Here is a 72089-nt window from a genome sequence, read left to right as displayed (position 1 = left end):
CAATTCTCCATGCACTTGTCAGCAGAGTGCTCCGTGACCTTTGTCATAACAATGCTCCAAACCATTGCCATCACAATGCTCCATGACCTTTGTCATCAGAATACTCCATGACACTTGGCATCACAGTGCTCCATGCCATTGTCATCAAAATGGGCCATTACATATGTCATCAAATTGCTCCCTGACACCTGTGTTCACAATACTGCATGACCTGGTCATCACAATGCTCCATGCCCTTGTTATCACATTGCTCCATGACCCCTGTCCTCACAATGCTCCGTGACTCCAGTTATCACAATGCTTCATGACCTTTGTCATCACAATGGTCCATGCCCTCATCATCAACAGTCTCTGTGACCTTTTTAACCACAATGCTACATGAACTTTTCATCAAAATGCTCTTTGACCATTGTCATCACAATACTCCATGCACTTCTCATTAAAATGCTCTCTCACCACTGCTTTCACAATGGTACATCACTATTTGTCACAATACTCCCTCACCCCTGTCATCACAATGTTCCATGACTCCTGTCATCACATTGCTACATGCACTTATCATCACAATGTTCGATGACTCCTGGCATCACAATGTTCCATAACATCTGTCATCAAAATGTTCCATGATCGTTTTCATCAAATTGCTCCATGACCCTGTCATCACAATGCTCCCTACCCTTCTCATCACAATGCACAATGCCCTTGTCATCAAAATGCTCCATGACCTTTGTCATCACAAAGATCCATGACCCTTGGCATCACAATGCTCCATGTCATTGTCATCACAATGCACCATGAAGGTTCTCATCACATTGCTCCATGTCCTTGTCATCAAAAAACACCATGGCACATGTCATCAGAATGCTCCATGGCCTTCTCATCACAATGGTCCATGCCCTTGCTATCACAATGTTCCATTACACCTGTCATAACAATGCTCCATGAACCCTGTAATCACGATGTTCCATAGACTTGTCATCACAAGTCTCCATGACCCTTCTCATCACAATGCTCCAAGAACCCTGTAATCACAATGCTCCATGCCCGGTTTCATCTCAATGATCCATGAACCCTGACATCACAATGCACCATGCCCATCATCATAATGATCCATGCTATTGTCATCACAATGAAATCAAAAGGCTCCATGACATCTGACATAACAATGCTCCAAACCCTTCTGATCACAATGTTCCATAACACTTGTCATCACAATGCCCCATGAAGCTCATCATCACAATTGTCCATGGTCTTCTCATCACAATGCTCCATGACCTTTGTCATCACAATGATCAATACACTTGTCATCAATATGCTCCCTGACCCTTGTTGTCTGTATGCTCCTTGAACCCTGTCATGACAAGGCTCGATGCCTTTTTTATCACAATGATCCATGCACTTTTCATCACAATGCTTCAAGACCCCTGTAATCACAAAGCTCCATGGCCTTGTCATCACAAAGCTCAATGACGTATGTCTTCAGAATGCTACTTGTCCTTCTCCTCACAATGCTCCATGCCCTTGTCATCACAATGCTCCATGACCCCTGTCATCACAATGCTCCGTGATTCCAGTCATCACAAAGCTTCATAACGTTTGTCATCACAATTGTCCTTGCCAGCGTCATCACAAGGCACTGTGACCTTTGTAATCACAATGCTCCATGAACTTTTCATCACAATTCTCTGTGACCCTTGTCATCACAATGCTCCATGTCTTTGTCAGAAAAATGCTCCATGACCATTGTCATCACAATGTGCCACGCGCATTTCATCACAACGGTCCACAACCTTAACATTGCAATGCTCCATAAACTTTGTAATCACAATGGTCCATGCATTTCTCATCAAAATGCTCTCTCACCAGAGATATCACAATATTCCATCACTAGTCATCACAATACTCCCTCAACCATGGAATCACAATGTTCCATGACCCTGTCATCACAATGCTACATCCCCTTATCATCAAAATGTTCCATGACCTGTGACATCACAATGTTCCATAAGCCCTGTCATCAAAATGCTCCATGACACTTGTCATCACAATTCTCCATGCACTTGTCAGCACAATGCTCCCTGACCCTTGTCATCACAATGATCCAAGCGATTGTCATCGCTGTGCTCCATTACCTTTGTCATCTGAATCCTCCATGTCACTTGGCATCACAATGCTCCATGCCATTGTCATCAAAATGGGCCATTACATATGTCATCAAATTGCTCCCTGACACCTGTCTTCACAGTACTGCATGACCTGGTCATCACAATGCTCCATGCCCTTGTCATCACAATGCGCCATTCCAACTGTCATCGCAATAATCCATGAAGCTTACTAGACCAATGTTCCATGCCCTTGTCATCACAATGCTCCATGTCCTTGTTATCACAATGTTCCACGACCACTGTCATCACAATGCTCCATGACTCCAGTCATCACAATGCTTCATGACTTTTGTCATCACAATGGTCCATGCCCTCGTCATCAACAGTCTCTGTGTCATTTTTAACCACAATGCTCCATGAACTTTTCATCACACTGCTCTTTGACCCATGTCATCACAATGCTCTATGCCTTTCTCAGCACAATGCTCCATGACCCTGGTCATCACAATGCTCCATGCGCTTGTCAGCACATTGCTCCATGACACATGTCATCACAATGAACCATGCGCTTGTCATCACAGTGCTCCACAATCTTGTCATCACAATGCTCCATAAAACTTGTCATCACAATGCTCCATGCACTTCTCATCAAAATGATCTCTCACCACTGATATCACAATGTTACATCACTATTCGTCACAATACTCCCTCATCTCTGTCATCACAATTATCCATGATTCCTTGTTATCACAATGCTACATGCACTTATCATCACAATGTTCGATGACCCCTGACATCACAATGTTCCATAACCCCTGTCATCAAAATGTTCCTTGACATTTTTCATCAAATTGCTCCATGACCCTGTCATCAAAATGCTCCCTGCACTTCTCATCACAATGCACAATGCCCTTGCCATCAAAATGCTCCATGACCTTTGTCATCACAAATATCCATGACCCTTCGCATCACATTGCTCCATGCCCTTGTCATCACTAAGCTCCATGACACATGTCATCAGAATGCTCCATGGTCTTCTCATCACAATGCTCCATGCCCTTTCCATCAAAATGCTCCCTTACCCCTGTCATAACAATGCTCCATGACACCTGCCATCACGATGTTCCATGGATTTGTCATCACAAGGCTCCATGACCCTTCTCATCACATTGATCCAAGACCACTGTAATCACAATGCTCCATGCCCCTTTTCATCTCAATGATCCATGAACCCTCTCATCACAATGCACCATGCTCATCATCATAATGCTTCATGCTATTGTCATCACAATGAATTCAAAATGCTCCATGACCTCTGTCATAACAATGCTCCAAACCCTTGTGATCACAATATTCCATAACACTTGTCATCACAATGCCCAATGACACACGCCATCACAATTATCCATGGACTTCTCATCACAATGCTCCATGACCTTTGTCATCTCAATGCTCTATACACTTGTCATCAATATGCTCCCTGACACTTGTTGTCTGTATGCTCCTTGAACCCTGTCATGACAAGGCTCCATGCCCTTTTCATCACAATGCTCCAAGATCCCTGTAATCACAATGCTCCATGCACTTGTCATCACAAATCTCAATGACGCCTGTCCTCAGAATGCTCCTTGGCCTTCTTTTCACAATGCTCCTTGCCATTTTCATCACAATGTTCCAAGACCCCAGTAATCACAATGGTCCATGCCCCTTTTCATCAGTATGCTATATGAGAATTGTCATCACAAGGCTCCATGGATTTCTCATCACAATGCTCCATGACACTTGTCATCACAATGCTCGATGCCCTTCCCATCACAATGCTCCATGCCATTGTCATTACAATCCTCCATGAACCATGTATCACAGTGTTCCGTGCCCTTGTCATCCCAATGCTCCAAGCCCACTATCATCACAATAATCCATGAAATATTTTAGACCAAAGCTCAATACACTTCTCATCACAATACTCCATGACCTCTGTCACAACAATGTTCCATGACCCCTGCCATCACAGTGTTCAATGGCATGTCATCACAAGTCTCCATGACCCTTGTCATCACAATGCTCCAAGACCACTGTAATTACAATGCTCCATGCCCTTGTCATCACAGTGCTCCAAGACCCCGGTAATCACAATGCTCCATTCCCCTTTTCATCTCAATGCTCCATGAACCCTGTCATCACAATGCACCATGCCCATCATCATAATGTTTCATGCTATTGTCATCACAATGAATTCTAAATTCTCCATGACCTCTGTCAACATAATGCTCCAAATCCTTGTGATCACAATGTTCCATAAGACTTATCATCACAACACCCCATGACGCGCATCATCACAATTATCCATTGTCTTCTCATCACAATGCTCCATGACCTTTGTCATCAAATGCTCCATGCCCTTGTCATCACAATGCTCCAAGACCATTGTAATCACAATGCTCCATTCCCCTTTTCATCTCAATGCTCCATGAACCCTGTCATCACAATGAACCATGCCCATCATCATAATGCTTCCGGCTATTGTCATCACAAAGAAATCAAAATTCTCCATGACTTCTGTCATCACAATGCTCCATGACCCCTGTCATCACAATACTCGATGAACATTTTCAGCATAATGAAACATGACTCTTGTCATCACAATGATCCATGCACTTCTTATCCCAATGCTCCATGACCCCTGTATTCACAATGCTCCATGACGCTAGTCATCACAGTGCTCCATGACGCCTGTCATCGCAAAAATCCATGAAACTTATTAGACCAATGCTCCATGAACTTGTCATCACAATGCTCCCTGACACTTGACGTCAGTATGCTCCTTGAACCCTGTCATGACAAGGCTCCATGCATTTTTCATCACAATGATCCATGCCCTTTTCATCCCAATGCTCCAAGACACCTGTAATCACAATGCTCCACGTCCTTGTCATCAAAAACCTCCATGACGCATGTCATCAGAATGCTCCATGGCCTTTTCCTCACTATGCTCTATGGCATTGTCATCACAATGCTCCATGTACCCTCTCATCACATTGCTCCATGCACTTGTCATTACAATCCTCCATGACCCATATATCACAGTGTTCCGTGCCCTTGTCATCACAATGCTCCAGTCCATCTAATCACAATAAAATATGAAATATTTCAAACCAATGCTCAATGCCCTTCTCATCACAATGCTCCATTACCTCTGTCATAACAATGCACCACGACCACTGCCATCACAATGTTCCACGGCCTTGTCATCACAAGGCTCCATGACCCTTGTCATCACAATGCTCCAACAAACATGTAATCAAAATTCTCCATGCACTTGTCATAACAGAGCTCCATTACGCATGTCATCAGAAGGTCCCATGGCCTTCTCATCACAATGCTCCATGCCCTTGTCATCACAATGCTCCAAGACCCCTGTAAACACAATGCTCCATGCCCCTTTTCATCTCAATGCTCCATGAACCCTGTCATCACAATGCACCATGCCCATCTTCATAAAGCTTCAGGCTATTGTCACTACAATGAAATCAAAATTCTCCATGACTTCTGTCATCATAATGCTCCAAACCCTTGTGATCACAATGTTCCATAACACTTATCATCACAACACCCCATGACGATCATCATCACAATTATCCATGGTGTTCTCATCACAATGCTCCATGATCATTGTCATCACAATGCTCAATACACTTGTCATCACAATACTCCCTGACACCTGTCGTCAGTATGCTCCTTGAACCCTGTGATGACAAGTCTCCATGCCTTTTAAATCACAATGATCCATGCCATTTCATCACAATGCTCCAAGACCCCTGTTATCACAATGCTCCATGGCCTTGTCAGCACAAAGCTCCATGACGCATGCCATCAGAATGCTTCATGGCTTCTCCTCACAATGCTCCATGCCCTTGTCATCACAATGCTCCAAGACCCTTGTAATCACAATGCTCCATGCCTTTTTTCATCAGAATGCTCCATGAGACTTGTCATCACAAGTTTCCATTGTCATCTCATCACAATGCTCCAGGACCTTGTCATCACCATGCTCCATTCCCTTGTCATCACAATGCTCCATGACCCCTGTCATTACAATAATCCATTAACATTTCCAGCCGAATGCTACATGACATTCTCATCTCAATGCTCCATGACCAATATCATCACAATGCTCCATGACCACTGTCATCACAACCATCCATAACACCTGACAACACAATGATCCCTGACTCTTGTCATCAAAATGCTCCATTCCCTAGTCATCACGATGTTCCATGACCCCTGTCATCACAATAGTCCATGAACATTTTCAGCCAAATGCTCCATGAACCTTGTCATCACAATGATCCATGCCCTTGTCATCCCAATGCTCCATGACCCCTGTATTCACAATGCTCCTTGATGCTTGTCATCACAGTGCTCCATGACACCTGTCATCACAATGCTCCATGCCTTTGTCAGCAAAATGCTACATGACCTTGTCATTGCAATGCTCTATGCGCTTGTCATCACAATACTCCATTTCCATTTTCACCACAATCCTCCTTGAACCTTGGGATCACATTGCTTCATGCCCTTGTCATCACAATGCTCCATGTGCCTTGAAATCAAAATGATCCATGACCTCCCTCATCACAATGCTCCAAACCCTTGTGATCACAATGTTCCATAACACTTGTCATCACAATGCTCCATGATGCGTGTCATCACAATGATCCATGCCCTTGTCATCCCAATGCTCCATGACCACTGTATTCACAATGCTCCGTGACGCTTGTCATCACAGTGCTCCATGACACCTGTCATCACAATGCTCCATGCCTTTGTCAGCAAAATGCTACATGACCTTGTCATTACAATGCTCTAGGCCCTTGTTATCACAATACTCCATTACCATTGTCATCACAATCCTCCATGAACATTGGGATCACATTGCTTCATGCTCTTGTCATCACAATGCTCCATGATCTTTGAAATCAAAATGATCCAAGACGTCTGTCATCACAATGCTCCAAACCTTTGTGATCACAATGTTCCATAACGCTTTTCATCACAGCACTCCATGATGCCTGTCATCACAATACTCCATGCCCTTTTCATCACAATGCTCCATGTCCTTTGTCATCACAATTCTCAATACACTTGTCATCACCATGCTCCCTGACACTTGTCGTCAGAATTCTCCTTGAACCCTGTCACGAAAAGGCTCCATGCATTTTTTATCACAATGCCCCTTGCCGTTTTCATCACAATGCTCCATGACATTGTCATTAAAATACTCCACAAGCTTGTCATTAGAATGCTCCATGACACTTGTCATCACAATTCTCCATGCACTTGTCAGCACAATGCTCCCTGACCCTTGTCATCACAATGCTCCAAGCCATTGTCATCACAATGCTCCATTAACTTTGTCATCAGAATCCTCCATGACACTTGGCATCACAATGCTCCATGCCATTGTCATCACAATGGGTCATTACATATGTCATCACAATGCTCCCTGACACCTGTCTTCACAATACTGCATCACCTGGTCATCACAATGCTCCATGCCCTTGTCATCACAATGTGTCATTCCATCTGTCATCGCAATAATCCATGAAACATATTAGACCAATGCTCCATGCCCTTGTCATCACAATGCTCCATGTCCTTGTTATCACAATGTTCCAAGACCCCTGTAATCAGAATGCTCCTTGCCCCTTTTCATCAGTATGCTCCATGAGACTTGTCTTCACAAGGCTCCATGGATTTCTCATCACAAAACTCCAGGAATTTGTCATCACAATGCTTCACGACCTTGTCATGAAAATCCTCAATGGCCCTTGTAATCATAATGCTGCAAGCCCTAGTCATCACAATGCTCCATTATATTTGCCATCACAATGCTCCATTACATTTGGCATCACAATGTTCCCTGCCATTGTCATCGCAATGGACCATGACGTATGTCATCACAATGCTCCCTGACACCTCTCTTCACAATACTCCATGACCTTCTCATCACAATGCCCCATGCCCTTGTCATCACAATGCACCATGTCCACTGTCATCACAATAATCTATGAAACTTCTCAGACCAATGCTCCATGCCCCTGTCTTCACAATGCCCCATGCCCTGGTTAGCACAATGCTCCATGACCCCTGTGCTCACAATGCTCCATGACTCCAGTCATCACAATGCTTCATAACGTTTGTCATCACAGCAGTACATGCCCGCGTCATCACAAGGCCCTGTGTCCTCTGTAACCACAATGCTCCATGAACATTTCATCACACTGCTCCGTGACCCTTGTCATCACAGTGCTCCATGCCTTTGTCAGAACAATGCTCCATGACCCTTGTCATCACAATGTGCCACGCGCTTTTCATCACATTGTTCCACAACCTTGTCATGTCTATGCTCCATAAACCTTGTAATCACAATGCTCCATGCACTTCTCATCAAAATGCTCTCTCACCTGAGATATCACAATGTTCCATCACTAGTTATCACAATGCTCCCTCACCCCTGTAATCACAGTGTTCCATACCCCTGTCATCACAATGCTACATCCCCTTATCAGCACCGTGTTCCATGACCCCTGACATCACAATGTTCCATAACCCCTGTCATCAAAATGCTCCATGACCCTTTTCATCCCAAAGCTCCATGAGCCCTGGCATCACAATATTCTATAACCACTGTCATCAAAATATTCCATTACACTTTTCATCAAATTGCTGCATGACCCTGTCATCAAAATGCTCCCTGCCCTTCTCATCACAATGCACCACACACTTGTCATCAAAATGCTCCATGACCTTTGTCATCACAATGCTCCATGACCCTTGGCATCACAATGCTCCATGTCATTGTCATCACAATGCTTCATGAACCCTCTCATCACATTGCTCCATGCCCTTGTCATCACAAAGCTCCATGACACTTGTCAGCACAATGCTCGATGCGTTCTCATCACAATGCTCCATGCCCCTGTCTTTACAATCCAACATGACCCATGTATCACAGTCTTCCGTGCCCTTGTCATCACAATGCTCCATGCCCACTCTCATCACAATAATCCATGAAATATTTCAGACCAATGCTCAATGCCCTTCTCATCAATATGCTCCATTAATTCTGTCATAACAATGATCCATGACCACTGCCATCACAATGTTCCACGGCCTTGTCATCACAAGGCTCCATGACCCTTGTCATCACAATGCTCCAAGAACCCGGTAATCACAATGCTCAATGCCCTTGTCATCACAGTGCTCCAAGATCCCTGTAATCACAATGCTTCATGCCCCTTTTCATCTCAATGCTCCATGAACCCTGTCATCACAATGCACCATGCCCATCATCATAATGCTTCAGGCTATTGTCATCACAATGAAATCAAAATTATCCATGACCTCTGTCATCCTAATGCTCCAAAACTTTGTGAACACAATGTTCCATAACACTTATCATCACAACACCCCATGACGATCATCATCACAATTATCCTTTGCCTTCTCTTCACAATGCTCCATGACCTTTGTCATCACATTTCTCAATACACTTGTCATCACAATGCTCCCTGACACTTGTCATCAGAATGCTCCTTGAACCCTGTCACAAAAAGGCTCCATGCCTTTTTCATCACACTGTCCCATGCCGTTTTCATCACAATTCTCCATGCCATTGTCATCAAAATACTCCACAGGCTTGTCATCAGAATGCTCCATGACCCTTGTCATCACAATTCTCCATGCACTTGTCAGCACAATGCTCCTTGACACTTGTCATCACAATGCTCCAAGCCATTGTCATCACAATGCTCCATTACCTTTGTCATCAGAATCCTCCATGACACTTGGCATCACAATGCTCCATGCCATCGTCATCACAATGGGCCATTACATATGTCATCACAATGCTCCCTGACACCTGTCTTCACAGTACTGCATGAGCTGGTCATCACAATGCTCCATTCCAACTGTCATCGCAATAATCCATGAAACTTATTAGACAAATGTTCATTGCCCTTGTCATCACAATGTTCCATGCTCTTTTTATCACCATGCTCCATGACCCCTGTCATCACAATGCTCCGTGACTCCAGTCATCACAGTGCTTCATTACCTTTTTCATCACAATGGTCCATGCCCTCGTCATCAACAGTCTCTGTGACCTATTTAACCACAATGCTCCATGAACTTTTCATCACACTGCTCTTTGACCCTTGTCATCACAATGCTCTATGCCTTTCTCAGCACAATGCTCCATGACCCTTGTCATCACAATGCCACATGCGATTGTCAGCACAATGTTCCATGACACATGTCATCACAATGCACCATGCGCTTATCATCACTGTGCTCCACAATCTTGTCATCAAAATGCTCCATAAAATTTGTCATCACAATGCTCCATGCACTTCTCATCCAAATGCTCTCTCACATGAGATATCACAATGTTCCATCACTAGTCATCACAATCCTCACACACCCATGTTATCACAATGTTCCATGACCCCTGTCATCACAATGCTACATCCCCTTATCATCACAATGTTCCGTGACCCATGACATCACAATGTTCCATAACCACTGTCATCAAAATGCTCCATGACGCTCTTCATCCCAAAGCTCCATGACCCCTGGCATCACAATGTTCTATAACCCGTCATCAAAATGTTCCATTACACTTTTCATCAAATTGCTGCATGTCCCTGTCATCAAAATGCTCCCTTCCTTTCTCATCACAATGCACCACAGCCTTGTCATCAAAATGCTCAATGACTTTGTCATCACAAAGCTCCATGACCGTTGGCATCACAATGTTCCATGTCATTGTCATCACAATGCTCCATGAACCCTCTCATCACATTGCTCCATGCCCTTGTCATCACAAAGCTCCATGACACTTGTCATCACAATGCTCGATGCCCTTCGCATCACAATGCTCCATGCCCTTGTCATTACAATCCTCCTTGACCCATGTATCACAGTGTTCCCTGCCCTTTCATCACAGTGCTCCATGCCCAATCTCATCAAAAATATCCATGAAACTTTTCAGACCAATGCTCAATGCCCTTCTCATCACAATGCTCCATTACCTCTGACATAACAATGCTCCATGACCCCTGCCCACACAATGTTCCACGGCCCTGTCATCACAAGGCTCCATGACCCTTGTCATCACAATGCTCCAAGACCCCTGTAATCACAATGCTCCATGCCCTTGTCATCACAAAGCCCCATGATGCATGCCATCACAATGCTCCATGGCCTTCTCATCACACTCCTCCATGCCCTTGTCATGACAATGCTCCAAGACCCCTGTATTCACAATGCTCCATGCTACTTTTAACCTCAATGCTCCATGAAGCCTCTCAACAGAATGCTCCATGCCCATCATCAAAATGCTTCAGGCTATTGTCATCACAATGAAATCAAAATTATCCATGACCACTCTCATCATAATGCTCCAAACCCTTGTGATCACAATGTTCCATAACACTTAACATCACAACACCCTATGACGCTCATCATCACAATTATCCATGGTCTTCTCATCACAATGCTCCATGACATTTGTCATCACAATTCTCAGTACACTTGTCATCACAATGCTCCCTGACACTTGTCGTCAGTATGCTCCTTGAACCCTGTCATGACAAGGGTCCATGCATTTTCATCACAATGATCAATGCCTTTTCATCACAATGTTCCAAGACACCTGTAATCACAGTGCTCCATGCCCTTGTCATCTCAAAGCTCAATGACACATGTCATCAGAATGCTCCATGGCCTTCTCCTCACAATGCTCCAGGCCCTTGTCATCACAATGCTCCAAGACCCCTGTAGTCACAATGCTCCATGCCCCTTTTCATCAGAATGCTCCATGAGACTTCTCATCACAAGTCTCCATGCTTTTATCATCACAATTCTCCAGGAACTTGTCATCACCATGCTGCAATCCCTTGTCATCACAATGCTCCATGACCCCTGTCATCACAATACTCCATGAATATTTTCAACCCAATGCTCCATGAAATTCTCATCACAATGCTCCATGACAAATATCATCAAAATGCTCCATGACCACTGTCATCAAAACACTCCATGACACCTGACAACACAATGATCCGGGACTCTTAGCATCACAATGCTCCATTCCCTACTCATCACAATGTTCCATGACCCCTGTCATCACAATACTCCATGAACATTTTCAGCCCAATGCTCCATGACACTTGTTATCACAATGCTCCATGCCATTGTCACCAAAATGCCACATGACATTGTGATTACAATGCTCTATGCACTTGTCATCACAATACTCCATTACCATTGTCATCACAAACCTCCATGAACCTTGAGATCACATTGCTTCATGCCCTTGTCATCACAATGCTCCATGGACTTTGAAATCAAAATGATCCATGACCCCTCTCATCACCATGCTCCAAACACTTGGAATCACAATGTTCCATAACACTTGTCATCACAACGCTCCATGATGCCTGCCATCACAATACTCCATGCCCTTTTCATCACAATGCTCCATGACCTTTGTCATCACAATTCTCAATACACTATTCATCACAATGCTCCCTAACACTTGTCGTCAGAATGCTCCTGGAACCCTGTCACGAAAAGGCTCCATGCCTTTTTCATCACAAAGCCCCATGCCATTTTCATCACAATGCTCCATGCCATTGTCATCAAGATACTCCACAAGCTTGTCATCAGAATGCTCCATGACCCTTTTCAGCACAATTCTCCATGCACTTGTCAGCACAATGATCACTGACCCATGTCATCACAATGCTCAATTAACTTTGTCATCAGAATCCTCCATGAAACTTGGCATCACAATGCTCCAGGCCATTGTTATCACAATGGGCCATTACATATGTCATCACAGTGCTCCCTGACAGCTCTCTTCTCAATACAGCAAGACCTGGTCATCACAATGCTCCATGCCCTTGTCATCACAATGTGCCATTCCAACTGTCATCGCAATAATCCATGAAAATTTTTAGACCAATGCTCCATACCATTGCCATCACAATGCTCCTTGCCCTTGTTATCACAATGTTCCATGACCCCTGTCATCACAATGCTCCATGCCCTTGTCATCACAAAGCTCCATTACACATGCCATCAGAATATTCCATGTCCTTCTCATCAAAATGCTCCATGCCCTTGTCATCACAGTGCTCCAAAACCCCTGTAATCACAATGCTCCATGCCCCTTTTCATCTCAATGCTCCATGAACCCTGTCATCACAATGCACCATGCCCATCATCATAATGCTTCCGGCTATTGTCAGCACAATGAAATCAAAATTCTCCATGACCTCTGTCATCACAATGCTCCATGACCCCTGTCATCACAATACTCCATGAACATTTTCAGCCCAATGCTCCATGACACTTTTCATCACAGTGATCCATGACCTTGTCATCCCATTGCTCCATGACCCCTGTATTCACAATGCTCTGTGACGCTTGTCATCACAGTGCTCCATGACACCTGTTATCACAATGCTCCATGCCTTTGTCAGCAAAATGCTACATGAACTTGTCATTACAATGCTCTATGCGCTTGTCATCACAATACTGCATTACCATTGTCATCACAATCCTCCATGAAACTTGGGATCACATTGCTTCATGCCCTTGTAATCACAATGCTCCATGCTCCTTGAAATCAAAGTGATCCATGATCTGTGTCCTCACAATGCTCCAAACCCTTGTGATCAAAATGTTCCATAACACTTGTCATCACAACGCTCCATGATGCCTGTCATCACAATACTGCATGCCCTATTCATCACAATGCTCCATGACCTTTGTCATCACAATTCTCAATACACTTGTCATCACAATGCTCCCTGACACTTGTCATCAAAATGCTCCTTGAACCCTGTCAGGAAAATGCTCCATGCCTTTTTCATCAGAATGCCCCATGCCGTTTTCATCACAATGCTCCATGCCACTGTCATCAAAATACTCCACAAGCTTGTCATGAGAATGCTCCATGACCCTTGTCATCACAATTCTCCATGCACTTGTCAGCACAATGCTCCCTGACCCTTGTCATCTCAATGCTCCAAGCCATTGTCATTACAATGCCCCATTACCTTTGTCATCAGAATCCTCCATGACACTTGGCATCACAATGCTCCATGCCATTGTCATCACAATGGGTCATTACATTTGTCAACACAGTGCTCCCTGACACCAGTCTTCACAATACTGCATCACCTGGTCATCACAATGCTCCATGCCTTTGTCACCACAGTGCTCCATTCCAACAGTCATCGCAATAATCCATGAAACTTACTAGACCAATTCTCCATGCCCTTGTCATCACAATGCTCCATGACCCTTGTCATCACAATGCTCCATGAACTTTTCATCACAATGCTCTTGGATCCTTGTCATCACAATTCTCTATGCCTTTCTCAGCACAATGCTACATGACCCTTGTCATCACAATGCTCCATGCGCTTGTCAGAACGATTCTCCATGACACATGTCATCACAATGAACCATGCGCTTGTTATCACAGTGCTCCACAGTCTTGTCATCACAATGCTCCATGCACTTCTCACCAAAATGCTCTCTCACCACAGGTATCACAATGTTACATCACTATTCGTCACAATACTCCCTCACCCATGTTATCATAGTTTTCCATGACTTCTGTCATCACAATGCTCCATTCACTTATCATCACAATGTTTGATGACCCCTGACATCACAATGCTCCATAACCCCTGTCATCAAAATGCTCCATGACCATTTTCATCAAAATGCTCCATGACCACTGACATCACAATGTTCCATAACCCCTCTCATCAAAATGTTCCATAACCCTTTTCATCAAATTGCTCCATGAGCCTGTCATCACAATGCTCCCTAACCTTCTCATCCCATTGCACAACGGACTTGTCATCAAAATGCTCCATGACCTTTGTCATCACAAAGATCCATGACCCTTGGCATCACAATGCCCCATGTCACTGTCATCACAATGCTCCATGAACGCTCTCATCACATTGCTCCATCCCCTTGTCATCACAAAGCTCCATGACACAGGTCATCAGAATGCTCCATGGCCTTCTCATCACAATGCTCCATGCGCTTGCCATCACAATGCTCCATTACCCCTATCATAAAAATGCTCCATGAACCCTGCCATCACGAAGTTCCGTGGCCTTGTCATCACAAGGCTCCATGACCCTTCTTATCACAATGCTCCAAGACCCCTGTAATCACAATGCTCCATGCCCCTTTTCATCTCAATGATCCATGAACCCTGTCATCACAATGCACCATGCCCATCATCATAATGCTTCATGCTATTGTCATCACAATGAAATCAAAATGCTCCATGACCTCTGGCATAACAATGCTCCAAACCCTTGTGATCACAATATTCCATAACACTTGTCATCACAGTGCCCCATGACACTCGTCATCACAATTATCCATGGTCTTCTCATCACAATGCTCCATGACCTTCATCATCACAATGCTCAATACACTTGTCATCAAAATGCTCCCTGACACTTGTTGTCTGTATGCTCCTTGAACCCTGTCATAACAAGGCTCCATGCCTTTTTCATCACAATGATCCTTGCCATTTTCATCACAATGCTCCAAGACCCCTTTAAACACAATGCTCCATGCCCTTGTCATCACAAAGCTCAATGAAACATGTCTTCATAATGCTCCTTGGCCTTCTCCTCACAATGCTCCATGCCCATGTAATCAAAATGTTCCAAGACCCCTGTAATCACAATGGTCAATTCCCCTTTTCATCAGTATGCTCCATGAGATTTATCATCACAAGTCTCTATGGATTTCTCATAACAATGCTCCAGGACCTTGTCATCACAATGCTTCACGACCTTGTTCTGAACATTCTCAATGGCCCTTGTCATCATAATGCTCCAAGCCCTAGTCATCACAATGCTCCATTATATTTGTCATCAAAATCCTCCATTACGTTTGGCATCACAATGCTCCCTGCCATTGTCATTGCAATGGACCATAACATATGTCATCACAATGCTCCCTGACACCTGTCTTCACAATACTCCATGACCTTCTCATCACAATGATCCATGCCCTTGTCATCACAATGCACCATGTCCAATGTCATCAAAATAATCTATGAAACGTGTCAGACCAATGCTACATGCCCCTGTCACCACAATGCTCCATGCCCTTGTCATCACAATGCTCCATGACCACTGTCATCACAATGCTCCGTGACTCCAGTCATCACAATGCTTCATAACATTTGTCATCACAATGTTCCATGCCCGCATCATCACAAGGCTCTGTGACCTTTATAACCACAATGCTCCATGAACTATTCATCACAATGCTCCGTGACCCTTGTCATCAAAATGCTCCATGCGTTTGTCAGAAAAATGCTCCATGACCCTTGTCATCACAATGTGCTACGTGATTTTCATCAAAACGATCCACAAATTTGTCATGGTAATGCTCCATAAACCTTGTAATCACAATGCTCCATGCCCTTCTCATCACAATGCTCCATTACTCCTGTCATAACAATGCTCCATGACACCTGCCATCACAATATTCCACGGCCTTGTCATCACAAGGCTCCATGACACTTGTCATCACAATGCTCCAAGACCCCTGTAATCACAATGCTCCATGCCCTTGTCATCACAAAGCTCCATGACACATGCCATTAGAAGGTTCCATGTCCTTCTCATCAAAATGCTCCATGCCCTTGTCATCACAGTGCTCCAAGACCCCAGTAATCACAATGCTCCATGCCCCTTTTCATCTCAATTCTCCATGAACCCTGTCATCACAATGCACCATGCCCATCATCATAATGCTTCCGGCTATTGTCAGCACAATGAAATCAATATTCTCCATGACCTCTGTCATCACAATGCTCCATGACCCCTGTCATCACAATAACCCATGAACATTTTCAGCCCAATGCTCCATGACCCTTGTATTCACAATGCTCCGTGACGCTTTTCATCACAGTGCTCCATGACACCTGTCATGACAATGTTCCATGCCTTTGTCAGCAAAATGCTACATGACTTTGTCATTACCATGCTCTATGCACTTGTCATCACAATACTGCATTACCATTGTCATCACAATCCTCCATGAATCTTGGGATCAGATTGCCACATGCCCTTGTCATCACAATGCTCCATGCTCCTTGAAATCAAAATGATCCCTGACCTCTGTCATCACAATGCTCCAAACACTTGTGATCACAATGTTCCATAAAACTTGTCATCCCAATGCTCCATGATGCCTTTCATCACAATACTCCATGCACTTTTCATCACAATGCTCCATGACCTTTGTAATCACAATTCTCAATACACTTGTCATCACAATGCTCCCTGACACTTGTCGTCAGAATGCTCCTTGAACCCTGTCACGAAAAGGCTCCATGCCTTTTTCAACACAATGCCCCATGCCGTTTTCATCACAATGCTCCACGCCACTGTCAACAAAAAACTCCACAACTTATCATGAGAATGTTCCATGACCCTTGTCATCACAATTCTCCATGCACTTTTCAGCACAATGATCCCTGACCTTGCCATCTCAATGCTCCAAGCCACTGTCATCACAATGCACCATTACCTTTGTCATCAGAATCCTCCGTGACACCTGGCATTACAATTATCCATGCGATTGTCATCACAATGGGCCATTATATATGTTATCACAATGCTCCCTGACACCTCTCTTCACAATACTGCATGACCTGGTCATCACAATGCTCCATGCCCTTGTCACCACAATGCACCATTCCAACAGTCATCGCAATAATCCATGAAACTTATTAGACCAATGCTCCATGCCCTTGTCATCACAATGCTCCATGACCCTTGTAATCACAAGGCTCCATGAACTTTTCATCACAATACTCTTTGTTCCTTGTCATCACAATGCTCTATGCCTTTATCAGCGCAATGCGCCGTGACCCTTGTCATCACAATGCTCTATGCCTTTCTCAGCGCAATGCTCCGTGACCCTTGTCATCACAATGCTCCATGCGCTTGTCAGCACGATGCTCCATGACACATGTCATCATAATGCACCATGCACTTGTCATCACAGTGCTGCACAAGCTTGTCATCACAATGCTCCATAAACCTTGTCATCACCATGCTCCATGCACTTCTCATCAAAATGCTCTCTCACCACAGATATCACAATGTTACATCATTATTCGTCACAATACTCACTCACCCCTTTTATCCCAATGTTCCATGGCCCCTGTCATCACAATGCTACGTGCACATATCATCACAATGTTCGATGACCCCTGACATCACAATGCTCCATAACCCCTGTCATCAAAATGCTCCATGAACCTTTTCATCATAATGCTCCATGATCTCTGACATTACAGTGTTCCATAACCCCTGTCATCAAAATGTTTCATGACCCTTTTCATCAAGTTGCTCCATGACACTGTCATCACAATGCTCCCTGCCCTTCTCATCACAATGCACAACACCCTTGTCATCAAAATCCTCCATGACCTTTGTCATCACAAAGATCCATGACCCTTGGCATCACAATGCTCCATGTCATTGTCATCACAATCCTCCATGAACACTCTCATCACATTGCTCCATGCCCTTGTCATCACAAAGCTCCATGACACTTGTCATCAAAATGCTCGATGCCCTTCTCATCACAATGCCCCATGACCTTGTCATTACAATCCTTCATGACCCATGTATCACTGTGTTCCATGCCCTTATCATCACAATGCTCTATGCCCACTCTCATCACAATAATCCATGAAACTTATTAGACCAATGCTCCATTCCCTTGTCATCACAAGGCTCCATGCCCTTGTTATCACAATGTTCCATGACCCCTGTCATCACAATGCTCCATGCCTCCATTCATCACAATGCTTCATGACCTTTGTCATCACAATGGTCCATGCCCTCGTCATCAGCAGTCTCTGTGACCTTTTTAACCACAATGCTCCATGAACTTTTCATCACAATGCTCTTTGACCCTTGTCATCACAATGCTCTATGCCATTCTCAGCACAATGCTCCATGACCCTCGTCATCACAATGCTCCATGACCCATGTCATCACAATGCACCCTGCACTTTTCATCACAGTGCTCCACAATCTTGTCACCACAATGCTCCATAAAACTTGTCCTCACAATTCTCCATGCACTTCTCATCAAAATGCTCTCTCAACACTGATATCACAATGTTACATCACTATTCATCACAATACACCCTCACCCCTGTCATCACAATATTCCATGACTTCTGTCTTTGCAATGCTACATGCACATATCATCACAAAGTTCGATGACCCCTGATATCACAATGTTCCATAACCCCTGTCATCAAAATGCTCCATAACAATTTTCCTCAAAATGCTCAATGACCCCTGACATCACAATGTTCCATAACAACTGTCATCAAAATATTCCATGACCCTTTTCATCAAACTGCTCTATAAACCTGTCATCACAATACTCCCTGCCCTTCTCATCACAATGTACCACGCCCTTGTCATCAAAATGCTCCATGACCTTTGTCATCACAAGGATCCATGACCCTTGGCATCGCAATGCTCCATGCCATTGTCATCACAAAACTCCATGAACCCTCTAATCACAATGCTCCATGCACATTTGCATCTCAATGCTCCATGAACCCTGTCATCAAAATGCACCATGCCCATCATCATAATGCTTCAGGCTATTGTCATCACAATGAAATCAAAATATTTGATGATCTATCTCATCACAATGCTCCAAATCCTTTTGATCACAATGTTCCATAACACTTATCATCAAAATGTCCCATGACGCTCATCATCACAATTATCCATGGTCTTCTCATCACAGTGCTCCATGACCTTTGTCATCACAGTGCTCTATACACTTGTCATCACAATGCTCCCTGACACTTGTCATCAGTATGCTCCTGGAACCCTGTCATGACAAGGCTCCATACCATTTTCATAACAATGATCCATGCCAATTTCATCACAATGCTCCAAGACACCAGTAATCACAATGCTCCATGCCCTTTTCATCACAATGCCCCAAGACCCCTGTAATCACAATACTCCATGCCCCTTTTCATCAGAATGCTCCATGAGACATGTTATTACAAGGCTCCATGGTCTTCTCATCACAATGCTCCAGGAACTTTTCATCACAGTGCTCCATTCCCTTGTCATCACAATGCTCCATGACCCCTGTCCTCACAATACTTCCTGAACATTTTCAGTCCAATTCTCCAGGAACTTCTCATCACAATGCTTCATGATCCCTATCATCACAATGCTCCATGACCACTGTCATCACAACGCTCCATGACCCCTGACAACACAGTGATCCGTGACTCTTGTCATCACAGTGCTCCATTCCCTAGTCATCACAATGCTCCATGAACATTTTCAGCCCAATGCTCCATAACCGTTGTCATCACAATGATCCATGACCTTGTCATCCCAATGCTCCATGACCCCTGTAATCACAATGATCCGTGATGCTTCTCATCACAGTGCTCTATGACCCTTATCATCACAATGCTCCATGCCTGTGTCAGCAAAATGCTACATGACCTTGTCATCAAAATGCTGAATTTGCTTGTCATCACAATACTCCCTTACCATTGTCATCACAATCCTCCATGAATCTTGGGATCACATTGCTTCATGCCCTTGTCATCCCAATGTTCCATGCTCCTTGAAAACAAAATGATCCATGACTTCTATCATCACAATGCTCCAAACCCTTGTTATCACAAAGTTCCATAACACTTGTCATCACAACGCTCCATGATGCCTGTCATCACAATACTCCATGTCCTTTTCGTCAAAATGCTCCATGATCTTTTTCATCACAATTCTCAATACACTTGTCATCACAATGTTCCCTGACACTTGTCGTCAGAATGCTCCTTGAAACCTGTCATGAAATGGCTTCATGCCTTTTTCATCACAATGCTCCATGCCCTTTTCATCACAATGCTCCATGCCATTGTCGTCACAATACTCCACAAGCTTGTCATCAGAATGCTCCATGACACTTGTCATCACAATGCTCCATGGCCACTGTCATCACAATGCTCCATACCCCTTGTCATTACTGTGCTCCATGACGCTCGTCATCACAATTATCCATGGTCTTCTCATCACAATGCTCTACGCCCTTGTCATCAAAATGCTCCATGACCCTTGTCATCACTATGCTCCATGGCCACTGTCATCACAATGCTCCATTCCCCTTGTCATTACAGTGCTCCATGACGCTCGTCATCACAATGCTCCATGGTCTTGCCATCACAATGCTCCATTCCCTGGTCATCACAATGCTCCATGCCCTGGTCATCACAATGCTCCATGTCCCCTGTCATCACAATTCTCCTCGTTCTTGGCACCACTATGCTCCATGACAGTTCTCATCACCGTGTTACATGATTTGTCATCACAATTCTCTATGCACTTGTCATCGCAATGCTCCATGACCCCTGTCATAGGAAGCTCCATGTTCTTCTCATCACAATGCTTCATGAACTTGTCATCAAAATTCTCAATGGCCCTTGTCATCACAATGCTCCATCCCTTGTCATCACAATGCTCCATGTCCCTTGTCATCACAATGCTCCAAGCCCTTGTCATCAAAATGCTCCATTACATTTGTCATCACAATCCTCCATGACACTTGGCATCACAATGTTCCATTCCATTGTCATCGCAATGGACCATGACATATGTCATCACAATGCTCCCTGAGACCTGTCTTCAAAATACTCCATGACCTTCTCATCACAATGCTCCATGACCCTTGTAATCACAATGCTCCATGAACTTTTCATCACAATGCTCTTTGTTCCTTGTCATCACAATGCTCTATGCCTTTCTCAGCGCAATGCTCCGTGACCCTTGTCATCACAATGCTCCATGCGCTTGTCAGCATGATGCTCCATGACACATGTCATCATAATGCACCATGTGCTTGTCATCACAGTGCTCCACAAGCTTGTCATCACAATTCTCCATGCACTTTTCAGCACAATGATCCCTGACCTTGACATCTCAATGCTCCAAGCCACTGTCATCACAATGCACCATTACCTTTGTCATCAGAATCCTCCGTGACACCTGGCATTACAATTATCCATGCGATTGTCATCACAATGGGCCATTATATATGTTATCACAATGCTCCCTGACACCTCTCTTCACAATACTGCATGACCTGGTCATCACAATGCTCCATGCCCTTGTCACCACAATGCACCATTCCAACAGTCATCGCAATAATCCATGAAACTTATTAGACCAATGCTCCATGCCCTTGTCATCACAATGCTCCATGACCCTTGTAATCACAAGGCTCCATGAACTTTTCATCACAATACTCTTTGTTCCTTGTCATCACAATGCTCTATGCCTTTATCAGCGCAATGCGCCGTGACCCTTGTCATCACAATGCTCTATGCCTTTCTCAGCGCAATGCTCCGTGACCCTTGTCATCACAATGCTCCATGCGCTTGTCAGCACGATGCTCCATGACACATGTCATCATAATGCACCATGCACTTGTCATCACAGTGCTGCACAAGCTTGTCATCACAATGCTCCATAAACCTTGTCATCACCATGCTCCATGCACTTCTCATCAAAATGCTCTCTCACCACAGATATCACAATGTTACATCATTATTCGTCACAATACTCACTCACCCCTTTTATCCCAATGTTCCATGGCCCCTGTCATCACAATGCTACGTGCACATATCATCACAATGTTCGATGACCCCTGACATCACAATGCTCCATAACCCCTGTCATCAAAATGCTCCATGAACCTTTTCATCATAATGCTCCATGATCTCTGACATTACAGTGTTCCATAACCCCTGTCATCAAAATGTTCCATGACCCTTTTCATCAAGTTGCTCCATGACACTGTCATCACAATGCTCCCTGCCCTTCTCATCACAATGCACAACACCCTTGTCATCAAAATCCTCCATGACCTTTGTCATCACAAAGATCCATGACCCTTGGCATCACAATGCTCCATGTCATTGTCATCACAATCCTCCATGAACACTCTCATCACATTGCTCCATGCCCTTGTCATCACAAAGCTCCATGACACTTGTCATCAAAATGCTCGATGCCCTTCTCATCACAATGCCCCATGACCTTGTCATTACAATCCTTCATGACCCATGTATCACTGTGTTCCATGCCCTTATCATCACAATGCTCTATGCCCACTCTCATCACAATAATCCATGAAACTTATTAGACCAATGCTCCATTCCCTTGTCATCACAAGGCTCCATGCCCTTGTTATCACAATGTTCCATGACCCCTGTCATCACAATGCTCCATGCCTCCATTCATCACAATGCTTCATGACCTTTGTCATCACAATGGTCCATGCCCTCGTCATCAGCAGTCTCTGTGACCTTTTTAACCACAATGCTCCATGAACTTTTCATCACAATGCTCTTTGACCCTTGTCATCACAATGCTCTATGCCATTCTCAGCACAATGCTCCATGACCCTCGTCATCACAATGCTCCATGACCCATGTCATCACAATGCACCCTGCACTTTTCATCACAGTGCTCCACAATCTTGTCACCACAATGCTCCATAAAACTTGTCCTCACAATTCTCCATGCACTTCTCATCAAAATGCTCTCTCAACACTGATATCACAATGTTACATCACTATTCATCACAATACACCCTCACCCCTGTCATCACAATATTCCATGACTTCTGTCTTTGCAATGCTACATGCACATATCATCACAAAGTTCGATGACCCCTGATATCACAATGTTCCATAACCCCTGTCATCAAAATGCTCCATAACAATTTTCCTCAAAATGCTCAATGACCCCTGACATCACAATGTTCCATAACAACTGTCATCAAAATATTCCATGACCCTTTTCATCAAACTGCTCTATAAACCTGTCATCACAATACTCCCTGCCCTTCTCATCACAATGTACCACGCCCTTGTCATCAAAATGCTCCATGACCTTTGTCATCACAAGGATCCATGACCCTTGGCATCGCAATGCTCCATGCCATTGTCATCACAAAACTCCATGAACCCTCTAATCACAATGCTCCATGCACATTTGCATCTCAATGCTCCATGAACCCTGTCATCAAAATGCACCATGCCCATCATCATAATGCTTCAGGCTATTGTCATCACAATGAAATCAAAATATTTGATGATCTATCTCATCACAATGCTCCAAATCCTTTTGATCACAATGTTCCATAACACTTATCATCAAAATGTCCCATGACGCTCATCATCACAATTATCCATGGTCTTCTCATCACAGTGCTCCATGACCTTTGTCATCACAGTGCTCTATACACTTGTCATCACAATGCTCCCTGACACTTGTCATCAGTATGCTCCTGGAACCCTGTCATGACAAGGCTCCATACCATTTTCATAACAATGATCCATGCCAATTTCATCACAATGCTCCAAGACACCAGTAATCACAATGCTCCATGCCCTTTTCATCACAATGCCCCAAGACCCCTGTAATCACAATACTCCATGCCCCTTTTCATCAGAATGCTCCATGAGACATGTTATTACAAGGCTCCATGGTCTTCTCATCACAATGCTCCAGGAACTTTTCATCACAGTGCTCCATTCCCTTGTCATCACAATGCTCCATGACCCCTGTCCTCACAATACTTCCTGAACATTTTCAGTCCAATTCTCCAGGAACTTCTCATCACAATGCTTCATGATCCCTATCATCACAATGCTCCATGACCACTGTCATCACAACGCTCCATGACCCCTGACAACACAGTGATCCGGGACTCTTGTCATCACAGTGCTCCATTCCCTAGTCATCACAATGCTCCATGAACATTTTCAGCCCAATGCTCCATAACCGTTGTCATCACAATGATCCATGACCTTGTCATCCCAATGCTCCATGACCCCTGTAATCACAATGATCCGTGATGCTTCTCATCACAGTGCTCTATGACCCTTATCATCACAATGCTCCATGCCTGTGTCAGCAAAATGCTACATGACCTTGTCATCAAAATGCTGCATTTGCTTGTCATCACAATACTCCCTTACCATTGTCATCACAATCCTCCATGAATCTTGGGATCACATTGCTTCATGCCCTTGTCATCCCAATGCTCCATGCTCCTTGAAAACAAAATGATCCATGACTTCTATCATCACAATGCTCCAAACCCTTGTTATCACAAAGTTCCATAACACTTGTCATCACAACGCTCCATGATGCCTGTCATCACAATACTCCATGTCCTTTTCGTCAAAATGCTCCATGATCTTTTTCATCACAATTCTCAATACACTTGTCATCACAATGTTCCCTGACACTTGTCGTCAGAATGCTCCTTGAAACCTGTCATGAAATGGCTTCATGCCTTTTTCATCACAATGCTCCATGCCCTTTTCATCACAATGCTCCATGCCATTGTCGTCACAATACTCCACAAGCTTGTCATCAGAATGCTCCATGACACTTGTCATCACAATGCTCCATGGCCACTGTCATCACAATGCTCCATACCCCTTGTCATTACTGTGCTCCATGACGCTCGTCATCACAATTATCCATGGTCTTCTCATCACAATGCTCTACGCCCTTGTCATCAAAATGCTCCATGACCCTTGTCATCACTATGCTCCATGGCCACTGTCATCACAATGCTCCATTCCCCTTGTCATTACAGTGCTCCATGACGCTCGTCATCACAATGCTCCATGGTCTTGCCATCACAATGCTCCATTCCCTGGTCATCACAATGCTCCATGCCCTGGTCATCACAATGCTCCATGTCCCCTGTCATCACAATTCTCCTCGTTCTTGGCACCACTATGCTCCATGACAGTTCTCATCACCGTGTTACATGATTTGTCATCACAATTCTCTATGCACTTGTCATCGCAATGCTCCATGACCCCTGTCATAGGAAGCTCCATGTTCTTCTCATCACAATGCTTCATGAACTTGTCATCAAAATTCTCAATGGCCCTTGTCATCACAATGCTCCATCCCTTGTCATCACAATGCTCCATGTCCCTTGTCATCACAATGCTCCAAGCCCTTGTCATCAAAATGCTCCATTACATTTGTCATCACAATCCTCCATGACACTTGGCATCACAATGTTCCATTCCATTGTCATCGCAATGGACCATGACATATGTCATCACAATGCTCCCTGAGACCTGTCTTCAAAATACTCCATGACCTTCTCATCACAATGCTCCATGACCCTTGTAATCACAATGCTCCATGAACTTTTCATCACAATGCTCTTTGTTCCTTGTCATCACAATGCTCTATGCCTTTCTCAGCGCAATGCTCCGTGACCCTTGTCATCACAATGCTCCATGCGCTTGTCAGCACGATGCTCCATGACACATGTCATCATAATGCACCATGTGCTTGTCATCACAGTGCTCCACAAGCTTGTCATCACAATGCTCCATAAACCTTGTCATCACAATGCTCCATGCACTTCTCATCAAAATGCTCTCTCACCACAGATATCACAATGTTACATCATTATTCGTCACAATACTCACTCACCCCTTTTATCCCAATGTTCCATGACCCCTGTCATCACAATGCTACATGCACTTATCATCACAATGTTCGATGACCCCTGACATCACAATGCTCCATAACCCCTGTCATCAAAATGCTCCATGACCCTTTTCATCATAATGCTCCATGACCTCTGACATCACAATGTTCCATAATCCCTGTCATCAAAATGTTCCATGACCCTTTTCATCAAGTTGCTCCATGACACTGTCATCACAATGCTCCCTGCCCTTCTCATCACAATGCACAACGCCCTTGTCATCAAAATCCTCCATGACCTTTGTCATCACAAAGATCCATGACCCTTGGCATCACAATGCTCCATGTCATTGTCATCACAATCCTCCATGAACACTCTCATCACATTGCTCCATGCCCTTGTCATCACAAAGCTCCATGACAGATGTCATCAGAATGCTCCATGGCCTTCTCATCACAATGCTCCATGCCCTTGCCGTCACAATGCTCCATTACCCCTGTCATAACAATGCTCCATGACCCCTGCCATCACGATGTTCCGTGGCCTTGTCATCACAGTGCTCCATGACACCTGTCATCACAATGCTCCATGACTTTGTCAGCAAAATGCTACATGACCTTGTCATTACAATGCTCTATGCGCTTGTCATCACAATACTCCATTTCCATTGTCATCACAATCCTCCATGAACCTTGAGAGCACATTGCTTCATGCCCTTGTCATCACAATGCTCCATGCTCCTTGAAATCAAAATGATCCATGTCCTCTGTCATCACAATGCTCCAAACCCTTGTGATCCCAGTGTTCCATAACACTTGTCATCACAATGCTCCATGATGCCTGTCATCACAAAATTCCATGCCCTTTTCATCACAGTGCTCCATGACATTTGGCATCAAAATGCTCAGTACACTTGTCATCACAATGCTCCCTGACACTTGTCATCAGAATGCTCTTTGAACCCTGTCACGAAAAGGCTCCATGCCTTTTTCATCACAATGCCCCATTCCGTTTTCATCACAATGCTCCGTGACCATTGTCATCAAAATGCTCCATGACTGTGTCTGAAAAATGTTCCATGACCCTTGTCATCACAATGTGCCATTCGCTTTTCATCACAACGGTCCAGAAAATTTTCATTGCAATGCTCCATAAACCTTGTAATCACAATGCTCCATACACTTCTCATCAAAATGCTCTCTCACCAGAGATATCACAGTGTTCCAACACTAGTTGTCACAATACTCCCTCACTACTGTAATCACAATGTCCCATGACCCCTGTCATCACAGTGCTACATCCCTTTATCATCAAAATGTTCCATGACCCCTGACATCACAATATTCTATAACCCCTGTCATCAAAATGTTCCAATACACTTTCCATCATATTGCTGAATGACCCTGTCATCAAAATACTCCCTGCCCTTATCATCACAATGCACCATGCACTTGTCATCAAAATGCTCCATGACATTTGTCATCACAAAGCGCCATGACACTTGGCATCACAATGCTCCATGAACCCTCTCATCACATTGCTCCATGCCCTTGTCATCACAAAGCTCCATGACACTTGTCATCAAAATGCTCGATGCCCTTCTCATCACAATGCCCCATGACCTTGTCATTACAATCCTTCATGACCCATGTATCACAGTGTTCCATGCCCTTATCATCACAATGCTCTATGCCCACTCTCATCACAATAATCCATGAAACTTATTAGACCAATGCTCCATTCCCTTGTCATCACAAGGCTCCATGCCCTTGTTATCACAATGTTCCATGACCCCTGTCATCACAATGCTCCATGCCTCCATTCATCACAATGCTTCATGACCTTTGTCATCACAATGGTCCATGCCCTCGTCATCAGCAGTCTCTGTGACCTTTTTAACCACAATGCTCCATGAACTTTTCATCACAATGCTCTTTGACCCTTGTCATCACAATGCTCTATGCCATTCTCAGCACAATGCTCCATGACCCTCGTCATCACAATGCTCCATGACCCATGTCATCACAATGCACCCTGCACTTTTCATCACAGTGCTCCACAATCTTGTCACCACAATGCTCCATAAAACTTGTCATCACAATTCTCCATGCACTTCTCATCAAAATGTTCTCTCAACACTGATATCACAATGTTACATCACTATTCATCACAATACTCCCTCACCCCTGTCATCACAATATTCCATGACTTCTGTCTTTGCAATGCTACATGCACATATCATCACAAAGTTCGATGACCCCTGATATCACAATGTTCCATAACCCCTGTCATCAAAATGCTCCATAACAATTTTCCTCAAAATGCTCAATGACCCCTGACATCACAATGTTCCATAACAACTGTCATCAAAATATTCCATGACCCTTTTCATCAAATTGCTCTATAACCCTGTCATCACAATACTCCCTGCCCTTCTCATCACAATGTACCACGCCCTTGTCATCAAAATGCTCCATGACCTTTGTCATCACAAGGATCCATGACCCTTGGCATCGCAATGCTCCATGCCATTGTCATCACAAAACTCCATGAACCCTCTAATCACAATGCTCCATGCACATTTGCATCTCAATGCTCCATGAACCCTGTCATCAAAATGCACCATGCCCATCATCATAATGCTTCAGGCTATTGTCATCACAATGAAATCAAAATATTTGATGATCTATCTCATCACAAGGCTCCAAATCCTTTTGATCACAATGTTCCATAACACTTATCATCAAAATGTCCCATGACGCTCATCATCACAATTATCCATGGTCTTCTCATCACAGTGCTCCATGACCTTTGTCATCACAGTGCTCTATACACTTGTCATCACAATGCTCCCTGACACTTGTCATCAGTATGCTCCTGGAACCCTGTCATGACAAGGCTCCATACCATTTTCATAACAACGATCCATGCCAATTTCATCACAATGCTCCAAGACACCAGTAATCACAATGCTCCATGCCCTTTTCATCACAATGCCCCAAGACCCCTGTAATCACAATACTCCATGCCCCTTTTCATCAGAATGCTCCATGAGACATGTTATTACAAGGCTCCATGGTCTTCTCATCACAATGCTCCAGGAACTTTTCATCACAGTGCTCCATTCCCTTGTCATCACAATGCTCCATGACCCCTGTCCTCACAATACTTCCTGAACATTTTCAGTCCAATTCTCCAGGAACTTCTCATCACAATGCTTCATGATCCCTATCATCACAATGCTCCATGACCACTGTCATCACAACGCTCCATGACCCCTGACAACACAGTGATCCGGGACTCTTGTCATCACAGTGCTCCATTCCCTAGTCATCACAATGCTCCATGAACATTTTCAGCCCAATGTTCCATAACCGTTGTCATCACAATGATCCATGACCTTGTCATCCCAATGCTCCATGACCCCTGTAATCACAATGATCCGTGATGCTTCTCATCACAGTGCTCTATGACCCTTATCATCACAATGCTCCATGCCTGTGTCAGCAAAATGCTACATGACCTTGTCATCAAAATGCTGCATTTGCTTGTCATCACAATACTCCCTTACCATTGTCATCACAATCCTCCATGAATCTTGGGATCACATTGCTTCATGCCCTTGTCATCCCAATGCTCCATGCTCCTTGAAAACAAAATGATCCATGACTTCTATCATCACAATGCTCCAAACCCTTGTTATCACAAAGTTCCATAACACTTGTCATCACAACGCTCCATGATGCCTGTCATCACAATACTCCATGTCCTTTTCGTCAAAATGCTCCATGATCTTTTTCTTCACAATTCTCAATACACTTGTCATCACAATGTTCCCTGACACTTGTCGTCAGAATGCTCCTTGAAACCTGTCATGAAATGGCTTCATGCCTTTTTCATCACAATGCTCCATGCCCTTTTCATCACAATGCTCCATGCCATTGTCGTCACAATACTCCACAAGCTTGTCATCGGAATGCTCCATGACACTTGTCATCACAATGCTCCATGGCCACTGTCATCACAATGCTCCATACCCCTTGTCATTACTGTGCTCCATGACGCTCGTCATCACAATTATCCATGGTCTTCTCATCACAATGCTCTACGCCCTTGTCATCAAAATGCTCCATGACCCTTGTCATCACTATGCTCCATGGCCACTGTCATCACAATGCTCCATTCCCCTTGTCATTACAGTGCTCCATGACGCTCGTCATCACAATGTTCCACGGTCTTGCCATCACAATGCTCCATTCCCTGGTCATCACAATGCTCCATGCCCTGGTCATCACAATGCTCCATGTCCCCTGTCATCACAATTCTCCTCGTTCTTGGCACCACTATGCTCCATGACAGTTCTCATCACCGTGTTACATGATTTGTCATCACAATTCTCTATGCACTTGTCATCGCAATGCTCCATGACCCCTGTCATAGGAAGCTCCATGTTCTTCTCATCACAATGCTTCATGAACTTGTCATCAAAATTCTCAATGGCCCTTGTCATCACAATGCTCCATCCCTTGTCATCACAATGCTCCATGTCCCTTGTCATCACAATGCTCCAAGCCCTTGTCATCAAAATGCTCCATTACATTTGTCATCACAATCCTCCATGACACTTGGCATCACAATGTTCCATTCCATTGTCATCGCAATGGACCATGACATATGTCATCACAATGCTCCCTGAGACCTGTCTTCAAAATACTCCATGACCTTCTCATCACAATGCTCCATGACCCTTGTAATCACAATGCTCCATGAACTTTTCATCACAATGCTCTTTGTTCCTTGTCATCACAATGCTCTATGCCTTTCTCAGCGCAATGCTCCGTGACCCTTGTCATCACAATGCTCCATGCGCTTGTCAGCACGATGCTCCATGACACATGTCATCATAATGCACCATGTGCTTGTCATCACAGTGCTCCACAAGCTTGTCATCACAATGCTCCATAAACCTTGTCATCACAATGCTCCATGCACTTCTCATCAAAATGCTCTCTCACCACAGATATCACAATGTTACATCATTATTCGTCACAATACTCACTCACCCCTTTTATCCCAATGTTCCATGACCCCTGTCATCACAATGCTACATGCCCTTATCATCACAATGTTCGATGACCCCTGACATCACAATGCTCCATAACCCCTGTCATCAAAATGCTCCATGACCCTTTTCATCATAATGCTCAAGGACCTCTGACATCACAATGTTCCATAACCCCTGTCATCAAAATGTTCCATGACCCTTTTCATCAAGTTGCTCCATGACACTGTCATCACAATGCTCCCTGCCCTTCTCATCACAATGCACAACGCCCTTGTCATCAAAATCCTCCATGACCTTTGTCATCACAAAGATCCATGACCCTTGGCATCACAATGCTCCATGTCATTGTCATCACAATCCTCCATGAACACTCTCATCACATTGCTCCATGCCCTTGTCATCACAAAGCTCCATGACAGAAGTCATCAGAATGCTCCATGGACTTCTCATCACAATGCTCCATGCCCTTGCCGTCACAATGCTCCATTACCCCTGTCATAACAATGCTCCATGACCCCTGCCATCACGATGTTCCGTGGCCTTGTCATCACAGTGCTCCATGACACCTGTCATCACAATGCTCCATGACTTTGTCAGCAAAATGCTACATGACCTTGTCATTACAATGCTCTATGCGCTTGTCATCACAATACTCCATTTCCATTGTCATCACAATCCTCCATGAACCTTGAGAGCACATTGCTTCATGCCCTTGTCATCACAATGCTCCATGCTCCTTGAAATCAAAATGATCCATGTCCTCTGTCATCACAATGCTCCAAACCCTTGTGATCCCAGTGTTCCATAACACTTGTCATCACAATGCTCCATGATGCCTGTCATCACAAAATTCCATGCCCTTTTCATCACAGTGCTCCATGACATTTGGCATCAAAATGCTCAGTACACTTGTCATCACAATGCTCCCTGACACTTGTCATCAGAATGCTCTTTGAACCCTGTCACGAAAAGGCTCCATGCCTTTTTCATCACAATGCCCCATTCCGTTTTCATCACAATGCTCCGTGACCATTGTCATCAAAATGCTCCATGACTGTGTCTGAAAAATGTTCCATGACCCTTGTCATCACAATGTGCCATTCGCTTTTCATCACAACGGTCCAGAAAATTTTCATTGCAATGCTCCATAAACCTTGTAATCACAATGCTCCATACACTTCTCATCAAAATGCTCTCTCACCAGAGATATCACAGTGTTCCAACACTAGTTGTCACAATACTCCCTCACTACTGTAATCACAATGTCCCATGACCCCTGTCATCACAGTGCTACATCCCTTTATCATCAAAATGTTCCATGACCCCTGACATCACAATATTCTATAACCCCTGTCATCAAAATGTTCCAATACACTTTCCATCATATTGCTGAATGACCCTGTCATCAAAATACTCCCTGCCCTTATCATCACAATGCACCATGCACTTGTCATCAAAATGCTCCATGACATTTGTCATCACAAAGCGCCATGACACTTGGCATCACAATGCTCCATGAACCCTCTCATCACATTGCTCCATGCCCTTGTCATCACAAAGCTCCATGACACTTGTCATCAAAATGCTCGATGCCCTTCTCATCACAATGCCCCATGACCTTGTCATTACAATCCTTCATGACCCATGTATCACAGTGTTCCATGCCCTTATCATCACAATGCTCTATGCCCACTCTCATCACAATAATCCATGAAACTTATTAGACCAATGCTCCATTCCCTTGTCATCACAAGGCTCCATGCCCTTGTTATCACAATGTTCCATGACCCCTGTCATCACAATGCTCCATGCCTCCATTCATCACAATGCTTCATGACCTTTGTCATCACAATGGTCCATGCCCTCGTCATCAGCAGTCTCTGTGACCTTTTTAACCACAATGCTCCATGAACTTTTCATCACAATGCTCTTTGACCCTTGTCATCACAATGCTCTATGCCATTCTCAGCACAATGCTCCATGACCCTCGTCATCACAATGCTCCATGACCCATGTCATCACAATGCACCCTGCACTTTTCATCACAGTGCTCCACAATCTTGTCACCACAATGCTCCATAAAACTTGTCCTCACAATTCTCCATGCACTTCTCATCAAAATGTTCTCTCAACACTGATATCACAATGTTACATCACTATTCATCACAATACTCCCTCACCCCTGTCATCACAATATTCCATGACTTCTGTCTTTGCAATGCTACATGCACATATCATCACAAAGTTCGATGACCCTTGATATCACAATGTTCCATAACCCCTGTCATCAAAATGCTCCATAACAATTTTCCTCAAAATGCTCAATGACCCCTGACATCACAATGTTCCATAACAACTGTCATCAAAATATTCCATGACCCTTTTCATCAAACTGCTCTATAACCCTGTCATCACAATACTCCCTGCCCTTCTCATCACAATGTACCACGCCCTTGTCATCAAAATGCTCCATGACCTTTGTCATCACAAGGATCCATGACCCTTGGCATCTCAATGCTCCATGCCATTGTCATCACAAAACTCCATGAACCCTCTAATCACAATGCTCCATGCACATTTGCATCTCAATGCTCCATGAACCCTGTCATCAAAATGCACCATGCCCATCATCATAATGCTTCAGGCTATTGTCATCACAATGAAATCAAAATATTTGATGATCTATCTCATCACAAGGCTCCAAATCCTTTTGATCACAATGTTCCATAACACTTATCATCAAAATGTCCCATGACGCTCATCATCACAATTATCCATGGTCTTCTCATCACAGTGCTCCATGACCTTTGTCATCACAGTGCTCTATACACTTGTCATCACAATGCTCCCTGACACTTGTCATCAGTATGCTCCTGGAACCCTGTCATGACAAGGCTCCATACCATTTTCATAACAACGATCCATGCCAATTTCATCACAATGCTCCAAGACACCAGTAATCACAATGCTCCATGCCCTTTTCATCACAATGCCCCAAGACCCCTGTAATCACAATACTCCATGCCCCTTTTCATCAGAATGCTCCATGAGACATGTTATTACAAGGCTCCATGGTCTTCTCATCACAATGCTCCAGGAACTTTTCATCACAGTGCTCCATTCCCTTGTCATCACAATGCTCCATGACCCCTGTCCTCACAATACTTCCTGAACATTTTCAGTCCAATTCTCCAGGAACTTCTCATCACAATGCTTCATGATCCCTATCATCACAATGCTCCATGACCACTGTCATCACAACGCTCCATGACCCCTGACAACACAGTGATCCGGGACTCTTGTCATCACAGTGCTCCATTCCCTAGTCATCACAATGCTCCATGAACATTTTCAGCCCAATGTTCCATAACCGTTGTCATCACAATGATCCATGACCTTGTCATCCCAATGCTCCATGACCCCTGTAATCACAATGATCCGTGATGCTTCTCATCACAGTGCTCTATGACCCTTATCATCACAATGCTCCATGCCTGTGTCAGCAAAATGCTACATGACCTTGTCATCAAAATGCTGCATTTGCTTGTCATCACAATACTCCCTTACCATTGTCATCACAATCCTCCATGAATCTTGGGATCACATTGCTTCATGCCCTTGTCATCCCAATGCTCCATGCTCCTTGAAAACAAAATGATCCATGACTTCTATCATCACAATGCTCCAAACCCTTGTTATCACAAAGTTCCATAACACTTGTCATCACAACGCTCCATGATGCCTGTCATCACAATACTCCATGTCCTTTTCGTCAAAATGCTCCATGATCTTTTTCATCACAATTCTCAATACACTTGTCATCACAATGTTCCCTGACACTTGTCGTCAGAATGCTCCTTGAAACCTGTCATGAAATGGCTTCATGCCTTTTTCATCACAATGCTCCATGCCCTTTTCATCACAATGCTCCATGCCATTGTCGTCACAATACTCCACAAGCTTGTCATCAGAATGCTCCATGACACTTGTCATCACAATGCTCCATGGCCACTGTCATCACAATGCTCCATACCCCTTGTCATTACTGTGCTCCATGACGCTCGTCATCACAATTATCCATGGTCTTCTCATCACAATGCTCTACGCCCTTGTCATCAAAATGCTCCATGACCCTTGTCATCACTATGCTCCATGGCCACTGTCATCACAATGCTCCATTCCCCTTGTCATTACAGTGCTCCATGACGCTCGTCATCACAATGCTCCACGGTCTTGCCATCACAATGCTCCATTCCCTGGTCATCACAATGCTCCATGCCCTGGTCATCACAATGCTCCATGTCCCCTGTCATCACAATTCTCCTTGTTCTTGGCACCACTATGCTCCATGACAGTTCTCATCACCGTGTTACATGATTTGTCATCACAATTCTCTATGCACTTGTCATCGCAATGCTCCATGACCCCTGTCACAGGAAGCTCCATGTTCTTCTCATCACAATGCTTCATGAACTTGTCATCAAAATTCTCAATGGCCCTTGTCATCACAGTGCTCCATCCCTTGTCATCACAATGCTCCATGTCCCTTGTCATCACAATGCTCCAAGCCCTTGTCATCAAAATGCTCCATTACATTTGTCATCACAATCCTCCATGACACTTGGCATCACAATGTTCCATTCCATTGTCATCGCAATGGACCATGACATATGTCATCACAATGCTCCCTGAGACCTGTCTCCAAAATACTCCATGACCTTCTCATCACAGTGCTCCATGCCTTGTCATCACATTGCACCATGCCCACTGTCATCACAATAATCCATGAAACATCTCAGGCCAATGCTCCATGCCCCTGTCATCACAATGATCATTGCCTTTTCATCAAAATGCTCTATGAACCCTGTCATCACAATGCTCCATGACTCCAGTCATCACAATGCTTCATGGCCTTTGTCATCACAATGGTCCATGCCCTCGTCATCACAAGGCTCTGTGACCTTTGTCACCAAAATGCTCCATGAAATTTTCATCACAATGCTCGTTGACCCTTCTCATCACAATGCTCCATGCCTTTGTCAGCACAGGGCTCCATGACCCATGTCATCACAATGCGCCATGTGCTTGTCATATCAATGCTCCACAACCTTGTCATCACAATGCTCCATAAAACTTGTCATCACAATGCTCCATGCACTTCTTATCAAAATGCTCTCTCACGAATGATATCAAAATGTTCCCTCACTAGTCATCACAATACACCCACTCCCCTGTCATCACAATGGTCCACAACACCGTCATGAAAATGTTCCATGACTCCTGACATCACAATGTTCCATAACCCCTGTCATCAAAATGTTCCATGACACTTTTCATCAAATTGCTCCATGACCCTGTCATCACAATGCTCCCTGCCCTTCACAAGAGAATTCACCACACACTTGTCATCAAAATGCTCCATGACCTTTGTCATCACAAAACTCCATGACCCTTGGCATCACAATGCTCCATGCCATTGTCATCACAATGCTTCAAAAACCTCTCATCACATCGTTCCAAGCCCTTGTCATCACAGTATCCATGATGCTTTTCATCACAATGCTCGATGCCATTCTTCTCACAATGCTCCATGCGCTTGTCATTACAATCCTCCATGAACCATGTATCACAGTGTTCCGTGCCATTGTTATCACAGTGCTCCTTGCCCCCTCCCATCACAATAATCCATGAAACATCTCAGACCAATATTCCATGCCCTTTTCATCACAGTGATCCAAGACTCTTCTAATCATAATGCTCCATGCCCATTTTCATCTCAATGCTCCATGAACGCTGTCATCACAATGCACCAATGCGCATCATCATAATGCTTCATGCTATTGCCATCACAATGATATCAAAATGCTCTATGACCTCTGTCATCACAATGCTCCAAATCCTTGTGATGACAATATTCCCTAACACTTATCATCAGCTCCCCATAATGCTCGTCATCACAATTATCCATGGTCTTCTAATCACAATGCTCCATGACATTTGTCATCACAATGCTCAATACCATTGTCATCACAATGGTCCCTGACACTTGTCATCAGTATGCTCCTTGAACCCTGTCATGACAAGGCTACATGCCTTTTTCATCACAATGTTACATGCCATTTTCCTCACAGTGCTCCAAGACCCCTGTAATCACAATGCTCCATGCCCTTGTCATCACAAAGCTCCATGATGCATGTCATCAGAACGCTCCATGACATTCTCATCCCAATGTTCAATGCCCTTGTCATCACAATGCTCCAAGACCCCTGTAATCACAATGCTCCATGACCCTTTTCATCAGAATGCTCCATGAGACTTGTCATCACATGGCTCCATGGTCTTCTCATCACAGTGCTCCAGTACCTTGTCATCACAATGCTCCTTGACACCTGTCATCACAATACTCCATTAACATTTTCAGCCCAATGCTCCATGACGTTGTCATCACAATGCTCCATGTCCTCTGTCATAACAATGCTCCATGACCACTGTCATGACAATGCTCCATGAACCCTGACAACACAATGATCCGGGAAGCTTGTCATCAAAATGCTCCATGCCCTTGTCATCCCAATGTTCCATGAACCCTTTAATCACAATGCTCCATGACACTTGTCATCACAGTGCTCCATGAAACTTGTCATCACAATGCCTTTGTCAGCAAAATGATACATAATCTTGTCATCACAATGCTCCAAGACCCCTGTAATCACAATGCTCCATGACCCTTTTCATCAGAATGCTCCATGAGACTTGTCATCACATGGCTCCATGGTCTTCTCCTCACAGTGCTCCAGTACCTTGTCATCACAATGCTCCTTGACCCCTGTCATCACAATACTCCATGAACATTTTCAGCTCAATGCTCCATGACGTTCTCATCACAATGCTCCATGACCTCTGTCATAACAATGCTCCATGATCACTGTCATGACAACGCTCCATGAACCCTGCCAACACAATGATCCGGGACGCTTGTCATCAAAATGCTCCATGCCCTTGTCATCCCAATTCACCATGAACCCTTTAATCACAATGCTCCATGACGCTTGGCATCACAGTGCTCCATGATCCTTGTCATCACAATGCCTTTGTCAGCAAAATGATACATAATCTTGTCATCACAATGCTCCATGTGCTTGTCATCACAATCCTCCATGACCCTTGGGATCATATTGCTTTATGCCCTTGTCATCTCTATCTTGCCTTCCTGGTTTTTACAGACTTTTGGATGCCCTTTTTGACCGGTGGGAAGCGACAATTCTTTGTAGTGTGGATTTGCGTTGTGTGCTTGCTTGATTGGCCAAAAAGGGCCTATGCCTTTTCTCCTGAATATATTCAGGAGAAAAGTCATACACTGTTTTTGGCCAAGTGCATCATTCTCGAAGTTGTGATGCCTTTCCTGTGCTTTAAAGGCGATTCCAATTTACCTCTTGAAATATGTTTTGTGCAATTCTGCCTCATTTTCAAGTCCGCTTTGTTGCCTTCCCTCAACAGACTTTTGGAAGAGAGTAGTCCTTTATAACTCTGCAGGTTTTTGATTTGCCTTGCCCCTGAGCTCCAATTTTCAAATCCCATTATTGGGAGCTGACAGCAATTCCACAATTTTGCTTCAGGACCTATACTGGTTCCAGGGGTGGCTATACTGGTTCCCTGTGGGTGGCTGAGGCTTTGGTTAATTCTTCTTCCTACTGGGAATTTAGAGTGACATGTGTCCGTCCAAATGCCTACATCTACTCTCTGATTGGTTCTCCCTCTTCCCTTTCATCCTCTGCACAATTAGCAAACTGTGCGAACCAGGAGGTTATAGGGGATGACTCTCCTAAGTTGGGAGATTGATAGTAAAGTTGTTGGAATGCCAAACTGTAGCACAAGGAGAGGAAAAAGTAGGAGACTTTCAGAAACCTTTCGCCATCACAGGGTGTCCATTCTCTAGGTTTCCCATACATGTTATAACTGTAGTGATATTCCCTTCTACCTGGAAATTTGGGACCCATGGAATGGTGGCATGCATTACTACTTTAAAGGGTCTGCATTTTCTCTCCCAATCTCACCAGTCCTCTCAGTCCCAAGTGTCCAGCCTTATGTCTCATCCAGCTGTCTTTGCAGATAGGGTCATTCTAGGTTTCATCAGAACCCCTGAAGGAATTGTGTAAGAATTTCGCTGTTTTTTTGTTTTGTTTTTGAAATTCATTTTTATAATGGGGTTGAGGTGATTTTCCCTGACGTGTTTATGACGGTCTAGACACACTTGTTTCCCTTACAGAGGCATATCAATACATAGGTTTTAAGATTCTTACTAATCAGATATATTCCTCTGTGGGGAATAGGGGTTTTGAGTCCCGTTCACTGAGGAAGGTGTAGGTCTTGTCTATTCTGTATTTGGTTTATGGAATGGTACCTGTGCTAATATCAAACTCTGGTTTTATGCATCACCCCACCTCTCCTTTCCCCTTAAGGAGGCATAAGAGTGTTTTCTAAATGTGAGACGCTACTCTCTTTCCTAATTCAGTTCATGTGTTGTGATGTTGACATTCCCTCTGTAAGTGATATCTTATGATAAGATTCTTTTTCTGTGTGACTAATTTCCCTTAGAATCATCATACCTAAATCCTCTCATTATGCTGCTACTGGCCTTATGACATTGATTTCACGTCTGAGTGATATTCCGTTGTACAAAATTACCACAAATTCTTTATGCATTTCTCTTTTTCCTGGGATACTTTAGGTGTACCGAAGTTTAGGTTCTTGTATGCAGAGCAGCCCTAAACATTGGGGTGCCTGTGTCTTGTTGATATTTACTCTTCCCAAGTTATATATCCATGAGTTGATGTCCCCTTTGCTCGGGGGCTTTGTATTTTAGATGTTTTAGGAAACAGCATACACTTCTTCAGAGTAGCTCTTGGATATTTATACCCCACCCATCAGCGTGACTAGTCTCCCTGTTTTCCATGGCCTCTCCTGCATTTTTGATTTGTACACATTTTTTGGATGGACTTTCTGAGCAGTGGAAATTGAGACTTCTTTATTGTGCGGATTTGCATTTCCCTCTTGCTTGGTTGGCCAAAAACTCTGTATGTGTTTTTTTCCTGAAGATATTCACGAAAAAAACGCATACACCCTTTTGCCCAACTGCATCATTTTAGAAATTCTGCAGCTTTTCATATGCTTTAAATGTGAGTACAATCTACCTTTTGAAATCTGTTTCCTGCAATTCTGCCTCTCATTCAGAACCTCTTCGTTGCCTTACCTGAATATATTTTTGGACGTTGGTTATCATTTATATCTTTGCAGGTCTTTGAATTGTCTGCTCCTGAGCTCCATTTTGCAACTCGCATTTTTTGTGAGCTGACCGCCAAACCATTGGATTGATTCCGGCCCTATTCTGGTTCTGGGGAGGCAGGCTGAGCCTTTGGTTAATTCTTCTTCCTAATGGGAAATTAGAGTGACATGTGCCTGTCAAAACTACTACAGCTAATCTCTCATTGGTTCCTCCTCTTCCCATTTATCCTCTGCACAAATTGCAAACTGTGTGAAACAGGAGGTTAAAGGTGCTGATTCTCCAAGTCAGGAGATTGTTAGTAATGTGGCTGGAATGGCGAACCCCAGCACCAGGAGATCAAAAATGAGGTGCATTTTAGACACCTCTCCTGAGCACACGGTGTACATTCATCTCGGTTTCCCAGGCATGTTTTCACTGTCAGAAGATTCCCTTGAAAGTGCACATTTGGGACCCATGGAATGGGTACCAGGCAGTATTACTTTAAAAGGTCTGCATTTCCTCACCCAGCCTCTCTAACATCTCTTAGCGTGCATAGCTTCCAGCCTTATATATCATCCTGCTGTGGGTCTACATGTGTTCAATCCATGTTACATCGTAGCCCTTCAACAAAAGTTGTAAGAATTTTTGTCTGTCTCACCGTTTTTATAAATATTTTTAAATTTATTTTTATATTGGTTACAGCTGATTTTCAAAGCTCTGTTTTTTACTGCTGTACATCCACTTGATTCATGTACTGTGAGACAACAATAAATTCTTTCTCAGATGCTTATGAGTCATATGTATTATTTTCCAGTGACTTGAGTGGACTGAGTGCAGTTCTTTGAGGTACCGTGTAGGCCTTGCCAGTTATTCAATTCGGTACTTGTAATGGTATCTTTGCTAATTTCAACCTCCTGGATAATACCTCACCATTCCCCACCTTTCCCATTTAGCAGCCTTATGTCTATTTTCTACATATTTGACTATGTTTCTGTTTTGTAGTTTATTTCATGTGTAGCCATTTTTGATTCCACCTTTAAGTGACATCTTATGATATGTGTCTTTTTCTTTCTGACATGTGTCACTTAGAATGATCGTATGTAACTCCTCCAGAGTTGTTCCAACTGGCCTTATTTCATTGATTTCTGGATGAGTAATATTCCACTCTACATAAGTACCCCATCTCTTTTATCCATTTTATCCTTCCAGGGACATTTAGGTTATATCCAAGTGGAGGCCCTTTTTAACAGAGAGGTGGTAAACGTTGGGGTGCCTGTTTTCTGTCATTTTTTGTTTTTCCCAAGGTATACGCCCATGAGTGCAAGTGCCCTATGCTCTGTAGCTCAGTTTTCAGATGTTTTAGCAAACACAATACACTTCTGCAGAGTGGCCGTTGGCAAATTACATTTCCACTATCAGCCTCACAGGGCTCCCTTTTCTCCTCACCCTGTCCTGCATTTCTGGTGTTTACACTTTATGTGGATGGCACTTCTGACTGATGTGAAGTGATACATTTTGTAGTATTAATTTCCAGTGCCCACCTGTTTGTTTGGATAAAAAGTGTGAATGGCCTTTACTTGAATATATTCAGAAAAAAATGCCTACGCCCTTTTGGGCCAGGTGCATCATTGGCGATGTTCAGCCCCTTTTCTTGTGCTTTAATGGGGAGACATTTCTACCTCTTCAAATCTGATTCCTGCCACTCTCCCTTGCTTATAAGTCCTTTTCTGTGACTTACCTCAAGATATTTTTCAACAATAGATATTTTCAACTCTGCAGTTTCATGAATTTTAGTGCCCCTGAGTTCCATTTTTCAACTTGTGTTTTTGGAAACTCGACACAATACAGCAGGATTTCCTCTAGCCCTATTCTCTTTCTGTGGGCAATTCTAGCCTTTGATGAATTTGTCTTCTGGATTGGAAATTAGAGTGGCATGTGCATGTCCGAACACCTAAGACTTGTCTCTAAATTTTTCTCATCCTTCCGCTTCATCCTCTGGACAGATTCCAAACTGTGTGCAACAGGATGTTGACGGTGCTGATATCCCCAAGTGAGGAGATTGTTAGGAAAGATGCTGGAGGGGTGAACCCGAGCACCAGGCGATGAGGAGATGAGGTGCCTTTTCCAAACTATTTCCGATCAAACGGTGTACCTCCTCTAGGTGTGACAGGCATGTTTTAGCTGTAGGAAGGGTCCCGTGCATGGAAGGAGAACACCAGGGATTTTTCCAAATCAGTGCCTCCCCGAACCCCAAACTGGGGAATTTTTAAGCTACGGCTACACGTATGTCCATTAAGGGCCTTGGGAAATAGGCAGAGCCCAAACTTTAGATGATTGAAATCTTCAGGTTCAGAAGCGCTCACCATCGGCCTTGCTTAGGTTACATTTTATCTGTCATTGATAGATGATGTCAATAAAAATATCGATTCTTTTTCAGATTATTTCCCCTTATAGGTTATTGCAAAATATTCAGTGTAGTTCCCTGTGCTATACAGTTGTTCCTTGTTGATGATCTATTTTATACATAGCAGTGTGTATGTGTTAATCCCAAACTGTTAATTTATCCCTTCTCCAACCTTTCCCCTTTGGTAATAATAAATTATAAGATTTTATACTTCTCAGAAATGGGGGAGCTGAAATAGAGGTATCCTTTTCAATGGAAAAGCATTCAAAACAAGATTGAAGCTTCAGCCAAGAGTATTCGATGTACATCCATGGAAATAAATCACTTCATTTCTCTAATGTTGTCCTGACAAATAAGACAGACGTCTTCACTGAACTTGCTTATAGTAAAGTGATGGAAATATCAAATGTAAGTCTTAGAAAAATCTTATTTTACCCGAGCATTATACACTGCTCTATGTTAACTACAGTTTGCCTCACACATCTGTTCAATGAAGTTACAAAGTTCTCAATTTCTGTTACTGATCATCCAGAGGGGACCCCAACAGTAGTCCCCATGCCCAGTGTCATTGGAGCCAACAGATCAAGACTGAGTTTGGTTCAGAAGCAAAGGAAACATTATTTTGAAAACCGAATGGAGAGGTGAGAGTGTGCACTCCCCCACGGGCTGTGGGCTGGGTTGCTGAGTAGGGATCCCGGCAGCATCAGTGGGAGTTAGGAGATGGAGGTCTCGAGGGCTGGGTTGGCTGCAGCTCAGGCTCTATGCCGTGCACTCTGCATGGGACTCCGCTAGCTGAGGTGTCGACCCAGCCATTCTGCACTAGGAAGTCTGGTCTGAAGTGCCGGGTGTGGGACCTCTGCATGCGGAACCCTAGGAGCATGTGAAATTAGACAAAGCACAAAGGAAAAACAGGTTAGACTTTATTTTATTGCCCAGATTCTCTTTTTATCTCCCAGGAATTTTTAATGAACCTTGCTGGAGACGAACACCTCCTCTGCTTTTTGTTCCGTTCCTCATTCTTGGGGTGTTGAGGGTGAAGACCCCTCTTTTGTAAATGCTTCATGCTGTGGTGGGAGCCCTGATACCTAGGGGGAGGGGCAAAACGTCTCCCCACCAGCCTCCAGGTGAGGTTGATGGTCCCAAAGCCTCCTGCCTCACTTCTCGTCCGCCTGAGCACCAGCATTGGAAGTGTTATAGATTCTAATGACCTTTAAGGGTCCAGGAAGGAGATGCGCAGAGATGCTGTGGTGGCAGGTTTCAACCCACCCCACATTTGTTCAGTGATATTAGGCTGACTTTTTTGCCAGCCTAGATGCTCTGACCAGTAGTCTGTGCTTTCTTTAATTAGGTCCCTGAATTAATGTACAAACAGCACCACATGTCAGAGCCCTGCCCGTGCAACTCCCAGACAGTCCAGGGTCAGTGGTGATCCAGGACCATGACGTCCACTGAGTCAACGGCCTTTAGAAGTAGCCAGCAGTCCAGCCGGTCATATTGGCCACCATCACCGCCGTGTCTGTAGGGTTTTCTATGGTGAAAGCGTGATATACGTTTCCCCCGCCAAGCTTATTAGCTCCCCTCTGAGTGCAGTTAAGTCCTGCAAGCAGTAGTCTGCTCTTTCGGGGCATGGTCCTGTTGTTTTCTGAGAGAAACTCCAGGCCAAGTGATGGTCACACGAGTCATCTTGGGGGCCCGTTGCCCCCATTTGTCTCTCTGGAGGTTGGAGTTGGAGGGCCTCCTCACTCGAGGTCAGTGTGTCCACAGAGCGACCCCTGCAACTTCAGGACATGATGGGTGGTTAGGATCACCACGTGGGGTCCTATTCCCTTAGGAGGGAGCTGGCCTTGTGGGCTGCTGATTTCCAGCTTTTTAGATACCCCAGTATCCTGACCTGATGAGTCAGTTGGCAAAGCCCTTGGTGACCATAGTTTATCATACCTGAAGGGCATTCTTGTGTTGCTCCATTTCAATTGGTCCCTGTTTTTGCACTAAGTCTCCAAGGGTGATTAAGCTTTGACCGGGTATGTAAAGGTCAAAGGGTTTAGCTAAATTAGCGAGTTCCTGGGCAAGGATCTGAATTGACTGCTCTTTCCATTCTTGAAAGGCTGCTTCTGGATTCTATTCAAAATGATCATCATCTTTTCGTGTCAGTGTTTCAGGTAGAGGCCCAGCTATTAGACTGTAGTTAGGGATCCAGATGCAGAAAACCTTGGCCTCCCCAGGAACCCCTAAGCTGTCTTCTAGTTTTAGAAGTGGTAAGGCTGCAAATGGCTTCTTCCCTATCCTGGTATGCGTTTCTCCAAATATCTGTGAGAATGAAGCCCAGGCAAGTCACCTGAGCCTGGGATATTTGAGCCTTTTTCTTGGACACCTTCTATCCTTTCTTGGCTAGGTAGTTCCGAGGCGTCTTTAGTAGGCCTGGCAATCAGAATGTCATCTGCATATTGAAGGAGGGTTCCCTTTTACAGAGGTAGAACGTTTAGGTCTTTAGAGGACATTTCCCCAATGATGGTGTGGGGATTTTTGAACCATTGGGGCAGGACGGCCCAGCATTATTGGTTTTGTTGCATGTTGTGTCCTGCCACTCACAAGCCAAAAATTCTTGTGACTCTGAGATGAATGGAATACAGAAGAAGGCATCATTGAAGTGTAATACAGAATGCCATGGCCTGGTGGATGGTAGAATGAGCAGCAGGGTGTAGGAAATAGGATCTACTAGATGTAGATCCTCGGTGGCTTCACTGACTGTCCTGATATCCTTTACCAGGTCTCCAGCAGCCCATGGGGCTCTCGTGCTCAGGCCAATCCCAGGATATGGAGCTCACCTGGGCTGCATCCTGCACCCCACAGCCCACGGGGCTCTCGTGTTCAAGTCCCTCCCAGGGTATGGAGCTCACCTGTGCAGCTACCCAGCAGCCCATGGGGCTCTCATAGTCAGGCCCTTCCCAGGATACAGAACTCTCCTGGGCAGGTACCCCAGCAGGGCTGGACACACAGGAACTGTGCACATAGCCCACCTTGCAGAGAACCCCCAGCTCACCTTTCGCTCACAGCTGACACAGAACACCTCAGAGCAGGACTTGAACTAACAAACAGCAGCTCTGACAGGTCTGTGACCCTGGCTATCACTCTGTGCAGCCTCTCTCTGCCTGGTCTTCCAGACACTTCCACTGCAGCCAGGGCTCCAGGCCTCTGTCTCCACCCACCATCACTCCTCTCCCTGACTCCTGGGTTCCTCTCATTAGGATAGGGTCTTCTTGAAGTTGTTTTCCACTCATGGACCAGATAAAATGATAAGAAAACAAGCCGCAGCTGCAGCCCCTTGTCTAGCCTGACTCTCAAGGCCCACACCTGTTCCTTGGGACTGACCCGTTTAGCAAGGTTCATTTTCTGCAACTGTGAGCCCCTGAGGGGTGAGGATTGGCTGATTTGGGCAGCCTGACACTGCCTGCCAGCCCCCCCACAGGTGTGCCTGGGTTGAGGTCAATATAAACACCTCTCCAGTCAGCAAGAGCCCATGTAGCTGTGACTGACGCCATATTCTCTGCCCCGTCAGCAGTTTCGGGGCTGGGGTGGTGGGAGGGAGTAACGGGCTGTGGCTTTGAGGGTGGCCCAGTGTGATTTGGGCTCTGCTGGACTTTCTGCAGGAGTTGCCAGGCTGCCACCTGCTAAAGAAGAGGACGTGTCACCCATACATGCCACTGGAATTTCTCCCCAGGCAGAGGTGAGGAAGTAAAAAAGCAGTGGGGGCCGTGGCAGGAGGGGTATCACAGGCAGGGAAATGGAAAGATTCCAGAAGAGCATCTGGGGCCAGGACCATCCTGGCTGGCCTGCAGGCACCAAGTCGGCCTGCGTGCTCTCGCTAGTGTGGCTCCACAGCCCTTCCTGTAGGCTTGCAAGTGCTTGTACATATTCAGGTGTTTTACCTGGAAAGGGTGGGAAGAGTTCAGCTGCAGCAGGACTGGGGCTCAGCTCACATTTACTCACAGACGCCTCGACACAGTCCCCCAGCTTTGCAATGAGGATGCTCCTTGTGGGGGGGAGCGCTGCTGACTGCATGGTAGACGATTTCCCAGCTCTGACCAACTTAAGAATTTTTTACCACTGGAGCAAGTGCCCTGATACGATTTTCCTCTGTATAACTGGTGTGTTCTGTTTTTTTTTTTTCTTTTTTTCTTTTTGGTTCAAGTTAGATTTTATTTATTCCTCTTTTTTTTTAATTTGGAGATATAAACATGGAAATAATGCATTAATATAAAGACGTCTATGTGAAGGGAAAAACTTTTTTTCTGTTTTATTTTATTAAATGTTATTTATTTATTTTTAATTTTTTTAAATTTATTTCTTTTATACAGCAGGTTCTTATTGGATATGTATTTTATACATATAAGTGTGCACATGTGAATCCCAGTCTCCCAATTCATCCCACCACCACCCTCACATGGCGTTCCCTCCTTGGTGTCCATATGTTTGTTCTCTACATCTGTCTCTATCTCTGCCCTGCAAACTGGTTCATCTGTACCATTTATCTAGGTTCCACATATATGCATTAATATACAATATTTGCTTTTCTCTTTCTGACTTACTTCACTCTGTATGACAGTCTCGAGATCCATCAAGGTCTCTACAAATGACCCAATTTCATTCCTATGTATGGCAGAGTAATATTCTGTTGTATATATGTACCAAGTCTTTATCCATTCGTCTGTCTGTGGGCACTTAGGTTGCTTTCATTACCTGTCTATTGTAAATAGTGCTGCAGTGAACATTGTGGTGAATGTGTCTTTTTTTTTCTTTTTTTTTTAAATTTATTTTATTTTATTTTTTTGCTTTATAACAAATTTAATCAGTTATACATATACATATGTTTCCATATCCCCTCCCTTTTGCGTCTCCCTCCCACCCTCCCTATCCCACCCCTCCAGGCGGTCACAAAGTACCGAGCTGATCTCCCTGTGCTATGCGGCTGCTTCCCACTAGCTATCTACCTCACGTTTGGTAGTGTATATATGTCCATGCCGCTCTTTCACTTTGTCACAGCTTACCCTTCCCCCTCCCCATATCCTCAAGTCCATTCTCTAGTAGGTCTGTGTCTTTATTCCTGTCTTACCCCTATGTTCTTCATGACATTTTTTTTTCTTAAATTCCATATATATGTGTTAGCATACAGTATTTGTCTTTCTCTTTCTGACTTACTTCACTCTGTATGACAGACTCTAGGTCTATCCACCTCATTACAAATAGCTCAATTTCATTTCTTTTTATGGCTGAGTAATATTCCATTGTATATATGTGCCACATCTTCTTTATCCATTCATCCGATGATGGACACTTAGGTTGTTTCCATCTCCGGGCTATTGTAAATAGGGCTGCTATGAACATTTTGGTACATGTCTCTTTTTGAATTATGGTTTTCTCAGGGTATATGCCCAGTAGTGGGATTGCTGGGTCATATGGTAGTTCTATTTGTAGTTTTTTAAGGAACCTCCATACCGTTCTCCATAGCGGCTGTACCAATTCACATTCCCACCAGCAGTGCAAGAGTGTTCCCTTTTTTCCACACCCTCTCCAGCATTTATTGTTTCTAGATTTTTTGATGATGGCCATTCTGACTGGTGTGAGATGATATCTCATTTTAGTTTTGATTTGCATTTCTCTAATGAGTAAAGATGTTGAGCATCCTTTCATGTGTTTGTTGGCAGTCTGTATATCTTCTGTGGAGAAATGTCTATTTAGGTCTTCTGCCCATTTTTGGATTGGGTTCTTTGTTTTTTTGTTATTGAGCTGCATGAACTGCTTATAAATTTTGGAGATTAATCCTTTGTCAGTTGCTTCATTTGCAAATATTTTCTCCCATTCTGAGGGTTGTCTTTTGGTCTTGTTTATGGTTTGCTTTGCTGTGCAAAAGCTTTGAAGTTTCATTAGGTCCCATGTGTTTATTTTTGTCTTTATTTCCATTTCTCTAGGAGGTGGGTCAAAAAGGATCTTGCTGTGATTTATGTCATAGAGTGTTCTGCCTATGTTTTCCTCTAAGAGTTTGAGAGTGTCTGGCCTTACATTTAGGTCTTTAATCCATTTTGAGCTTATTTTTGTGTATGGTGTTAGGGAGTGATCTAATCTCATAATTTTACATGTCCCTATCCAGTTTTCCCAGCACCACTTATTGAAGAGACTGTCCTTTCTCCACTGTACATTCCTGCCTCCTTTATCAAAGATAAGGTGACCATATGTCCGTGGGTTTAACTCTGGGCTTTCTATCCTGTTCCATTGATCTATCTTTCTGTTTTTGTGCCAGTACCATACTGTCTTGATTACTGTAGCTTTGTAGTATAGTCTGAAGTCAGGGAGCCTGATTCCTCCAGCTCCATTTTTCGTTCTCAAGATTGCTTTGGCTATTCGGGGTCTTTTGTGTTTCCATACAAATTGTGAAATTTTTTGCTCTAGTTCTGTGAAAAATGCCAGTGGTAGTTTGATAGGGATTGCATTGAACCTGTAGATTGCTTTGGGTAGTAGAGTCATTTTCACAATGTTGATTCTTCCAATCCAAGAACATGGTACATCTCTCCATCTATTTGTATCATCTTTAATTTCTTTCATCAGTGTCTTATAATTTTCTGCATACAGGTCTTTTGTCTCCTTAGGTAGGTTTATTCCTAGATATTTTATTCTTTTTGTTGCAATGGTAAATGGGAGTGTTTCCTTGATTTCACTTTCAGATTTTTCATCATCAGTATATAGGAATGCCAGAGATTTCTGTGCATTAATTTTGTATCCTGCAACTTGACCAAATTCATTGATTAACTCTAGTAGTTTTCTGGTAGCATCTTTAGGATTCTCTATGTATAGTATCATGTCATCTGCAAACAGTGACAGCTTTACTTCTTCTTTTCCAATTTGGATTCCTTTTATTTCCTTTTCTTCTCTGATTGCTGTGGCTAAAACTTCCAAAACTAGGTTGAATAAGAGTGGTGAAAGTGGGCAACCTTGTCTAGTTCCTGATCTTAGTGGAAATGGTTTCAGTTTTTCACCATTGAGGACAATGCTGGCTGTGGGTTTGTCATATATGGCCTTTATTATGTTGAGGAAAGTTCCCTCTATGCCTACTTTCTGCAGGGTTTTTATCATAAATGGGTGTTGAATTTTGTCGAAAGCTTTCTCTGCATCTATTGAGATGATCATATGGTTTTTCTCCTTCAATTTGTTAATATGGTGTATCACGTTGATTGATTTGCGTATATTGAAGAATCCTTGCATTCCTGGAATAAACCCCACTTGATCATGGTGTATGATCCTTTTAATGTGCTGTTGGATTCTGTTTGCTAGTATTTTGTTGAGGATTTTTGCATCTATGTTCATCAGTGATATTGGCCTGTAGTTTTCTTTCTTTGTGACATCCTTGCCTGGTTTTGGTATCAAGGTGATGGTGGCCTCGTAGAATGAATTTGGGAGTGTTCCTCCCTCTGCTATATTTTGGAAGAGTTTCAGAAGGATGGGTTTTAGCTCTTCTCTAAATGCTTGATAGAATTCGCCTGTGAAGCCATCTGGCCCTGGGCTTTTGTTTGTTGGAAGATTTTTTATCACAGTTTCAATTTCAGTGCTTGTGATTGGTCTGTTCATATTTTCTATTTCTTCCTGATTCAGTCTTGGCAGGTTGTGCATTTCTAAGAATTTGTCCATTTCTTCCAGGTTGTCCATTTTATTGGCATAGAGTTGCTTATAGTAATCTCTTATGATCTTTTGTATTTCTGCAGTGTCAGTTGTTACTTCTCCTTTTTCATTTCTAATTCTATTGATTTGAGTCTTCTCCCTTTTTTTCTTGATGAGTCTGGCTAATGGTTTATCAATTTTGTTTATCTTCTCAAAGAACCAGCTTTTAGTTTTATTGATCTTTGCTATCGTTTCCTTCATTTCTTTTTCATTTATTTCTGATCTGATTTTTATGATTTCTTTCCTTCTGCTAACTTTGGGATGTTTTTGTTCTTCTTTCTCTAATTGCTTTAGGTGCAAGGTTAGGTTGTTTATTCGAGATGTTTCCTGTTTCTTAAGGTGGGATTGTATTGCTATAAACTTCCCTCTTAGAACTGCTTTTGCTGCATCCCATAGGTTTTGGGTCGTCGTGTCTCCATTGTCATTTGTTTCTAGGTATTTTTTAATTTCCTCTTTGATTTCTTCAGTGATCACTTCGTTATTAAGTAGTGTATTGTTTAGCCTCCATGTGTTTGTATTTTTTACAGATCTTTTCCTGTAATTGATATCTAGTCTCATAGCATTGTGGTCGGAAAAGATACTTGATACAATTTCAATTTTCTTAAATTTACCAAGGCTTGATTTGTGACCCAAGATATGATCTATCCTGGAGAATGTTCCATGAGCTCTTGAGAAAAATGTGTATTCTGTTGTTTTTGGATGGAATGTCCTATAAATATCAATTAAGTCCATCTTGTTTAATGTATCATTTAAAGCTTGTGTTTCCTTATTTATTTTCATTTTGGATGATCTGTCCATTGGTGAAAGTGGGGTGTTAAAGTCCCCTACTATGATTGTGTTACTGTCGATTTCTCCTTTTATGGCTGTTAGTATTTGCCTTATGTATTGAGGTGCTCCTATGTTGGGTGCGTAAATATTTACAATTGTTATATCTTCTTCTTGGATCGATCCCTTGATCATTATGTAGTGTCCTTCTTTATCTCTTCTAGTAGTCTTTATTTTAAAGTCTATTTTGTCTGATATGAGAATTGCTACTCCAGCTTTCTTTTGGTTTCCATTTGCATGGAATATCTTTTTCCATCCCCTTACTTTCAGTCTGTATGTGTCTCTAGGTCTGAAGTGGGTCTCTTGTAGACAGCATATATATGGGTCTTGTTTTTGTATCCATTCATCCACTCTGTGTCTTTTGGTGGGAGCATTTAGTCCATTTACATTTAAGGTAATTATCGATATGTATGTTCCTATTCCCATTTTCTTAATTGTTTTGGGTTCGTTATTGTAGGTCTTTTCCTTCTGTTGTGTTTCTTGCCTAGAGAAGTTCCTTTAGCATTTGTTGTAAAGCTGGTTTGGTGGTGCTGAACTCTCTCAGCTTTTGCTTGTCTGTAAAGGTTTTAATTTCTCCATCAAATCTGAATGAGATCCTTGCTGGGTAGAGTAATCTTGGTTGCAGGTTTTTCTCTTTCATCACTTTAATTATGTCCTGCCACTCCCTTCTGGCTTGTAGAGTTTCTGCTGAGAGATCAGCTGTTATCCTGATGGGGATTCCCTTGTGTGTTATTTGTTGTTTTTGCCTTGCTGCTTTTAATATGATTTCTTTGTGTTTAATTTTTGACAGTTTGATTAATATGTGTCTTGGCGTATTTCTCCTTGGATTTATTCTGTATGGAACTCTCTGTGCCTCCTGGACTTGATGAACTATTTCCTTTCCCATATTAGGGAAGTTTTCAACTATAATCTCTTCAAATATTTTCTCAGTCCCTTTCTTTTTCTCTTCTTCTTCTGGAACCCCTATAATTCGAATGTTGGTGCGTTTAATGTTGTCCCAGAGGTCTCTGAGACTGTCCTCTGTTCTTTTCATTCTTTTTTCTTTATTTTGCTCTGCAGCAGTTATTTCCACTATTTTATCTTCCACCTCACTTATCCGTTCTTCTGCCTCAGTTATTCTGCTATTGATCCCGTCTAGAGTATTTTTCATTTCATGTATTGTGTTTTTAATCGATGCTTGATTCATCTTTAGTTCTTCTAGGTCCTTGTTAACTGTTTCTTGCATTTTGTCTATACTATTTCCAAGATTTTGGATCTGGGAAATAGAATCTTGGATCATCTTTACCATCATTATTCTGAATTCTTTTTCAGGTAGAGTGCCTATTACCTCTTCATTTGTTAGGTCTGGTGGGTTTTTATCTTGCTCCTTCTCCTGCTGTGTGTTTTTCTGTCTTCTCATTTTGCTTATGTTACTGTGTTTGGGGTCTCCTTTTTGCAGGCTGCAGGTTCGTAGTTCCTGTTGTTTTTGGTGTCTGTCCCCAGTGGCTAAGGTTGGTTTAGTGGGATGTGTAGGCTTCCTGGTAGAGGGGACTAGTGCCTGTGTTCTGGTGGATGAGGCTGGATCTTGTCTTTCTGGTGGGCAGGTCCACGTCTGGTGGTGTGTTTTGGGGTGTCTGTGGACTTTTTATGATTTTAGGCCACCTCTCTGCTAATGGGTGGCGTTGTGTTCCTGTCTTGCTAGTTGTTTGGCTTAGGGTGTCCAGCACTGTAGCTTGCTGGTCGTTGAGTGAAGCTGGGTGCTGGTGTTGAGATGGAGATCTCTGGAAGATTTTTGCCGTTTGATATTATGTGGAGCTGGGAGGTCTCTTGTGGACCAGTGTCCTGAAGTTGGCTCTCCCACCTCAGAGGCACAGCACTGACTCCGGGCTCCTCAATTTGGGATGATGTGTTGTCTATTCATGTATTCCACAGATGCAGGGTACATCAAGTTGATTGTGGAGCTTTAATCCACTGCTTCTGAGGCTGCTGGGAGAGGTTTCCCTTTCTCTTCTTTGTTCTCACAGCTCCTGGGTCTCAGCTTTGGATTTGGCCCCGCCTCTGCGTGTAGGTCGCCGGAGGGCGTCTGTTCTTCGCTCAGACAGGACAGGGTTAAAGGAGCAGCCTCTTCGGGGACTCTGGCTCACTCAGGCCGGGAGGGAGGGAGGGGCACGGAGTGCGGGGCGGGCCTGCAGCGGCAGAGGTCGGCGTGACATTGCACCAGCCCGAGGCGCGCCGTGCGTTCTCCCAGGGAAGCCGCCCCTGGATCCCGGGACCCCGGCAGTGGCGGGCTGCACAGGCTCCTGGAAGGGCGGTGTGGGCAGTGACCTGCGCTCGCACACAGGCTTCTTGGCAGCGGCAGCAGCAGCCCCAGCGTCCCACGCCTGTCACTGGGCTCCGCGCTTTCAGTCGCGACTCGCGCCCGTCTGTGGAGCCCCTTTAAGCAGCGCTCTTAATCCCCTCTCCTCGCGCACCAGGAAACCAAGAGGGAAGGAAAAGTCTCTTGCCTCTTCGGCAGCTCCAGAGTTTTCCCGGACTCCCTCCCGGCTAGCTGTGGCACATTAGCCCCCTTCAGGCTGAGTTCTCGCCACCTGCCCCAGTCCTCTCCCTGCGCTCTGACCGAAGCCCGCGCCTCAGCTCCCAGTGCTGACTGCCCCGGCGGGCGAGCAGACAAGACTCTCGGGCTGGTGAGTGCCGCTCGGCACCGATCCTCTGTGTAGGGATCTCTCCGCTTTGCCCTACCCAGGTATGTGGGGAGTTTCTTGCCTTTTGGGAGGTCTGGGGTCTTCTGCCAGCGTTCAGTAGGTGTTCTGTAGGAGTTGTTCCACGTGTAGCTGTATTTCTGGTGTATCCGTGGGGAGGAAGGTGATCTCCACGTCTTATTCTTCCGCCATCTTGAAGTGCTCAAGGAGCATTCTGATGGCATGCGTCATCGAGCTTTGTGATGACAATGGCATGGAGCATTGTGATTACATGGGTCTTGGAGCATTGTGATGAAAATGGCATGGATCATTGTGATGAAATAGGCATGGAGCCTTGTCATGAGACGGTTCAAGGAGCATAGAGACAACAAGTGTCAGGGAGCATTTTGATGACAAGTGTATTGAGCATTGTGATGACAATGGTCATGTAGCATTGTGATGAGAAGACCATGGATAATTGTGATGACGAGCGTCATGGGGCATTGTGATGACAAGTGTTATGGAATATTGTGATCACAAGGGTTTGGAGCATTGTTATGACACAGGTCATGGAGCAATTTGATTTCATTGTGATGACAATAGCATGAAGCATTATGATGATGGGCATGGTGCATTGTGATGACAAGGTTCATGGATCATTGAGATGAAAAGGGGCATAGAGCATTGTGATTACAGCGTTCTTGGAGCATTGTGATGAGAAGGGTCATGGAGCTTTGTGATGACAAGGCCATGGAACATCGTGATGGCAGGGGTCATGGAGCATTGTTATGACAGTGGTAATGGAGCATTGTGATGGCAAGGGCATGGATCATTGTGATGAGAAGGCCATGGAGCATTCTGATGACACGTGTCATGGAGCTTTGTGAAGACAAGGGCATGGAGCAATGTGATGAGAGCGTGCACGGAGCATTGTGATGACAATGACATGGAGCATTGTGATGCAAAGGGTCATGGATCTTTGTGATGACAAAGGTCATGGAGCATTTTGATGGCAAGGGCGTTGTGCATTGTGATGAGAAAGGCAGGGAACATTCTGATGACAGGGTCTTTGAGCAATTTGATGAAAAGTGTCATGGAACATTTTGATGACAGGTGTTATGGAACATTGTGATGTCAGGGGTCATCGAACATTGTGATGATAAGTGCATGTAGCATTGTGATGACAGGAGTGACGGAGTATTGTGACAAATAGTGATGTAGCATTGTGATATCAGTTGTGAGAGAGCATTTTGATGAGAAGTGCATGGAGCATTGTGATGACAAATTTTATGGAGCATTGTGATGACAAGATTGTGGAGCACTGTGATGCCAAGCACATGGTGCATTGTGATGACATGTGTCATGGAGCATTGTGCTGCCAAGCGCATGGAGCCTTGTGATGACAAGGGTCAAAGAGCATTGTGATGAAAAGTTCATGGAGCATTGTGGTTAAAAAGGTCACAGAGACTGTTGATGACCAGGGCATGGACAATTGTGATGACGAAGGTCATGAAGCATTGTGATGATTGGAGTCACGGAGCATTGTGATGACAGGGGTCATGGAGCATTGTGATAACAAGGGCATGGATCACTGTGATGACAAGGGTCATGGAGCACTGGGCTGATAATGTTCATGGAGTGTTGTGATGACAGGTGTCATGGAGCATTGTGATGACTATGGAATGGAGCATTGTGATGACAAGAGTCACGGATCATTGTATTGTCGGTTGTCATGGAGTGTTGTGATGACAGTGGTCATGGAGCATTGTGATGATATTGGCCATGGAGCATTGTGATGAATAGGTCTTGGATTATTGGGCTGAACATATTCATGGATTATTGTGATGACAGGGGTCATGGAGCATTGTGATGAGAAGGGAATTGAGCATGGTGATGACAAGGTTCAGCAGCATTGTGAAGAGAAGAACATGGAGACTTGTGATGACAAGTCTCATGGAGCATTCTGATGAAAAGGGGCATGGAGCATTGTGATTACAGGGGTCTTGGAGCATTGTGATGACTAGGGCATGGAACACTGTGATACATGTGTCATGGGTCATGGAGGATTGTGATGACAAGTCATGGAGCATTGTGATGAGAAGTGCATGGACCATTGTGATTATAAGGTTTATGGAGCATAGCGATTACAAATTTGTGGACCGTTGTGATGAAAAGCACGTGGCACATTGTGATGACAAGGGGCAAGGAGCATTGTTCTGTCAAAGGCATGGAGCATTGTGATGACAAGGGTCACGGAGCATTGTGATGAATAGTACATGGAGCATTGTGGTTACAAAGGTCACAGAGCCTTGTGATGACGCGGGCATGGACCGTTTTGATGAGAAACGTTATGAATCATTGTGATGACTGGAGTCACAGAGCATTGTGATGATAGGGGTCATGGAGCATTTTGATGACAAGGGCATGGAGCATTGTGTTGACAGGGGCATGGAGCATTGGTCTGACAAGTTTCATAGATTATTGTGATGACAGTGGACATGGTGCATTTTGATGACAAGGCCATGGATCATTGCGAGAAGAAAGTCATGGAGTATTGTTAAGACAGGTGTCAGGGAGCATTGTGATGACATATGTCATGGTCCATTGCAATGACAATGGCAGGTAGCATTGTGATGCCAAATGTAATGGAGGATTTTGATGAGAAATATAATGGAGCATTGTAAAGACTACAGCTTGGAGCATTATGATGACAAGGGCCATTGAGAATTTTCAGAAAAAGGTCGTGAAGCATTGTGATGACGAGGTCCTGGAGCATTGTGATGAAAAATGCATAGAGACTTGTGATGACAAATCTCAGGGAGCATAGTGATGAAAAGGGGCATGGACCATTGTGATTACAGGGGTCTTGGAACATTGTGATGACATGGGCATAGAGCATTGTGAGGAGAAGGCCAAGGAGCATTCTGAAGACATGTTTCATTGAGCTTTGTGATGCCAAGGGCATGGAGCATTGTGTTTAAAGGGGACTTGGAGCATTGTGATGAAAAGGGCATGGATCATTGTGATGAAAAAGGCATGGAGACTTGTAATGACCGGGTTCAAGGAGCATACAGACAACAAGTGTCAGGGAGCATTTTGATGACAAGTGTATTGAGCATTGTGATGACAAAGGTCATGGAGCATTGTGATGAGAAGACCATGGATAACTGTGATGATGAGCGTCACGGGGCACTGTGATGACAAGTGTTATGGAATATTGTGATCACAAGGGTTTGGAGCATTGTTATTACAGAGGTCATGGAGCATTTTGATTTCATTGTGATGACAATAGCATGAAGCATTATGATGATGGGCATGGTGCACTGTGATGACAGGGTTCTTGGAGCATTGAGATGAAAAGGGGCATGAAGCGTTTTGATTAAAGGGGTCTTGGAGCATTGTGATGAGAAGGGTCATGGAGCTTTGTGATGACAAGGCCAAGGAACATCGTGATGGCAGTGGTCATAGAGCATTGTTATGAGAGGGGTAATGGAGCACTGTGATGGCAAGCACATGAAGCATTGTGATGAGAAGGCCATGGAGCATTCTGATGACATGTGTCATGGAGCTTTGTGATGACAAGTCATGGAGCAATGTGATGAGAGTGTTCATGGAGCATTGTGATGACAATGACTTGGAGCATTGTGATGCCAAGGGTCATGGATCTTTGTGATGACAAAGGTCATGGAGCATTTTGATGACAAGTGTGTTGTGCACTGTGATGAGAAGGGCAGGTAGCATTGTGATGACCGGGTCATGGAACAATTTGATGAAAAGTGTCATGGAATATTTTGATGACAGTTGTTATGGAACATTTTGATGAAAGGGCATGGAGCATTGTGATTAAATGGGTCTTGGAGCCCTGTGATGACAAGTGTCATGGAGCCTTGTGATGACTAGGCCGTGGAACATTGTGATGACAGGGGTCATGGAGCATTGTTATGACAGGGGTAATGGAGCATTGTGATGAGAAGGGCATGGAGCATTGTGATTACAAGGTTTATGGAGCATTGCTATGACAAATTTGTGGACTGTTGTGATGAAAATTGCGTGGCACATTGTGATGACAGGGGTCATGGAGCATTTTTCTGACAAAGGCATGGATAACTGTGATGACAAGGATCACGGATAATTGTGATGAAAAAGTTATGGAGCATTGTGGTTACAAACGTCACAGAGCCTTGTGATGAGGCGGGCAGGGACAACTGTGATGACAAATGTTATGAAGCATTGTGATGACTGGAGTCACGGAGCATTGTGATGAAAGGTGTCATGGAGTACTGTGATGACAAGGGCATGGATCATTGTGATGACAAGTGTCATGGAGCACTGGGCTGAAAATGTTCATGGAGTATTGTGATGACAGGGGACATGGAGCCTTGTGATGACAAGGCCGTGGAACACTGTGATGGCAGGGGTCATGGAGCATTGTTATGACAGGTGTAATGGAGCATTGTGATGAGAAGGGCATGGCATATTGGTCTGAAATGTTTCATGGATTATTGTGATGAGAGTGGGCATGGAGCATTGTGATGACAAGGGCACGGAACACTGTGATACATGGGTTATGCAGGATTTTAATGACTAGGGCATGGAGCATTGTGATGAGAAGGGCATCGATCATTGAGATGACAAGTGTCATGGAGCTTTGTGATGACAAGGGCATGGAGCAATGTGATGAGAGTGTTGATGGAGCATTGTGATGACAATGACATGGAGCATTGTGATGCCAAGTGTCATGGAGCTTTGTGATGACAAGTCATGGAGCATTTTGATGACAAGGGAATCGTGCATTGTGATGAGAAGTGCAGGGAGCATTTTGATGACCGGGTCATGCAGCAATTTGATAAAAAGTGTAATGGAACATTTTGATGGCAGGGGTTATAGAACATTGTGATGTCAGGGTTCTTGGAGCTTTGGGATGAAAAGGGTCATGGAGCATTTTGATGACAGGGGTCATGGAACATTGTGATGATAAGGGGAGGTAGCATTGTGATGACAGGGTCATGGAACATTATGATTACAGGGGTGAGGGAGTATTGTGATGACTAGTGATGGAACATTGCGATATCTCTGGTGAGAGAGCATTTTGATGAGAAGTGCATGGACAGTTGTGATTACAAAGCTTATGGAGCATTGCAATGATAAGGTTGTGGACCGTTGTGATGAAATGTGCGTGGCACATTGTGATGACAATAGTCAATGAGCATTGTTCTAACAAAGACATGGAGCAGTGTGATGACAAGAGTCACAGAGAATTGTGATGAAATGTTCATGGAGCATTGTGGATACAAATGTCACAGAGCCTTGTGATGACGCAAGCATGGACCATTGTGATGACAAACGTTATGAAGCATTGTGATGACTGGAGTCACGGAGAATTGTGATGACAGGGGTCATGGAGTATTGTGATGACAACGGCATGGAGCATTGTGATGACAGGGGAATGGAGCATTGATCGGACAAATTTCATAGATTATTGTGATGACATTGGGCATGGTGCATTGTGATGACAAGTGCATGGAGCATTGTGATGAGAAGGTCATGGAATATTGTGAAGACCGGTGTGAGGGAGCATTGTGATGACATATGACATGGTCCACTGCGATGACAATGGCATGGAGCATTGTGATGCCAAATGTAATGGAGGATTGTGATGACAAATATGATGGAGCATTGTGATGATTAGGGCTTGGAGCACTATGATGACAAGGGCCATTGAGAATTTTCATGACAAGGTCGTGAAGCATTTTGATGACAAGGTCCTGGAGCATTGTGATGACAAATCTATGGAGCCTTGTTATGACCAGTCTCATGGAGCATACTGATTAAAAGGGGCATGGAGCATTGTGATTACAGGGGTCATGGAACATTGTGATGACAAGAACATGGAACATTGTGAGGAGAAGACCAAGGAGCATTCTGATGGCATGCGTCATTGAGCTTTGTGATGACAAGGTCATGGAGCATTGTGATTACATGGGTCTTGGAGCATTGTGATGCAAATGGCATGGATCATTGTGATGAAAATGCCATGGAGCCTTGTCATGACAGGGTTCATGGAGCATACAGACAACAAGTGTCAGGGAGCATTTTGATGACAAGTGTATTGAGCATTGTGATGACAAAGGTCATGGAGCATTGTGATGAGAAGACCATGGATAATTGTGATGACGAGCGTCATGGGGCACTGTGATGACAAGTGATATGGAACATTGTGATCACAAGGGTTTGGAGCATTGTTACGACAGAGGTCAGGGAGCATTTTGATTTCACTGTGATGACAATAGCATGAAGCATTATGATGATGGGCATGGTGCATTGTGATGGCAGGGTTCATGGATCATTGAGATGAAAAGGGGCATGGAGCATTGTGATTACAGGGTTCTTGGATTGTTGTGATGAGAATGGTCATGGAGCCTTGTGATGACAAGGCCATGGAACATCGTGAGGGCAGGGGTTATGGAGCATTGTTATGAGAGGGGTAATGGAGCATTGTGATGGCAAGGGCATGGAGCATTGTGATGAGAAGGCCATGGAGCATTCTGATGACATGTGTCATGGAGCTTTGTGTAGACAAGGGCATGGAGCAATGTGATGAGAGCGTTCATGGAGCATTGTGATGACAATGATATAGAGCATTGTGATTCAAAGGGTCATGGATCATTGTGATGACAAAGGTCATGGAGCATTTTGATGGCAAGGGCATTGTGCACTGTGATGAGAAGGCCATGAAACATTCTGATGACATGCGTCATGGAGCTTTTTGATGACAAGCGCATGGAGCATTGTGATTACAGGTATCTTGGAGCACTGTGATGAAAAGGGCATGGGTTATTGTGATGAAAAAGGCATGGAGCCTTGTCATGACTCGGTTCAAAGAGTATACTGACGACAAGTGTCAGAGAGCATTGTGAGGACAACTGTATTGAGCATTGTGATGACAAAGTTCATGGAGCATTGTGATGAGAAGACCATGGATAATTGTGATGAGGAGCGTCATGGGGTGTTGTGATGATAAGTGTTATGGAACATTGTGTTCACCAGGGTTTGGAGCATTATGATGACAGATGTCATGGAGAATATTGATTTCATTGTGATGACAATAGCCTGAAGCATTATGATGATGGGCATGGTGCATTGTGATGACAGGGTTCATGGAGCATTGAGATGAAAAGGGGCAAGGAGCATTGTGTTTACAGGGGTCTTGGAGCATTGTGATGACTAGGGCATGGAGCATTGTGATGAGAAGGCCATGGAACATTCTGATGACATGCGTCATGGAGCTTTGTGATGACAAGTCATGGAGCATTTTGATGACAAGGGCATTGTGCATTGTGATGAGAAGGGCAGGGAGCATTTTGATGACCGTGCCATGCAGCAATTTGATGAAACGTGTAATGGAATATTTTGATGGCAGGGCTTATAGAATATTGTGATGTCAGGGGTCTTGGAGCTTTCGGATGAAATGGGTCATGGAGCATTCTGATGACAGGGGTCATGGAGCACTGTGATGACAAGCGTCATGGAGCATTGTGAATCCAGGATTTATGGAGCATTGGGATGTCAAGGGCATGGATCACTGTGAGGACAATTGTCCTGGAGCATTGTGATGACTAGGGAATGGAGCATTGTGATGACAAGAGTCCCGGATCATTGTGTTGTCAGGTGTCATGGATTGTTGTGATGACATTGGTCATGGAGAATTGTGATGATATTGGTCATGGAGCATTGCGATGACAAGGGAATGGAGCATGTTGATGACAAAGTCCTGGAGCATTGTGATGAGAAGACCATGGAGACTTTTGATGAGAAGTCTCATGGAGCATTCTGTTGAAAAGGGGCATGGATCATTGTGATTACAGGGGTCTTGGAGCATTGTGATGAGAAGGGCATGGATCATGGTGATGAGAAGGCCATGGAGCATTCTGATGACATGCGTCCTGGAGCTTTGTGATGACAAGGGCATGGAGCATGGTGATTACAGGGGTCTTGGAGCATTGTTATGAAAAGGGCATGGAACATTGTGATGAAAAAGGCATGCAGCCTTGTCATGACAGGTTACAGGATCATACTGACGACAAGTGTCAGGGATCATTGTGATGACAAGTTTATTGAGCATTGTGATGACAAAGATCATGGAATATTGTGATGAGAAGACCATGGATACTTGTGATGACGAGTGTCATGGGGCATTGTGATGACAAGTGTCATGAGGCCTTGTGATGACAAGGCCGTGGAACATTGTGATGGCAGGGGTCGTGGAACATTGTTATGACAGGTGTAATGGAGCATTTTGATGAGAAGGGCATGGAGCATTTGTCTGAAATATTTCATGGATTATTGTCATGAGAGTTGCATGGTGCATTGTGATGACAAGGACATGGAACACTCTGATACATGGGTCATGGGTCATGGAGCTTTGTGAGGACAAGTCATGGAGCATTGTAATGACAAGGTCATGTAGCATTTTGCTGACAAAGGCATGGAGCATTGTGATGACAGGTGTCATGGAGCACTGTGATGACAAGCGTCATGGAGAATTCTGATGACAAAGGTAATGGAGCATTGTGATGACAATGGCTTGGAGCATTGTGATTACAAGGGTCAGGGAGCATTTTGCTGGCAAGTGCATGGAGAATTGTGTTGACAATGGTCATGGAGCATTTTGATGACAAGTGTGTGGTGCATTGTGATGAGAAGGGCAGGGAGCATTTTGATGACAGGGTCATGCAGCAATTTGATGAAAAGAGTAATGGAATATTTTGATGACAGGGGTTATAGAACATTGTGATGCCATGGGTCATGGAGCTTTGGGATAAAAAGGGTCATGGAGCATTTTGATGACAGGGGTTATGGAACATGGTTATGTCAGGGTTCAAGGAAAATTGTGATGATAAGGGGATGTAGCATTGTGATGACAGGGTCATGGAATATTGTGATTCCAGGGGTGAGGGAGTATTGTGGTGACTAGTGATGGAACATTGTGATATCTCTGGTGAGAGAGCATTTTGATGAGAAGTGCATGGACCATTGTGATTACAAAGTTTATGGAGCATTGCAATGATAAGTTTGTGGACCTTTGTGATGAAATGTGCGTGGCACATTGTGATGACAATGGTCATGGAGCATTGTTCTGACAAAGACATGGAGCATTGTGATGACAAGGGTCACAGAGAATTGTGATGAAATGTTCATGGAGCATTGTGGTTACAAAGGTCACAGAGCCTTGTGATGACGCTGGAATGGACCATTGTGATGACAAACGTTATGAAGCATTGTGATGACTGCAGTCATGGAGCATTGGGATGACAGGGGTCATGGAGCATTGTAATGACAAGGGCATGGAGCACTGTTTTGACAGGAGAATGGAGCATTCGTCTAACAAATTTCATAGATTATTGTGATGACAGTGGGCATGGTGCATTGTGATGACAAGGGCATGGAGCATTGTGATGAGAAGGTCATGGAGTATTGTGAAGACAGGTGTCAGGGAGCATTGTGATGACATATGTCATGGTCCATTGCGATGAAAATGGCATGGAGCATTGTGATACCGAATGTAATGGAGGATTGTGATGACAAATATAATGGAGCATTGTGATGATTAGCGCTTGGAGCATTATGATGACAAGGGTCATTGAGAATTTTCATGACAAGTTCGTGAAGCATTGTGATGACAAAGTCCTGGAGCATTGTGATGACAAAACTATGGAGCCTTGTGATGAGAAGTCTCATGGAGCATACTGATGAAAAGGGGCATGGAGCATTGTGATTACAGGGGTCTTGGAGCATTGTGATGACAAGGGTCACAGAGAATTGTGAAGAAATATTCATGGAGCATTGTGGTTACAAAGGTCAAAGAGCCTTGTGATGACGCGGGCATGGACCACTGTGATGACAAAGGTTATTAAGCATTTTGATGACTGGAGTCACGGAGCATTGTGATGACAGGGGTCATGAAGCATTGTGATGATATGTGTCATGGAGCATTCTGCTGACAAGCGCATGGAGCATTGTGATGACAAGTGTCATGGAGCATTGTGGTGAGAAAGGCATAGAGCATTGTGATGACAAGGGTCAAAGAGAATACAATATTTGTTTTTCTCTTTCTGAATTACTTCACTCTGTATGACAGTCTCTAGATCCATCGAGGTCTCTACAAATGACCCAATTTCATTCCTATGTATGGCTGAGTAATATTCCGTTGTATATATGTACCACGTCTTTATCCATTCATCTGTCTGTGGGCACTTAGGTTGCTTTCATTACCTGTCTATTGTAAATAGTGCTGCAGTGAACATTGTGGTGAATGTGTCTTTTTGATTTATGGTTTTCTCTGGGTATATGCCCAGTAGTGGGATTGCTGGATTATATGGTAATTCTATTTTTGTTTTTTAAGGAACCTCCATACTGTTCTCCATAGAGACTGTATCGATTTACATTCCCACCAATAGTGGAAGAAGGTTCCTTTTCTCCACACCCTCTCCAGCATTTGTGGTTTGTAGATTTTCTGATGATGCCCATTCTAACAGGTGTGACGTGATACCTCATTGTATTTTCGATTTCCATTTCTCTAATAATTAGTGATGTTCTGCAGATTTTCATGTGCGTACTGGCCATCTCTATGTCTTCTTGGAAGAAATGTCTATTTAGATCTTCCATTTTGTATTGGGTTGTTTGTTTTATTAATATTGAGCTGCATGAGCTGTTTATATATATTGGAGATTAATCATTTGTCCATTGATTCGTTTGCAAATATTTTCTGTCATTCTGAGGGTTGTCTTTTCGTCTTGTTTGTAGTTTCCTTTGCTTTGCAAAAGCTTTTACGTTTCATTAGTCCCATCTGTTTAGTTTTCTTTTTTATTTCATTACTATAGGAGGTGGATCAAAAAAGATCTGGCTGTGATTTACGTCAGAGTATCCTTCGTAAGTTTTCCTCTCAGAGTTTTATACTGTCTGGTCTTACATTAAGGTCTCTAATTCATTTTGAATATATTTTTATGTATGGTGTTGGGGAGTGTTCTAATTTCATTCTTTTACATGTAGCTCTCCATATTTCCCAGCACCAATGATTGAAGAGACTGTCTTATCTCCATTGTATAGTCTTGCCTCCTTTGTCATAGATTAGTTGACCATAAGTGTGTAGGTTTATCCTTGGGCTTTGTTTTTTGTTTTTTGTTTTTTTCCTTTTACACGTTTATTCGAGTATATTTGCTTTAAAATGGAGTGTTCGTTTCTGCTGTATAACAAAGTGAATTAGCTATACATATACAAATATCAACAGATCCCCTCCCTCTTGCATCTCGCTCCCACACTCCATATTCCACCCCTTTATGTGGTCACAAAGCACCGAGCTGATCTCCCTGTTCTATGTGGCTGATTCTCAGTAGCTATCGGTGTTACATTTGGTAATGTATTTATGTCCATGCCACTCTCTCACTTCGTCCGAGCTTACCCATCCCCCTTCCGGTGTCCTCAAGTCCTTTCTCTATGTCTGTGTCCTTAATCCTGTCCTGCCACTAGGTTCTTCAAAATCTTTTTTTTTCTTCATCAGATTCCATATATCTCTGTTAACATACAGTATTTGTTTTTCCCTTTCTGACTTACTTCACTGTGTAGGACAGATTCTAAGTCCATCCACCTCAGTACAAATAACTCAGTTTTGCTTCTTTTTATGGTTGAGTAATATTTGATTGTATATATGTGCCAGATGTTCTTTATCCATTTATCTGTCGATGGACACTTAGGTTGCTTCCATGTCCTGGCTAATGCAAATAGAGCTGCAATGAACATTTTTGTACATAACTCTTTTTGAATTACGGTTTTCGCAAGGCAAATGCCCAGTACTTGGATTGTTGTGTCATATGGTACTTCTATTGTTAGTTATTTAAAGGAACCTCCGTACTGTTCTCCCTAGTGCCCATATCAATTTACATTCCCACCCACAGTGCAAGTGTGTTCCCTTTTCTCCAATAAATGCCTCTCCAGCATTTAGTGTTTTGTACATTTTTTTGATGATTGCCACTCTGACTGCTGTGAGGTGATACCTCAAGGTAGTTTTTTTTTTTTTTTTCTTTTTGCGGTATGCGGGCCTCTCACTGTTGTGGCCTCTCCCGCTGCGGAGCACAGGCTCCGGACGCGCAGGCCCAGCGGCCATGGCTCACGGGCCCAGCCGCTCCGCGGCATATGGGATCCTCCCAGACCGGGGCACGAACCCGCATCCCCTGCATCGGCAGGCGGACTCCCAACCACTGCGCCACCAGGGAGGCCCCTCAAGGTAGTTTTGATTTGCATTTCTCTAATGATTAGTGATGTTCAGCATCCTTTCATGTGTTTCCTGGTAATCTGTATATCTTCTTTGGAGAAATGTCTATTTAGGTCTTCTGCCCGTTTTTGGATTGGGTTGTTTGTTTTTGTGATATTGAGCTACATGAGGTGCTTGTAAAGTTTGGAGATTAATCCTTTGTCAATTGCTTCATTTGAAAATATTTTCTCCCATTCTGAGGGTTGTTTTTGCATCTTGTTTATGTTTTCCTGTACTGTGTAAAAGCTTTTAAGTTTCATTAGGTCCCATTTGTTGATTTCTGTTTTTATTTCCATTTCTCTAGGAGGTGGGTCAAAAAGGATCTTGCTGTGATTTATGTCATAGGGTGTTCTGCCTGTGGTTTCCTCTAAGTGTTTTATAGTGTCTGGTCTTATATTTAGATCTCTAATCAATTTAGAGTTTATTTTTGTGTATGGTGTTATGGAGTGTTCTAATTTCATTCTTTTATGTGTAGGGGTACAGTTTTCCCAGCACCAATTACTGAAGAGACTGTCTTTTCTCCATTGTATATCCTTAGCTCCTTTGTCATAGATGAGATAACCATAGGTATGTAGGTTTATCTCTGGACTTTCTGTCCTGTTCCATTGATCTGTGTTTATGCCAATCTACATACACTTGATTCCATTATGGAGACATATAAATACATAGGTTTCAAGGTTATTAACAGTCAGATATATTCCTCTTCAGTGAATAGGGTGTTTTGTGTCCAGTTCATTGAGAAAGGAGTAGGTCTTGTCTATTACATATTTGGTATATGGAATGCGATCTGTGCTAATTTCAAACTCTGCTTTTACACATCACCCCACGTCACCTTTCCCCTTAAGGAGGCATAAGTGTGTTTTCTAAATGTGTAACTCTGTTCTCTTTTGAAATTCAGTTCATGTGTAGCCATGTTTACATTTCCTCTATAAGTGATATATTACAATAAGTTTCTTTTTCTTTGTGGCTCATTTCACTTAGCATCATCGTACCTAAAGCCACTCGTTATGCTGCTATTGGCCTTATGACATTGATTTCATGTCTGAGTGACATTCCATTGTATATAAGTACCACAACATCTATATCCATTTTTTTTTCCTTTCCTGGGATATATAAAGTGTACCGAAGTCGAGGTTCTTGTAAACAGAGCAGCCCTAAATTTTGGGCTGGCTGTGTGTTGTGGATTTTTAGTTTTCCCAAAATACACGCCCATGAGTGGAAGTGTGCTATACTCTGTAGCTCTGTTTTAGAAAACAACATACAGTTCTCCAGAGAGGCTGTTGGCAATTTACATCCTGTCCATCGGCGTAACCAGGCTCCCTTTTCTCCATGGCCTGTCCTGCATTTGTGGCTTTTACACTATATGTGGATGACCCTTTTGACTGGAGGTAATGGACACTTCTCTGTAGTGTGGATTTGCAATGCCTGATGTCTTGCTTAGCCAAAAAGGGCATATGCATTTTTCCCGAATATATTCAAGAAAATACACATAATCCCTTTTCAGCCAAGGGCAACATTGTCGAAAATCTGTCGCTTTTCATGTGCTTTAAAGACGACTCCAATCTACCTCTTGAAATCTGTTTCCTTCAATTCTGCCTTGCATTCAAATCCTCTTCACTGCCTTTCCTCAATATATTTCTGGATGATAGTTGTCCTTTATAACTCTGCAATTTTGTGAATTGCTGTGCCCCTGATTTCCATTTTTCAACTCGCCTCTTTGTGAGCTGGCTGCAATACCGCAGGATGGCTTTAGGCCCTACTCTGGTTCCAGGGCTTCAGGCTGAGCCTTTGGTTAATTCTTCTTCCTGATGGGAAACTAGAGTGACATGTGCCCATCCAAACACCTACAGCTAATCTCTCATTTATTTCCCCTCTTCCTGTTCATCCTCTGCACAGTTTGCAAACTGTGCATAATGGGAGGGTAAAGGCGCTGACACTCCAAGTGGGGAGATATTGAGTAATGCAGAATGAATGGCGAAGCCGAGCACGACAAAAGGAAACATGAGGTACCTTTTAGAAAACTTTCCCAATTACACAGTGTACCATCCACTGGGTTTCCCATGCATGTTTTAACTGTAGGAAGATTCCCTTAAACCTGGAGAGTTGGGACCACTAGAATGGGTAGCACACAGTATTGCTCTAAGTGGTGTTCTTTTGCTCACACAACCTCAGCAATCTTGTCAGCCCCAAGTGTCCAGTCTTATGTCTCATCCAGCTGTGGATGTAAAGGTGGTCAATCTAGCTTGCATCACAGGCCCTGAATGTAATTTTTAAGACTTTCTCTCTGTTTTTGCATTTTGCTTTTGAAATTTATTTTTATAAGTGGGTTTAACTGAATTTCAGTGCTGTGTTCATGCCGTTATACACACACATGATTCCTTTATGGAGACATGAGAATACATATGTTTTAAAATACTTAGAGTCAGACATATTCCTCTGCAATGAATAGGGGGTGTTGAGTCCAGTTCATTGTGCCGGGAGTAGGTGTTGTCTATTACATACATGGTTTATATAACGGTATCTGTGCTAATTTAAAACTGTGGTTTTATGCATCACCCCACCTCGGCTTTCCCATTAAGCAGGCAGAAGATGTTTTCTAAATGTGTGACTCTGTTGTGTTTGTAATTCAGTTCATGTGTAGTCATGTGTACATTCCCGCTATGAGTGATAATTTATGATAAGATTAGTTACTCTGTAATCTTTCCTAACTCAGTTCATGTGTAGCCATGTTTACAGGACCTTCATAAGTGATATCTTATGATAAGTTTCTTTTTCTGTGTGACTTATTTCACTTAGAATCATCGTACCCGAATCCACTCTTTTTGCTGCTACTGGCCTTAAGACATTGATTTCATGGCTAAGCGATATTCCATCGTACGTAAGTACCACAATATCTTGAACCATTTGTGTCTTTCCTGGGATACTTAAGGTGAACCAAAGCTGAGGTTCTTGTAAGCAGTGCAGCGCTAAATTTTAGGGTGGCACTGTCTTATTGATTTTCAGTTTTCCCAAGGTATATTCCCTAGACTGGAACTGCCCTTGGCTGTGTAGCTCTGTTATTTACTTGTTTTAGGGAACACAATGCACTCCTCCAGAGAGGCAGTTGGCAACTTACATCCCGCCCATCAGCATAACAAGGCTCCCTGATCTCCAGGGCCTGTCTTGCCTTTCTGGTTTTTACACATTTTGTGGATGTCCCTTTTGATCGGTGGGAAGGGATACTTCTTTGTAGTGCAGATTTGCATTGCTGCTTGCTTGCTTGGCCAAAAATGGCGTATGCATTTTCTCCTGAATATACTCAGGAGAAAATGCATACGCCCTGTTTGGCCAAGTGCATCATTGTCGAAGTTGTGCCCCTCTTCCTGTGCTTTACAGGTGATTCCAACGTACCTCTTGAAATCTGTTTCCTGCTATTCTGCCTCGTTTTAAAGTACGCCTCTCTGCCTTCCCTCAAAAGATTTTTGGACGATAATTTTCTTCTATTACTCTGCCAGTTTGTAAATTGCTGTGCCCCTGAGCTCCATTTTTCAACTCGTTTTTGTGAGCTGACAGCAAATACAAAATTATGGTTCAAAACCTATACTGGTTCCCAGCGGGTGGCTGAGACATTGGTTAATTCTACTTCCTGCCGGGCAATTAAAGTGACATGTACCTGTCCAAATGCCTAACAGCTACTCTCTCATTGGTTCTCCCTCTTCCCTTTCATCCTCTGCCAAATTGGCAACCTGTGCGAACCAGGAGGTTTTATGGGCTATCGCTCCAATTTGGGAGATTGATAGTAAAGCCGTTGGAAGTTCAAACTGGAGCACAAGGAGTGGGACTATATGTTGAGTTTTAGAAACATTTCGTATTCACAGTGTGTCCATTCTCTAGGTTTCCCGTAAATGTTATGGCTGTAGTAATATTCCCTTACACATGGAGAGTTGGGACATATGGAATCGGTGCCACATATTATTGCTTTAAAGGGTCTGCATTTGCTCACCCAGTCTCACCAAACCTCTCAGTCTCAAGTGTCCAGCTTTATGCCACATCCACTTCTCGTTGTAGGTAGGGTCATTCCAGGTTTCATTAGAGCCCCTGAAGGAATTGTAAAGATTTTCCCTGTTTTTTTTTGTATTGTATTTGAAATTTCTTTTTTTACTGTGTTTGAGCTGATTCTCACTGTCATGTTTATGCCAGTTTAGACACACTTGATTCCCTTATGGTGACATATCAATACATAGGTTTTAAGATTCTTACTAGTCAGATATATACCTCTGCGCAGAATATTGGGTTTTGCGTCCCTTTCACTGATGAAGGTGTAGGTCTTGTGTATTCCGTATTTTGATTTTGGAATGGTACTTGTACTAATATCAAACTCTGGTTCTATGCATCTCCCCACCTCTCCTTCCTCCTTAAGCAGGCATAAGTGTGTTTTCTAAATGTGAGACGCTGTTCCCTTTCCTAAATCAGTTCATGTGTAGCCATGTTACAGAAAATTCATAAGTGCTATCTTATGATAAGTTTCTTTTTCTGTGTGACTTATTTCACGTAGAATCATCGTACCTGAATCCATTCATTTTCCTGTTACTGGCATTATGACATTGATTTCATGCCTGAGGGATAATCCATCGTAGATAAGTACCACAAATTTTTGAATCATTTTTATCTATCCTGGGATATTTAGAGAGTACTCAATTTGAGATTCTTGTAAGTAGTGCAGGCCTAAATTTTGGGGTGGCTCTATCTTATTGATTTTCAGTTTTCCCAAGGTATATTCCCTAGAATGGAAGTGTCCTTGGCTCTGTAGCTCTGTTGTTTACTTGTTTTAGGGAACACAATGCACTCCTCCAGAGAGGCAGATGGCAATTTACATCCCGCCCATCAGCATAACAAGGCTCCATGTTCTCCAGTGCCTCTCCAGGATTTCTGGTTTTTACACATTTTGTGGATGTCCCTTTTGACAGGTGGGAAGTGATACTATTTTGCAGTGCAGATTTGCATTGCCCGCTTGCTTGCTTGGCCAAAAAGGGCGTATGCGTTTTCTCCTGAATATATTCAGGAGAAAATGCATACGCCCTTTTTGGCCAAGTGCATCATTTTCGA

This window comes from Mesoplodon mirus (assembly GCF_964341445.2).
Source record: "Mesoplodon mirus genome assembly, contig: HAP1_SCAFFOLD_34, whole genome shotgun sequence".
NCBI classification, from domain to species: domain Eukaryota; kingdom Metazoa; phylum Chordata; class Mammalia; order Artiodactyla; family Ziphiidae; genus Mesoplodon; species Mesoplodon mirus.
Note: the sequence above shows the minus strand (reverse complement) of the source record.